Source organism: Gossypium hirsutum, chromosome D04 (genome assembly GCF_007990345.1).
Source record: "Gossypium hirsutum isolate 1008001.06 chromosome D04, Gossypium_hirsutum_v2.1, whole genome shotgun sequence".
Taxonomy (NCBI): domain Eukaryota; kingdom Viridiplantae; phylum Streptophyta; class Magnoliopsida; order Malvales; family Malvaceae; genus Gossypium; species Gossypium hirsutum.
The window spans coordinates 8,096,751-8,168,839 of record NC_053440.1 but is presented as its reverse complement, the minus strand read 5'-3'; the positions used below and the strand labels follow the sequence as shown (position 1 = coordinate 8,168,839).

At 32.0% G+C, this 72,089-nt stretch overlaps 1 protein-coding gene and 1 long non-coding RNA gene across 2 annotated transcripts; one reads left to right on the top strand and one right to left on the bottom strand.

Annotated features, from left to right (window-relative positions):
- Positions 1 to 52,100: 52,100 nt before the first annotated feature.
- LOC121216297 (uncharacterized) lies at positions 52,101 to 54,226 on the bottom strand. Its single transcript, XR_005912405.1, has 2 exons — positions 53,970 to 54,226; positions 52,101 to 52,589 (listed from the first exon to the last, which is right to left on the bottom strand). It is a non-coding gene; the product is annotated as an uncharacterized lncRNA (long non-coding RNA).
- Positions 54,227 to 56,615: 2,389 nt separating this feature from the next.
- Positions 56,616 to 57,620, top strand: LOC107937403 (gibberellin-regulated protein 4). The gene is made up of 4 exons (XM_016870271.2): positions 56,616 to 56,831; positions 56,939 to 56,980; positions 57,059 to 57,092; positions 57,259 to 57,620. The coding sequence occupies exons 1-4, from the start codon at positions 56,769 to 56,771 to the stop codon at positions 57,438 to 57,440; spliced, it is 321 nt and encodes a 106-aa protein (XP_016725760.1). The 5' UTR covers positions 56,616 to 56,768; the 3' UTR covers positions 57,441 to 57,620.
- The last annotated feature ends 14,469 nt before the right edge of the window (positions 57,621 to 72,089 follow it).

The following is a 72,089-nucleotide window of genomic DNA, read 5'->3' as shown; positions in this document are numbered from 1 at the left end:
GGGGTTTTTTACTAAAATAATACAAAAGAAATAAAAAATACTAAAATAATATAAAAAATTATTTACCAAAATATACCAAAAAAAATTAAAGGAGAGTAATGGGATGGCGGCACCGGTGGTGGTGCCATTCTCATTGGCGGCACATGACTAAAATGTAACTATCTACAGTTTCAAGGACCTGACATGCAAATTTATCATTTTAAATTTTGAAGGTGAATTGGTGCCCTGTGGGTGTGTAAGCGCCAAAGCTAAAACTTGGCTAATTGCCTTCTAAGCCCTCCTTATTTATTATTTTCTTTTTATTAATGTAAAATTAATTAATTTGGTCATATTTTATAAAGGCTCTACTTAAAAGAAAACATAATATTTTATTAATTAATAAAATTATAAATCTATAAAATCATTGAATATAATTGGATGAATTTAAAATAATAAGAATTCAAGTTTTTTAATTAAATAAAAATATTTTTTATATATAAATACTCTTTATAAATTTAAAAATAATTATAATTTAATAGAAGTTGTGAGAATTATAAATTTCAAATAATTATAATTTAAACTGCAATTATTATTAAAAATATTGTGCTAATTTTAAAATAGAATTGTTATTTAAATAGAACTCTAAGCATAAAATATAGGAAAAAGACAAAAATATTGTGATAATTATAATTATAAATTATTGTTATTAGTTAAAAAATTTGACGATGCTACTTTTATTAAAGTAAAATAGAGTTATTACTTAATTAGAATTCTAAGTATCTTAATTATCACTTAACTGATATTAGATTTAATTAAAGTAATTTTTTTATTTAATAAACTATTCTCATCAAATTACCAAAATAATACATAAAATGCGAATTAGTTTATACTTTTTTAAATAGCTTTACTTTAGGTAAAATATATTTACTTTAATAATAAAATAAAGGGCTTTTATGAGTAAAAATCATAGATTAAGAGCTTATTTAACTACAAAAATAGGTTGAGGGCTTCTTTTTTAAATAAAAAAGTGAGTTGAAGGGGGAATAAAAAGAAAATAATAAATAAGGAAGGTTTAGAAGGCAATTGGCCAAGTTTCAGCTTTGGCGCTGACACACCCACAGGCGGCACCAATTCACTTTCAAAATTTAAAATGATAAATTTACATGTCAGATCTTTGAAGTTGCAGATAGTTACATTTTAGTCCTGTGCCGCCAATGGGAATGGCACCACCTGTGCCGCCATTCCATTACCCTCCTTCAGTTTTTTTTTTGGGTACATTTTGGTAAATAATTTTTTTATATTATTTTGGTATTTTTTTATTTCTTTTGTATTATTTTAGTAAAAAAACCCTGTCTTTGGAGATGGAATGTTAAGATTTCTTCCACCATATCAAATTTAATTTTGATCCAAGTTTTAGTTCTTGCAACAGTGCGTGCAATAAGGTGCAGAAACAAAGACAGAACACCATACACACCTAAAGACAAGGCCTAGGTTAAGGTAGATTGTTAGGGACAGAAGTCACATGTCTGAGTTTTGACAATAAGTTAATGGTCTTTGATGCCGTTTCAATTGTTAATTTCTTGTTGGGTATGATTTGATTGTTGGGGGAAAAAGTCTAACCATTGTCTATACTGGTGCCAAATATAAAATCTTCATCTACACGATTGCCTCCTCCTCATGCACAACCTCAATTCATTTTCCTATTCTGCCTAATTCTAATCTTTCTTTGGCTTTAAGACTAAGAGTCAATGGGGAACTGAGACCTTCGTTAATTCGTTAATTTTGATTTTATGTTTGTGTTTTAATATGTGTGTATTTTTTTAAAAAAATAATAATTTCTAATTTAAATTTAATCACGTGTAATTCTTACTCATATATAGTGATTATCAATTATGATTGATTTTCATCAAAATTATTGGGATGTTTTGAATGTAATTGTACTAATAAGTTAATATGTTAATATAGTTATATACATGAAATATGCATTTTAAATATTTTAAGCAATTAAAATTATTTATAAATTTAAGGACACATGTAATATTTTAAAATTATAAAAATAATAGTAAATTATTTTTAAATGATTTGATATAATGATTATAACACATAAAATACAAAATAGTCTATATTTTAATAATTATACTTTAAAACCCTAAATCTTAACTTTTATATTTGGGTGGAAAAATACTTTTTGACTACAACCAAACCCTAAGTTGATTCATCTCAGCAACCTCCTTTGTAGAGGCAACAATAATAATAGAATTATTATAATAATTAAAATATATTATAAGTTAATATACTCTTTGTAAATTTGGATAAATCATTTAAGCTAAATCATCAATTCAAATTAATTTTTATGTTCAAATCTTAATATAACTACTTGTATTATATAATATAAATTTCAAACAATTGAATATTAATTTCAAATAGAGTAATTGAAATATTAATATTAGGAATTATATATGTTGCAATGACAATATATAATTTTATGCACTATCGGTGAATTGAATGATGACATTTAATAAGAAAAATTAAAATTAAAATCATTAAACTTTATGTTTAATGATGTGGTGCCGAATCCATCAAATATAAAATTTTAGGCCTAAACAGAATATAAATTAGTAATCTATAGTTAGTTATAGCTAGGACATGTTGCAGGGAGTATTCATGCTCACAACTTGTGCCAACTTGTACAAAACAAAAAGAGAATTAAAGTTGAATATAAATAAATGAATAAATTAAATAAAAAATGCAATGGAAATAAACAAATCTAAATTAAATATGAATAAACCAATAAAACAGAAGCTTTAGCTTCAGGCGCTATTTTGACTCCGATTTTGAATTGATCCTGGACAATGGATTCTCTCCTCTAATCAATAAGTCAATTATAGTGATCAAGGAACAACTTTAGACCACCTGCCCTTCCGAATGTAAATTAACTACAGGAACAATCCAACAATTAACTGTTGTTAAGTGAATAACCTTGAAAGCAGCTTCCACGATTTAATTCCTCGATAACCTTGCAAGCTAGAAAGACCTTACTCAAGTTAACAAAGTCAACTGCATGAATCCAACCACTCACTCAATTGATCACATTAATTTGTTCTTTGGTGAAACGAATACGACAATTATGGAACGTATCGAATCACCAATAGTATATTGTTCAACACTGAACCAAGGGACGGCTTTCTCGATTTGATGCAAAAATGACAATGTGAGATGGTCAAGTCTATCTCCTAAATTAGAGAATTAACTAATACCGAAGTAGAGAGTGTGAGTATGATTTCAAGCCTCATAGTTCCAACTTAAATTAATACCAACCTAAAGCGAGAATCAAGATTTAGTTATTCATAATAAAAATCAATCAAGGAAATAAAATAAAATTAATAATAATTAGAAAAAATAAAAGATAATTGTAAGGAGTTCATGCATCAAATATTAACCCCTACGATAATTCAAATCTAAACTATTCTTGAAAAGAAGAACACAACGTCAAAATACCATAACTAGAATTCGTATTTAAAATTACATAAATTTAATATATATGTTATTATCCAATATAAGACGTTTTATAGAAATGATTTAATTGTTAATTAAAATTTCAACACAAATATAATTTGTTATTTAATAATAAACATAAATATCTTAAAAGTAAAAAGTAAGAAAATACAAAGATACAAATCACAGATATAATGATTAACACTTGATTAGAGGAGTGAGAAAGCTAATGTCATTTCTTTTCCATTTTTAATCATTAGATTTTAAAGTAATTCGCATGTCGTACGCTTTTATCACCAAAATCGAATTTCTTTCTTTCTTTTCATGAAAATAAGAATTTTTGTCCAATATATTTTATTTAAAAAATTAAAAGATTTCCATTTAAAACAATATTCTAAGCTCCATATTTGAAGAGTTACACATGGTTAAATTTAATTAGTGTGAAATATATTATTAAGTTTAATGTTTAAAATCATTTTTTTCTCATTATATTTATTGACATAATTAATTGAAGGTAACTTTAAATTTTTTTTATCTCCGCTAAGATCAATTTAATTGAGTACATGAACCATGACCAAATTTATTTTGAATATATATATATGATATTTCCCCATTGTTACATGTTAATTTCTTTTAAAACCTAAACCAGTAAAGCCAGCGGATTTATATGAAATTTGGAATATTGAAGTTGGAATTTCTTTACATCTTAGCCACTACAAAAATGTCACTAAAGAATATAGATGCTTACAAATTTAGTCCTTTTTTGTGCCCTATTCAAAATTCCTTTGATAGATCAACGCTAGGCAATCCTCTTCGGGTAAATTAGTAATATATGCTGATTTTGAAAGATATTTAAAGTTTTGAGTTGATTTTTTCTTAAATTTAGGGAAATAGGTTGATGTTGAAGAGAGAAACAACGCGTTTTCTTTTAAAACATCAGCTCCTTTGGTTAGATGGTTAAATGTTGGTGGTTTTGTTCTTGAGTCTCGGGTTTGATTCCTCTCCTACTCACATTTGTATTTTTTATTTCATGTTGTTTCAAACTTTCTTTTAATTAAATATTTTTAATACATTAGCTCTTTTGGTTAGATGGGTAAATAATAATGATTTCATCCTTAAGTCCTAGGTTTGATTCCTCTTCTAAGCACATTTTTATTTTTTATTTCATGTTGTTTCAAATTTTTTTTATTTTAATTAATAAATATATTATTTTCAAGTTTTTTAATTTTTAATTAATAATTATCTTATTTATAAAACCAAATAATAAATATGTAATTATATAATAAAAATATATTATATATATCATTATGTTAAAAATATGTGAAATTAATAACTCCTTTATTTAATAAATAAATTAATAATTATATAATAAAATATATTTTTTACATTTATCGTCATGTTAAATATATTTTATTTTTAAAAAACATCAACTAATTTTTTTGATATATTTTTCTTTATATATAATATTTATATGTCAAATATTTAATTTCTTCACCTATATTGTGGGTATGGTGATTTCTAATATTATAAAATCAAATAATTATTTCAAATATGATTTTTTTCATCTACATTGTGGGTATGACATTTCAAATATTTTTATATGTGAAATATTTCAATTAATTATTTCAAATATCATTGTGTTTAGATGTGAAATATTTCAAATACACATGTAAAAATATATAATACTAAAATTTTCTACACTCATGATATGGATTGAAAAATAAATATTACACATATAAAAAATATATTTACTAAAAATAATGATATTTGTAATAATTATTTGATTTTATAAATAAAAGGGTTATTAATTAAAAAGTTATTGGAACAACATGAAATAAAAAATAGAAATGCGAGTAAGAGAAGAATCAAACTTATGTCTCAAGGACAAAACCACTAGCATTTAACCATCTAACCAAAGAAGTTAATATATTAAAAGAAAATGCGTTGTGTTTCCGAAAAGAAAATCCGCCTATTTATCTAATTTACCCATCTATTTCTTTATATTTTTAATTCCATCCAAATAAAAAAGATTTTAATTAATTTTTTATGGTAGAAATACATAAGGTGGAAATTAAATAAAAATATCTACTTGATTATTAAAGTTAAACGAAGAGAATGAAAGTTTGGTGCTTTTCATTCTCCTTGAAGGAAAATATTTATATCTGCCAACAAACTTATGGATAACAAAAATAAATTCAACCTAATCTAACTCACACATTAATTAATATCCTATTTCTCTTGTTTTGGGTTTTTTTTGCACTACACCAAAACAGGGTTTTAGCGGCACTTTTAGTGGTGTTTCGATAAAAAAACACCGGTAAAATTCAAGAATTAGCGGCGCTTGACAGAAAACGCCGCTAAAAAATAAGCTTTCGCGGCGTTACTAAGAAAACACCGCTGAAAATATGCATTAGCGGCGTTTCTGTCAAAAACGCCGCCAAAAAAAAAATCCCAACGACGTCGTTTGGTAGTCTTCGGAGGGCTTTAGTGGCGTTTTTATATTTGCGCCGCTAATGCTTTTACTTTCAGCGGCGTTTTTAGGCTCTCGCCGCTAATGGTCAGGGGTTTTAGTGGCGTTTTTAATCAACCGCCGCTAAAGTTAAGGTATTTAGCGGCGATTTCTTTGAAGCGTCGCGAATATTTGGTCTTCTAGCGGCGTTTTTATATAAGCGACACTAAAGTTAAGATTTTTAGCGGCGATTCTATGATAAGCGCCGCTAATGTTAGGGTTTTAGCGGCGTTTTTGTTGAAGCGCCGCAAAAAAAACATTTTATCTTAATTGGTTTATTATTTAGATTAAGTAAATAAAATTCAACTTAAATCTAATTAAATATTTAAAATATTCAGAAAAAATAACACAAAAATAATTTGAAATAAATCACATGGAAAAATTAAAATACTATTATTTAAAATAATTTTTAAGATTTTTGGATACATGATTAATATATACTGCTTATTTTATATTATTATATATAGTAAATTTTTTATATAATCGTAAAACAGATATAGTATGATTTTAAATTTAAAATATTGAATTAATTAATTATCAGTATAGTTAATTTAGGGTTTAATTAGGTTTAAGGTATATATATATGATTATTAATTTAATATAGTATTAATTTAAATTTATATTTTGTGGATGTGATCAACATCCAAAAAAAGGTTAAAATTTTAAAATTATGTTTTTTATTAGGATTAAAAAATTTGATGGATAATATATATTATTTAATTTAAATTCAAGGTTGAAATAGTACGTAATACTCAACTAATTATAATATTTCATGACAAACATTTAATTAAATACTTAAATCAAATAGTGAATTTGTTAATTAGAGAAATTTATTCAATATTTATCAATAAAATAAAATATTAAAAATTCCATACTTTATATAAAAAATAAATTTTATAAAGAATAATATTGTTTATTGCTACTTTATACAAAATTTTTAACTATTAATTATTGTTTAATCGATTTTAACTGTTTTTATGATTATTAAAGATTTAGGGAATTTTTTGGAAGGTATATATATAGGGGGTATATATGATTATTAGGGTTTGGGATATAAGGTTTAGGGGTTAGGAGTTAGGGGTTAGAAATTTAGGGGCTAGGAGATTTAGGGGTTAGGGGTTAGGGATTTAGGGTTTAGGGCGTCAATTAAGGGCACTACTCAAGTTAGGGATCATGGTTGCTTAGATTAATTAGTTTTATTAATTTATATATTAAATATGTTCTTATATGTTTGTAAAATATATAATAAATTTAATACTAAGTAGTGACCGTCCGGTTTTGTTTCTCCAAATTTTTGTCACTACTCTACAAAATCTGGTTCAGCCTTCTAATTTATAGTAGAAAGGATCGTTCTAAAAATATTTTTGATGAACGACGGGATTTGGAGGGTTGGAAGCTAGCAGATGCCCCCTTTCGGTATTTTGGCAATGTTCCTAGGGCACTGATAGCACATGTCAAGAATCCTACAATTGGTGGAGGGTTCAGTGATCATTTAAGATATTTCAAAGATATGTATAGTATATCTTATTAAATTAATTAGAGATATATAATATATATGTATATATATATAGATCACTTTATATATGCATGTATACCGAATGGTTAAATTAACTAGGGTTTTGGTTTATTTTAGACAGCTTGTTAAATGATACATTTAATTACTAAAATTTATATTTAAAAATATTTAACATTAACAATTCGATATTTTATATATATATAGTAATTACTTCTATTTAATTTGGATAGGATCAAAATATATGAAAAAATAAAATAATATAAAAATGAAATAAAAAAACTAAAATTTATAATTTTATCAGATAGTTTTAAACATTACTTAAAATTTTAATAATTAATTAATTAAAATTCTAATGAAACATAGAAGAAAGAAAGAAACAAATACTATATACTAAGTAAAAGATGTGAGATCTAACGGCGTTTTGAGCAAAAACGCCGCAAAAGTTATTAATAATTTGGTAAAAACGGTGTAGTTTTTGGCTGAGAATTTAACAGCGTTCGCGGCGCAAGGGCAAAAACGCCACTAAAGTTGGGTATTAGAGGCGCTAGGAAGAAAACGCCGCAAAGTCGCTGTGTAGTTTAATCAAAATGTTGTCGTTTTCTATTGCATATTAACGGCATTAGCGGCGTTTTATTCGTAAACGCCGCAATTTGTAATTTTATATTGTGTTTTTTAAATATGAATTAAAAAAAACAATGTTTTAAAATTTCTAAAAAACGGTGCCGTTTCAGTAGAAGAATTTAATTTGTTAGTGGCGTTTTTGTAAAAAATGCCAGAAAAATGGGCATTAGCGGCGTTTTATTCATAAACGCCGTAAAAAATTATGAATAGTTTGGGCAAAACGATGTAGTTTTTGTTCGGGAATTTACTGGCTTTTGCGGCGCAATTGTAAAAGCGCCAGTAAAGGTATGTTTTAGCGGCGCTAGGCGAAAGCGCCGCAAATTTGCTTTCCAGTTTTAAAAAAACGCTGTCGTTTATCTACCACATTAACGGTATTAGTGGCGCTATATTACAAACGCCGCAATTGTTCATTCTGTATTTCATCCCAACACTTAGCCGAAAAACGTATTTTGTCCCCAAAAAGGCCCCCCAACTTTTCCCCAGAAATCCTGAAAAAATACAAAGAAAAAAAAAGGGAGAGGAAAACTCAGAATCATCACAAACGAAGCAAAGGTTTAGTCAATCTTCACAGGATACTATCAAAGCTACAGAATTTGTGGTTAAAAGGTAAGCGTTTTTTCCTTTCGAAATATTGTATCTTGATTTAGGGTTTTGGTTCAGTGTAATTTGGGAATTTGGGGTTTAGATTCCAAGTTCAATCACCAAGCTATTGGTAGTTTGTTTGGAAATTTGGGGAATGTGGGGATTTCTACATGTCTAGGGTTTGGGGATTTCTGCGTGTTTCTCCCTTCATTTTGTTTATTTCGCTGTTCTTTTTCTTTAAATTTTTAGTTATGTTCTGTTGACAATAACATTGCTGTGCTTTATAATATGACAAGGTATTTTATTTATTTTATGATTTATTTTGATTATAAATGTCAGTTATTTGGTTAGGATTTTGTTAGAAAAGAAAAATAAACACCGATTTTAATCTATGCTACTTGGATTCCAGTGTAAGGATCGAATGCTTGAGTATTTTATATTTTTAAAGTTTTATGTATTTAAAAATGTGTAGAAATTCATATTTTCATACTCATACTCCCTTATTGATCAGCGTAAGTTTGCTCCCTCCAAGAGTTCAAAGTGTATAACTTGATGAATTGTAGTACATTTGTTAAAGCCTTTTAATATTTATTTTACTTGGATTTTGGGTGATCCACGATTGTGGAGATAATGGAATGTGTATGCCTTTTTAAAAAATATCATATATTTGAAGAATATTATATTGTATTAATTCTTGGGATTTGTTTTCTGTGTTGTCTTACACGTGTTAAATAGAGCTCTCTAATGCCATGTTGTAACGTGTACTACATCCCTCCATTAATCCTGGAAGGAGCAAACTATCACGTAAAAGACTTGTTCTTCTGAAAAACCATTGGTTAATAGTACTACGAAATGTCAAATATTTTAAACTAAAATCCCATTCTCATATACCAAAATAGCTTAGAAATTAGAAGATGCAAATGAAAACAGAAAATTCAATTTGCTGAATAAATGTTGCAGAGAATTGACTAACCGCTTTACTAAATCAAACAAGCTGAAGCAGATGAGTTGAAGTTCATTATCTTTCGCCAATTTAGCCTTCAATGCCTGCAAAAATTGATTACAAAATATATAAGACTCCTTTCTGTTATCATGTTATTCATGAGGTCAATCAGATATATAAAAAAATAAAGCTATGAAATTTATAAATGTTTAAAATGCGTTTCACACCTATGGTTTGAGTGTGTAGAAATCGATACCAGATTTTGCTGCTTAAATTTCAATACCTCGGGATGACTGTTTTATAATCAATTTGAACAAAAGGGATCTAGTTTGTTTTCTAGTCTGTTTTGCGAGATTTTCTGGATGAATATGCAAATAGTTGTTCTGTTTTCTACCTTGTTTTGCGATAGCAACATATATTATTTAATAATAGATTTTATTCATATTTAGTTAAATGTAACTAATTATATCTTGTGGGTTATGAGACTCAATGCTGCAATTTGCCGAAATTGTGACTGTAGACAGGCTGTAGACAGCAACTTAGCTACTGTCAACTGTTCATAATTTGTAAAAGAATGGTTGGTTAGATCCTAAATTGAGGTTACTGTCAAATGTTCTTTGATGTGAATTTGATATTAGATATTTCATCTGAATCAAAGTTGTTAAATATTTGATATTAATATTTGGTATGAATAATGAAGTGAATTTGATATGGAAATATTTCATACGGTAATTCTGAAGAAATATAGAGTCTTGTTCTGCATTGGTCTTTATGTATTGTTCTGATTGTTGTGATAATTAAAATTCAAATTTAGATTTGTATCTTAATTTAGTTAAATATTCTTTTGTTTCCTTTTGTTATTTTTTTCTGTTTTGTTGGTACTAATTTACTTGTGTGTGTGTTTTTTTTTTGCAGAAGTTTGCTTCGAAGTTGAGGAAATTTGAGGTATTTATTTCTATGTTTCCCTAGATAGTTTTCTTAAAAAAAACACCTCCAAATGTTTAAATTTCGGATTTGGTTATATTTTAGCTTTATCATTTAATTATTTTTTTTAGTTTTAAAACGGAGTTTTAATTAAGATTTTTGGTTTTAAAGCTGTGGGTATCGATTTTAATTATCATCTTTGCTCAATTTGCGTGTAACTTTGCAGCTTATTACAAGTTATGCTAGTTTTAAATTATGCTTGTTATTTTGCTACGTATCATTTACCCAAGAAAAAAAAATTACGCAAATTTCATAATGTTCAGATTATGATTCTTAAATCACTTTTTATATTTGAGTAATTGAATAAATTATGGGCGATTAGTTTATTCGGTTTAATGTGAATAAATTATCGATTTTCTATTTTATGTCAATGAATAAATTATCGACGTTATATGTGATTAATTGATTGAATGTTAATGTTTAATAATCTATGATTATTCAATAAATTGATCGATTAATTGATTGACTGTCAGTGAATTGTCAATGAATGTCAATGAATTATTAATATATATATTTTTAAAATTTATAACTTACATTACTTAAATATATTAATTACTAAAATTTACTTAAATATATTACTTAAATACATTACTTACTAGAATTTACTTAAATATATTACTTAAATACATGACTTACTAAAATTAAAGTATATGGATATATAACCTATATTTCAATTTTATTGTAAATTATTTTTTATAATTTTAAAAATAATTGTAAATGTTATTTTTAAATATTAAAACCTATATTTTTAATATATCACCCCATATATGGTATGGATATGTAACCTATATTTCAATTTTATTGTAAATTATTTTTTATAATTTTAAAAATAATTGTAAATGTTATTTTTAAATATTAAAACCTATATTTTTAATATATCACCCCATATATGGTATGGATATATAACCTATATTTCAATTTTATTGTCAATAAATTTTATAATTTTAAAAATAATTGTAAATGTTATTTTTAAATATTAAAACCTATATTTTTAATATATCACCCCATATATGGTATGGATATATATCCTACATTTCAATTTTATTAGAAATGAATTTTATAATTTTAAAAATAATTATAAATAAGATACATAAAAGTGAAATACTTACATAATATAAACTTATATATAAACTTGCATAACTTACATAATAACATAATAACTTACATAATACATAGACTACATAACTTACATAATACACAACTTACATAACTTAAATAACTTACATAATACATAACTTTGATAACTAACATTATACACAACTTACATAATACATTACTTACTTAACATACATAGCCTACATAACTTACATAATACACAACTTACATAACTTAAATAACTTACATAATACATAACTTTGATAACTAACATTATACACAACTTACATAATACATTACTTACATAACTTACATAATAATAACTTACATAATACACAACTTACATAGCTTACATAATACATAACTTACCCGTGCAATTTATTGTCAACGTCAGACTTCAAGAATTGAGATATTGACCGATCTTGGATGAATTTGTCAAGGGTAAGCAACGGTTATCGAAACGGAGTTGAGACTTTTCTAAATTTTGCATTTCAATATGCAAGCCAAGAGAACATGATTCTTTGCCCGTGTAAGAAGTGTGTGAACATAAACTAGCATTATTGCGAAGTTGTATACGAGCATCTAATTGTTGATGGGTTTGTTCGGGGTTATAAAAAATGGCTTTTTCATGGAGAATGCCCGCCTAGTACCTCCTCTTCAATGATGGATGTATCTTATCCTGGTACTGCTTACCATCAGTCTGTTGGAGGGGATGACATGGAAGGTATGTTGCGGGATGCATTTAATATGCACAATTATGGTTTTCAGCCGCCATTCCCAGCTGACTTTATGGCATCTGATGATTGTAATGTTGGTGCAAATGCTTTTACCGAACCGGGAACAAGTGTACCTCATGAAAAGCCGAATGCAGAAGCGGCGAAGTTTTACGCGCTACTTAATGAGATGAACGAAGAACTATATGAGGGATCAAAATTTTCAAAAATGTCTTTCTACATTCGTCTTTTCCAATTAAAATGTTTGGGAGGGTGGACCGGGAACTCATTAACAATGCTGTTAGAGTTTTTGAGAGAAATGTTTCCGTTTGCAAAAATCCCTCAGTCATGCAAAGATATGAAGAAAATGATAAAAGACTTGGGTCTTGGGTACAACAAAATCCATAGTTGCTCGAATGATTGCATGTTGTATTGGGGCGATCGGAGAAACCAACAGTGCTGTCATGTATGCGGCAAATCCCGTTGGATAAATAGAAACACAGAAGATGGGAACGACGATGAAAATGATGCACAACCAAGAAAGAAGCCGGTCAAGATTTTGCGGTATTTTCCGCTGATACTAAGGCTTCAAAGGCTTTTCATGTCGTCGAAGACAGCGGAGTCAATGACGTGGCACCATGAAGGACGAACCGATGATGGATTATTAAGGCATCCGGCATATTCTATAGCTTGGAAATCATTTGACAATAAATTTCCAAGCTTTGCAAGCGATCCTAGGAGTGTGAGGCTTGGCCTAGCATCTGATGGATTTAATCCTTACAAGATCATGAGTACTGCATACAATACTTGGCCAGTAGTGCTTGTTCCTTACAATCTGCCTCCGTGGATTTGCATGAAGCAATCTTCCCTTATCTTATCTATGATTATCCCTGGAGAGAAAGGGCCTGGGAATGATATCGACATTTATTTACAGCCACTTATTGAAGAGTTAAAACAATTATGGGTTGGTGTCGAGACATACGATGTGCTAAGAAAGGAGAACTTTAATTTATGTGGAGCTTTGATGTGGACAATTAATGACTTCCCCGCTTATGCCAATTTATCCGGTTGGAGTACCAAGGGTCGTTATGCGTGCCCTTGTTGTGCTGCACAAACATGTTCGCAATGGTTATACAATGGGAATAAGTTCTCTTACATGGGGCATCGTCTGTGGTTACCGGAAAATCATAGATTTAGATTTCAGAGTTCGGCATTTGACGGTATTGAAGAGTTCAGAGAAGCTCATTCGCAGACAAGTTGATCTGAAATCTTGTTAATGTTGGAAGATATGAATTCCAGTTATGGAAAGATGAATCAACCGGCAAACACACAAAGAAATAGAAGATCAAATGATGAAGCTGATGATAACTTCGATGAAGAGGATGATCCTAATGAGGCGGACTTGTGGAAAAAAAAGAAGTACTTTTTTTGAGTTGCCTTATTGGGAGCACCACCTTTTACGACACAATCTTGATGTTATGCATATTGAGAAAAATGTCTGCGAGAACATTGTCTGTATAATTTTGAATGTAGACGGAAAATCAAAAGACAATCTTCAGAGTCGACTTGATTTAGTTCAGATGGGAATTCGACCTGATCTTCATCTGAATCCACTTCCGAATGGTAAATATCGGTTGCCGCCTTCTATTTTCTCAATGTCAAAGACAAAGAAAGAAGTGTTCTGCATGGTGTTGAAGGATATAAAGGTTCCAGATGCGTATGCATAAAATATATCTTGATGTGTTAGTGTTAAAGATCGAAGACTATATTCGCTAAAATCACATGACTATCACATCTTGATGCAAGATTTACTGCCAGTTGCTCTACGATGTTGTATTTCGAAGAAGGTGACGTCTTGTATAATTGAACTATCCAATATAATGAAAGCCATTTGTGGCAAAGTTTTGAATGTTCAAGAACTTCAGAAGGTACAGGATCGAGCCGTTTTAACTTTATGCAACATGGAGAAAATCTTCCCACCTTCTTTCTTCACTATTATGGTTCACTTGATAATCCATCTCCCGCATGAAGCAATTCTTGGCGGACCCGTTTTCTATCGATGGATGTATCCCATAGAAAGGTGTTAATTACAATTTTTAAAATTTTCCTTCATTCACCTATATGCCTTTAGTTACAACTTTTGATAATGTTGTATATCGTGTTTAGGTTCCTATCCAAATTAAAGTCTTATTGCCGCAACAAGCGTTATCCAGAAGGATCGATTGCTGAAGGCTACTTGGCAGAGGAATGTATGACCTTCTGTTCAAGATATTTGGAAGATGTTGAAACAAGGTTGAACAGACCAAATAGAAATGCTGGACTCACGGATCATAACTTTGCCGATAATTATTTGTTCCAAAGTTTTGGAGAACCAATCGGGAAAGTTGAAATTGTAGAATTAGATGATTTATCATGGGTACAAGCACATCGATATGTTCTGTTTCACCACGAATCAATGGAACCTTTACGCAAGTAAGTTCTAGAAATTTGATAAATATTCATCATTTAAAAATTGTTTATAGTCTAACAAACTGAACATATTTTTAACATAGTGAGTACAAACAAATATTGAGATCTCGTTCGCGCTCCCGAAGAACACAACATCGAGATATCAATAAGTTGTTTACAGAATCTTTTCATGAATGGTTAAGCCAAACAGTATGTAATAGGAGCTTTCAATGATAAATAATAATATTTACTCAAAACATTTTTAATTACTCAGTTTACTTTCCATTCAATAGGTTTGGAGTGGGAAGAACGTCACCGAAGAAGTTAAATGGCTTTCCCAAGGTCCAAATCAGGTGGTTAAAAGATATAGTGCGTTCCTCATAAACGGATTCAGATTTCATACAAAATATTGCGAGAGATTGAGGAGAACGCAAAATTGTGGAATAATTGTTAATTCCTCAATTACAAGTTATGCTAGTGCTAGGGACAATAATCCTGTGGAGGGAAATGTGGAATATTTTGGACTTCTTACTGACATAATTGAGTTGGATTACTACGGCAAATGGAAAGTTGTCTTATTTCGAGGTGATTGGGCCGATGTTAATACTGCACGTGCAATCAAGCAAGATTAATTTGGTTTCACAATGGTAAACTTCACTCGATTGATTCACACAGGACAACAATTGATTGATGAGCCGTATGTATTTTCTTCTCAAGTCAAACAAGTTTTTTACTCAAAAGATCCAACTGATGAGGGTTGGTACGTTGTACTCCGTAACATCCCTAGAGACTTGTTTGACATGGGCAGTGGAAGTAGAGATGACATTGACGATAGAACACAAACTTTGCCATTTCCATAACAGAACTTAAACGAAAACATCCCTAGTACTAGTACACAATTTCAATGGGTCTGCTAGGATACGGATGAAGATATTTACGAATTATAATGTAGTAAGCTTTTACCATTATCTAATTATATTTACGAATGAAGATATTTCAACTATTTTATATGTGATATTATTGTTGTAATTGTATACAAAGTTTTCAACTAATTTATTTGTACTGCAGATAAAATGCCTAGAAGAAAAGTGCGATCGCACCGCATTGTTCAAGGTACTCGAAACTCGGCGGAAACAAATAGCACTGAACACGAGACTGCTATTGGATCTTCGAATGTTCCGGTTACACCTGAGGAACCTATAGAAGTTCAAAGTAATTTAACATTTAATTTACATGTGTGTTGACTTCTTGTTTATTTTTTTTAAATTTCGTATATTACAATACTTTTATTTTTCAAATAAAGCTGGTGGGACGCGGAGTGTTCGCAGACGTACGGTACTGAGCGATTTATACGAGCTAGATCCAGTCGAGCATGTCCAAGCATCCAGTAATAGCTTTGGTCAGCCTGTTGGATCAGAATCTCGCCTTTTAGCAGGATACATGGGCATTCTAGCACGGAATGCAAATATGTTGCCAATTAACTTCGAGTCATGGCATAAAGTGCTCGAGAGTAACAAGAACCAAGCTCTCGATAACATTAAGGTAACAAAACCTGTATGTCATTTATAATACTTGGGTTTAAGTTTCGTTTACATTTACTTTCTTAAGTTGTTTTTTTTGTAGGCGAGATTTGCTCTAGAGGTCTCCGATGCTTATGTAAAGAAGGCATTGAGAAAAAGATGGAGAGACCATAAGAGCACTTTAAAGAAAGACTATTTTAAGACAAAAACAACACTCGACGAGAGATTACAAAATGTCCCGCCGGGAATGCTGGGGTACCAGTGGGAAGAGGTCGTTAGATTTTGGACTTCGAAGAAAGGAGAGGTATGTGTAACTTATAAAATTTTGTAATTATTTTGGTGTATAGTATTTCCTAATTAACGTACTAATAATTTCATAATGTAGGATCGTGAACGAGTTGGAAAAATAGTAGGCAGCAACAAAAATTCACTCACACAGCTGGGTCGAAAAGTTTTGCGTGTGTAGCTCATGCAGAGGTATTTTGAATTTTTTAATATTGGCAGATAGTTATTACTTTCGATCAGTTAATATTTTTACTATTGTATTGTAGGAACTGTCGTCCGGTCAAAAAGTTGGACGCCTTCAACTTTTTGACATTATACATAGGAAGAAAGATGGAAACCCTATGACTCCTGAAGCTGCAGAAATTATGGTATGTTTGCTTAATACAATTTCACTTGTTTTAATTATTTATAGTGTTTATTTTCTAATGGTTTATTTCATTTATTGTAATGCAAAAATTGTTAAGTTATCTTGCATTGGGTTTTTTACTATATATTGCGTTCCTAACTATGCGATTTATTTTTTAGGAAAAATTAAAGGAGAAAAAGGCGGAGTACGAAGCGATTGCTTCCAGTGATAGTTCTGTTCATATTGACGACATTGATAACCGTATTATCACTGAAGTTTTGGGTCCTGAAAGGTATGGTCGGGTTCGATTTCAAGGATCTTTTGTTAACCCATCCCAATATTTTGGATCTAGCTCGCAACAATATATGCCTTCGGAGAGTCGAGCTGAAGCTGAAGTTCAGAGGTTAAGAGACCAGATGGCTCAGATGCAAGCGACAACAAGTGAGCAAATTACACAACTTAAAGCGGAGGCAACATCGAGAGAAGCTGAGGTTCAAAAAAGATATGAAGAACTCTAGCTACAACTTAAAGCAGATGCAGTAGCGAGAGAAGCTGAGGTTCAACGAAAGTATGAAGAACTCCAGCAGCAACTTAAAGCAGATGCGGCAGCAAGAGAAGCAGAGGCGGCAGCGAGAGAAGTATAGGCTACAACAAGGGAAGCAGAGGCTATAGCAAGGGAAGTAGAGGCTGCAGCAAGGGAAGCAGAGCAGCGTCAAAAGTTCGATGAACTCCAGCAGTAGCTTCAGAGTATGATGAAGATGTTTCAGCAGTCGCAACAGCCGCCGTCTTAGACTATCATGTAAATATACTTCAATTTTGACTTTTAGTTATCATTTTAACTTTTAACATTTTTGTAAGAATAATACGAATTTTATTTTATTTATTGATATTTATTATATTATTTATTGATCTATAGATTTATTACTTTTGGCTAGTTTAGATATGATTTCTTCTGATTTGTTTTTACAGGAGGGCTGAAAATATAAAAAAATTATTTTACAAATCTGCCAAATTTAGTGGCGTTTTTTTCAAAAATGCCACTAAAGGTGTTGGCCTTTAGCGGCGTTTTTGATAAAAGCACCGCTAAAGATAAGGGTCTTTAGCGGCGTTTGTGGAAAAAGCGCCACTAAAGGCCAACACCTTTAGTGGCGTTTGTAGGGAAAGCGCCGCTAAAAATTTGGTTATTTAGTGGCGTTTGTGGTCGAAGCGCCGCAACAGATCAGGGTCTTTTGCGGCGTTTGTGGAAAAAGCGCCGCTAAAGACCCTGATCTTTAGCGGCGCTTCTCGCAAAAACGCCGCTAAAGACCCTGATCTTTAGCGGTGCTTCTCGCAAAAACGCCGCTAAAGACCCTGATCTTTAGCGGTGCTTCCACTAGAGCGCCGCTAAAGGTCTTAGTCTTCAGCGGCGTTTGTGCTAGAAGCGCCGCTATAGACCAACACCTTTAGCAGCGTTTATTTCTAAAAATGCCGCTAAAGTTAGCGACGCAGACATTAGCGGCTTCTGTTGCGGCGCTTTTCAAAGCGCCGCTAAAAGTATTTGCGGCGCTAAAAAGCACCGCTAAAGGCCTAAAAAAGCGCTGTTAAAAGCCTGTTTTGGTGTAGTGTTAGCAAATGGAAAGTCCTTTTTATTCAATAGTTTTAATTATATGGATATGGGTTGGCCTGGGATATTATAATTTACCTCTATTAAACTTGTTCAACAATCAAGTCATTCAACTAGTCTCCATTTTGTAATCCAAATTTTGAGCTTTTGATTCCATCAATGTGTCCAATATCATTTAATTATAAAAATATAGCATGACTAATGTTTTTAAATAAATAAAATTTTAAATTAAAAAGAAATGTAATTGCCAACAAAATTTCACTCGATGGGATGAATTGATTCAATCACGAAAACAATAAACATCAATAAATAAGTGAGCTCCCATGATTAATTGCAACTATGTATTTTCTTTAAAACCTTTACGATTACAATCGAAAGTATAGATGTAGTAACGTATGAATATTTTTAACTAGAATTAAGTCAATTTGATTGAAAATTGTAATATATTCAAATTTAAATTAGAATAAATTTAGATAAAATCTACATATATGATGATATTTAAACTTAAAATAAATTTAAAAGAGAATCTACCAATCGGAGAGAAAAAAATTCACATTTAAAAAAAAAAAACTAAAAAGAAATGTGTTTAAGTTCACTCAAATCAACATCCTTCATATTATTACAATAACAACAGTACCGATTATACTAAAACTTAATAGACTTTTCATGATAATAGTGAATCATTAATAGTAAAAAGTTACCAATTTCTTAATTAGCTTTTAGCCAATACCTCAGTCCCTAGTCCTAAGATATCTATTTAAGAATTTTAATTACTATTTACAAATTTTATCACACATGTATGCATGTGGAAATTGCAGATTTAGAATATAAATGTATGTTTAAAAATAATATACAATAAATAATAAAAGGTATGGTTTGAAACTAATTAGTCATAATAACATATGAAATATGTACGATATTAAAATTAAAAAAAATTGATTAAATTGTGAGTAAAATGAAATTTAAATATATAAATACATCAGATAAACAATACTAAATGCACTGCAATTATTTATTATGGTTTTGTCAACAATTGTGAGTTAGTATCAAGCTGACTCGTAACACCAACTCAATTAACAATACTATTAATATATATAACTAATGGAGATAATAAATTGTGCACATCAAAATAAAATATATAAAAATAAAACTTTGGTTAAATAGTAAATTTAAGGTATTATTAATCTAATTATCGTGAATTCAAGTCCCACCATATATAAAATTAAAATACCTTCAAATAGCATATTTTTATAATTTTTTCCAATATTTACATCAACAGTCTAGTCTAATAGTCATTATTTACGGTAAAGAAAAGAAAAGAAAAACAATTGATCTTTTAGAAGACATAAACCAATGATGTCGAATTATTTTTCTTAAATAGTCCAAAATTTTGGGTTACCAGACTTGTAAGCCGATATTTGGTGACACTGGCTAAGGTAATATTTATAAATAGTATTAAATAACAAAAAATCCTAAAATAGTAATGAAATAAATATAAGCAAACTAGCCTTTAATCTACATAGATTAGACTTGAGAGATAAAAGATACTTATTACAAGTTTTTGTCCCACTAAATTGAAATAGAAGGAGAGATGGTGAAAGCAACCAGCAGCATATCTTTGGTGCAATAATTGTATGTTTTGTTCTTAAAGGTTGGTATGACCCTACAAAGGCTGTAATTGGAGATTCAAATAGGCCAAATTGCTATTGATTTGACCATTTTAGTGGAGATGAGTGCTTTAATCTCATTCAACAGCCTGGTTTAGTGGCCCTTTGAGAGTGAAAGAGAGCCTCCTAAAAGGGCATATCACCTTCTCTCTCATACATAATCATCATCAATCTTTTTTATTTGCATTTATTTAATTAAATCACTTAATTGTAAATTTACAAATTTTAGGGCAAATGACCAAAAAAAGCCTTTTTTTTCAAAAATTACCGAAATAGGCCAATTATCTAATTATTTACCGGAATGGTCCATTTTCCGCGAAATCGCGTCCACGTCAGCGCGATGTCAGGAAGCACTAGGAAATCGCGTCCACGTAAGCGCGATTTGCTGACGTGGACACAAATCGCGCCCTCTAGGACGCGATTTGCTGACGTGGCATCAATTTATGTTTTTTAGCTTGGAAAACTTTGAAAGGCCATAACTTTTGGTTCGGTTGTCCGATTGAGACGTTTTTTGATTTCGAATAACTTTTCGAGATCTACGCACTGACAAACAGCCGAATGCGGTTTGCCGCAGTTTTCATCGAAAAATATCCTTTTTTGCCGCTAAATTTCGATTTTTTCGGTTTAAAATTGAATTTTGAAACATTCAAATCATTATGTTCCTTATTTATTTAGAGTAAACACCGGATTTTTTTTACAGAATTGTTGTATTATTTTTTTTGATTTGACATGTGTATGGAATAGGTCCGATAAATTGTTAGAACGTAGGTAATATAATTAAGATAATAACAGTATTTTAATAATATGCCAATTAATTAGTTTAGCTTAGCTGGTTAATATGCTTGCTCATTTCCCTTAGTATCTTGTTGAAAACATTTTTTTTTGAATCAATTAACTCTTCTATATTGCATCAATAGCAAGAAGTACAAAAAAGATTCAAAATTGTTTCTAACAAGACTTGAACCAAGGTACTAAAGGAAAAGAGCAAACATATTAACCAACTAAAATAAACTAATTAATTGACATATTATTAAAATACTGTTATTATCTTAATTATATTACCTACGTTTTAACAATTTATCGGACCTATTCCATACACGTGTCAAATCAAGAAAAATAATATAACAATTCTGTAAAAAAAATCTGGTGTTTACTTCGAATAAATAAGGAAAATAATGATTTGAATGTTTCAAAATTTAATTTTAAACCGAAAAAATCAAAATTTAGGGGGAAAAAAGGATCTTTTTCGATGAAAACTGCGGCAAATCGCCTTTGGCTGTTTGTCAGCGCGTAGATCTCAAAAAGTTATTCGAAATAAAAAAAAATCGTCTCAATCGGACAACCGAGCCAAAAGTTATGGCCTTTTAAAGTTTTCCAAGCTAAAAAACATAAACTGATGCCACGTCAGCAAATCGCGTCCTAGAGGGCGCGATTTGTGTCTACGTCAGCAAATCGCGCTTACGTGGCGTCCCCTGACATCGCGCTGACGTGGACGCGATTTCGCGGAAAATGGACCATTTCAATAAATAATTAGATAATTGATCCATTTCGGTAATTTTTTTAAAAAAAAGGTTTTTTTGGTCATTTGCCCCAAATTTTAAATATGAAATACAATAAGCACATGATACGTTTAATAGACAGGAGAATGATGTAATAACAGGGGCATAACATAATTAAATACAATTAGTAAAATGTATTTAGTAAATGTATCTTATAAAAGATGTTACTTAATGGCTTCAACCATCCTCGTGCATATTTTTCCCACTCTTTGATCTTTCCAAGAATGATTTTTTTTAATAAAACATTTTTTCATTAAATAAATAAATGTATCATATTTGTGTTTACGATGTTTTGACATTTTTAATAATTATATATTTCCTTTATGTTTACATGGTTGACACGAAAGAAAATTCAAAACGCATCACACACGTATATATTGCCAAATCTAAGCATAAACATTTTCTTTTTAATGTATGTTGAAAGAAAAAAAATACACATCAAGGTGTTATTTAGCCTAACTAATAAAGTTTAAAGTTGATAAATATTTTATGAAGAAAATAAAAAATCAATAAAATTAATAAAATTTTTAGAAAATTGAGACTTGGACTAATGAATAATTTTACATTTAAAATAAATTTTGGGTTAATGTACTCCATAAACAGTAATTTTACTTGCAATAGAAGTAATCTATATATGGTAAATGATTGGAATTATTCCATAGAAAGTAGTAGTTCAAATTGGAAAATCCACAGGTACTACAATATGTAGGCGATAAAACTGGAATTTTGAAAGAAAAGATTGTCGATACATAGTATTGAGATTAAAGATTGAAGGTGGTTCACATGGTGGTTGAGCGGAGAGTCGTAAGATGGTGGATTTTGGTTCAGAAAGTACTCTAGACGGAATTTAATAGAATGATCTTGGTTAAAAGGGGTTTTTGTTTTCATTTGATTTTGGAAACAATTTATATACTCCCAGGATTGGTGTCTCGTTGGAAGCTTAGGAGCTAGATCAAAGTGGTCTCCTACATGTGTGCTTGGATATGATGGATTACTTAATTATTGCCCTTTGAGGATTTCCTAGTTTGCATGGTTCGATTCTGTACATGGTTAACTATTCAATAGGGGACCAATAGTTGACTCTCTGCGATGTTCTTCCAAAGAGGTATTTCGAGGTATTCATTAGTGGTCAACAAGATTGACTAGACGGGGTAGAAATAAACTAAAATTTTCTTTTCAAAAGGAGTCGATGATGGCTTAGAAAGCTTGATTAGTAGTTTTCTCAAATTCTAAAAGGTGCAAAATCTCGATATGTATTTGGGTGTGCCTATTTTCCATGAAAAAGTTACTAATAGTACATTGAGGTTTGTAGTGAATAAGGTTCGCAGTAAGTTAGTTTACTAGAAGGCCAAGCAACTCTCTTTTGCCGGCAGAGTTACCTTAGCACAATCTGTTCTCTCACTACAGCAGAACAGGTTTTTAGCGGCGTTTTTTTAGGCCTTTAGCGGCGCTTTTTAACGCCACTAAATCCATTTCTGGCGCTTGAAGAAGCGCCACAAAAAATGCCGCTAACGACAACGTCGCTAACTTTTGCGGCGCTTACACAAAAAAATACCGCTAAAGAAAATATTCTTTAGCGGCGCTAAAGAAATAAACGCCGCTAAAGATCATGTTCTGTAGCGGCGTTTAGAAAAAAACGCCGCTAAAGATCATGTTCTTTAGCGGCGCTTAGGAAAAAACGCCGCTAAAGAATATGTTTTTTAGCGGCGCTTAGAAAAAAACGCCGCAAAATCTCATCTTCTTTAACGGCGCTTAGGAAAAAAACGCCGCTAAAGATCATGTTCTTTAGCGGCGCTTTGGAATAAAACGCCTTTAAAAGTAATGTTCTTTAGCGGCGCTTGTTCAAAAACGCCGCTAAAAGCAGTGTTCTTTAGCGGCGCTTGTTTCACAAACGCCACTGTTTGGTATGACTTTTAGCGGCGCTTTTTTAAAAAACGCCACTAATTTTGGGATTTTTTTAAAATAAAATTTTCTATTTTTTTCAGCCCTCCTGCAACAACAAATCAAAAGCAACCAGATCTAAACTAACCAAAAACAATAAATTTATATAATATTTCAAATTAAATGACTAAAATCATATTAATTGATATAAATAAAAGTGAATTCATACTTTTCTTTACAAAAGCGTTAAAAGTATTTATGCAATATACACTATGACGGCGGAAGTTGCGACTGCTGAAACATCTTCATCATAATCTGAAGTTGCTGTTGAAGTTCGTCGTACTTTTTGCTCTGTTCTACTTCTCTCAATGCCGCATCTTTTTGAAGTCGTAGCTGTAGTTCTTCATATTTCTTTTGAACCTCTGCTGTTATCGCTGCTTCTCTCGCTGCGACATCTGCTTCCCTCGCTACCGCCTCTGCTTTAAGTTGTTGCTAAAGTTCTTCATATTTCCTTTGAACCTCAAATGTGGTCGCTTGCATCTGAGCCATCTGGTCTTTTAACCTTTGAACTTCAGCTTGAGATTGACTCCCCGAAGCCATGTATTGGTGCGAGCTGGATCCAAAATATTGGGTTGGGCTGATAAAAGATCCTTGAAATCGAACCCGACCATACTTTTCAGGACCCAAAACTTCAGTAATAATCCGGTTATCAATATCTTCAAGATGAACAGAACTATCACTAGAAGCAATCACTTCGTACTCCGTCTTTTTTTCCTTTAGTTATTCCTAATAAATAAATCACATAGTTAGGAACGCAATATATAGTAAAAAAAACAAATGCAATATAACAATAGTCGCATTACAAGCAATGAATTAAACCATTAGAAAATAAACACTATAAATAACTAAAACAAGTGAAATCGTATTAAGTAAACGTACTATAATTTCACCAGCTTCAGGAGTCATAGCAGATCCATCTTTCTTCTTATGTGTAATTTCAAAAAGTTGTAGACGTCCAACTTTTGACCGGACGACCGTTCCTACAATATAGTAGTAAAAATATTATTTAATAGAAAGTTATACATATTTGAGAATATTAAAAAATTAAAAATACCTCCGCCTCAGCTACACATGCAAAACTTCTCGACCCGGCTGTGTGAGTGAATTTTTGTTGCTGCCGGTTGCTTTTTCCAACTCATTCACGATCCTACGTTATAAAATTTAGTACGTAAATAGTAAATACTATAAACCAAAATAATTACAATAGTTTGGAAGTGTGTCGTACCTCGTCTTTCTGAGAATGCCAAAATCTAACCGCATCTTCCCATTGGTACCTCAACATACCCGGCGGGACATTTTGCAATTTCTCATCGAGGGTTGTTTTTGTCTTATAATAATTTTTCTTCAAAGTACTTTTATTGTCTCTCCATCTTTTTCCCAATGCCTTCTTTACATAAGCATCCGAGACCTCTAAAGCAAACCTTGACTACAAAAAACACAAGTTAATAAAGTAAATATAAATGAAACTATTTCCCAAGCATTACAGATGACATTAACATTTTGTTACCTTAATATTATCGAGGGCTTGGTTTTTGTTGCCATCGGGCATTTGACGCCATGACTCGTAGTTGATAGGCAACATATTTGCATTTCATGCTAAAATGCCCATGTATCCTGCTAAAAGTTGAGCTTCTGATCCAACAGGCTGACCAAAACTGTTTCTGCATACCTTGACACGCTCGACTGGATCTAACTCGTATAACTCTCTAAGTATCGTACGTCCTCGACCTCTACGCGTCCCACCATTTTCAGCGACAAATGGTATATTATAATATAAGAATTTGAAAAATAAATCAATTATAAGTTAACACGCATGTAATTAATGTAATTTACTTTGAACTTCTGTAGGATCCTCGTGTGTAATCGGAACATTCGAAGATCCAATTGCTGTCTGTTGTTCAGTACTATTTGTTTCTATCGAGTGGATCATTTTGAACAATGATTTCCCTTATAATTTTTCTTCTAGGCATTTTATCTGCAATACACATAAAATGTAATTAAACTTAATAACTAATTACAACAATAACAGCATAGAGGTGAATGAAGGAAAATTTTGTTTTTACTTCTTTAACACCTTTCTATGGGATACATCCATCGATAGAATACGGGTCTGCCAAGAATTGCTTCGTGCGGGAGATGAATTATCAAGTGAACCATAATGGTGAAGAAGGAAGGTGGGAAGATTTTCTCCATGTTGCATAAAATCAAATCGGCTCGATCCCGTACCTTCTGAAGTTCTTGAACATCCAAAACTTTGCCACAAATGACTTTCATTATGTTGGATAGTTCAATGATACAAGACGTCACCTTCTTGGACATACAACATCGTAGAGCAACTGGCATTAAATCTTGCATCAAGATGTGATAGTCATGTGATTTTAGCGAATATAATCTTCAATCTTTAACACTAACACATCGAGATATATTTGATGCATACGCATCCGGAACCTTTATATCCTTCAACACCATGCAAAACAGTTCTTTCTCCGTTTTGGACATTGAGAAAATAGAAGGCGGCAACCGATATTTCCCATTCGGAAGTGGATTGGGATGAAGATCAGGCCGAATTCCCATTTGGACTAAATCAAGTCGACTCTGAAGATTGTCTTTTGATTTTCCGTCGACGTTCAAAATTGTACCCACAATGTTCTCGCAGACATTTTTCTCAATGTGCATAACATCAAGATTGTGTCGTAAAAGGTGATGCTCCCAATTAGGATCGTCCTCTTCGTCAGAGCTTTCATCGGCTTCATCATTTGATATTCTGTTCCTCTGCGTGTTTGGCGGTTGGTTCATCTTCCGATAAATCAAATTCATATCTTCCAACATGAACAAGATTTTAGAGCTACTGGTCTGGGAAGGAGCTTCTTTGAACTCTTCAGTGCCATCAAATACAGAACTCTGAAATCTAAATCTATGATTTTCCGGTAACCACCGACGATGCCCCATGTAAGAGAACTTCTTCCCATTGTACAACCATTGCGAGCATGTTTGTGCAGCACAACAAGGACACGCATAACGACCCTTAGTACTCCAATCGGATAAATTGGCATAAGCGGAAAAGTCATTAATGGTTCACATCAAAGCTGCACGTAAATTAAAGTTCTCATTTCTCAGCACATCGTATGTCTCGACACCAACCCATAATTGTTTTAACTCTTCAATAAGTGGCTGTAAATAAATGTCGATATCATTCCCGGGCCCTTTCTCTCCAGGTATAATCATAGATAAGATAAGGGAAGATTGCTTCATGCAAATCGACGGAGGCAGATTGTAAGGAACAAGCACTGCTGGCCAAGTACTGTAGGCAGTGCTCATGATCTTGAAAGGATTAAATCCATCAGATGCTAGCCCAAGCTTCACACTCCTAGGATCGCTTGCAAAGCTTGGAAATTTATTGTCAAATGCTTTCCAAGCTAAAGAATCGGCCGGATGCCTTAGTAATCCATCATCGGTTCGTCCATCATGGTGCCACGTCATTGACTCCGCTGTCTTCGACGACATGAAAAGCCTTTGAAGCCTTGGTATCAACGAAAAATACCGCAAAATCTTAACTGGCTTCTTCCTTGACTGTGCATCATTTTCATCGTCGTTCCCATCTTCTGTGTTTCTATTTAGCCAACGGGATTGGCCGCATACAGCACTGTTGGTTTTTCCGATTGCCCAATACAACATACAGTCATTTGGGCAACTATGGATTTTGTTGTACCCAAGGCCTAAATCTTTTATCATTTTCTTCATATCTTTGCATGACTGAGGGATTTTTGCAAACGGAAACATTTCTCTCAAAAACCCTAATAGCATTGTCAACGAGTTTTCGGTCCACCCTCCCAAACATTTTAACTGAAAAAGACGAACACAGAAGGACATTTTTGAAAATTTTGATCCCTCATACAGTTCTTCGTTCATGTCATTAAGTAGAACGTAGAACTTTGCCGCTTCTCCATTTGGCTCTTCATGAGGTACACTACTTCCCGGTTCGCTAAAAGCATGTCCACCAATATTACAATCTGGAGATGCCATAAAATCCCTTGGGAACGATTGCACACCATGATTGTGCATATTAGATGCATCCCGCAACATACCTTCCATGTCATCCCCTCTATCAGACTGATGGTAAGCAGTACTAGGATAAGATACATCCATCGTTGAAGAGGAAGTACTAGGCGGGCATTCTCCATGAAAAAGCCATTGCTTATAACCCTTAACAAACCCATCAACAATTAGATGCTCGTATACAACCTCACGATAATGCCAGTTTATGTTGCCACACTTCTTACATGGGCAAAGAATCATGTTCTCTTGGCTTGCATATTGAAATGCAAAATTTAGAAAACTCTGCACCCCATTTCGATAACCGTTGCGAACCCTTGACAAATTCATCCAAGACCGGTCCATTTCTTAATTATTGAAGTCTGACGTTGACAATAATTTGCACGGGTTAGTCAAAACGCCAGTTATAACTATAAATGAGTTATGTAAGTTATGTACTAAGTTATGTATTAGACAATAATGTAAGTTAAGAAGGTTATGTATTATGTAAGTTATGTAAGTTATGTAAGTTATGTAATTTATGTAAGTTATGTAAGTTATTTAAGCTATGTAAGTTATGTAAGTTATTTAATTTATGTAAGTTATGTAAGTTATATAATTTATGTTAGCAATTTAGAAAAAATTATGTAAGTTATGTATAAGTTATGTATAAGTTATGTATAAGTTATGTAAGTTATGTAATTTATGTAAATTATATAAGTTATTTAAGTTATGTATAAGTTATGTATAAGTTATGTAAGTTATGTAATTTATGTAAATTATATAAGTTATTTAAGTTATGTAAGTTATGTAAGTTATTTAATTTATGTAAGTTATGTAAGTTATATAATTTATGTAAGCAATTTAGAAAAAATTATGTAAGTTATGTATAAGTTATGTATTATGTAAATTATGTACTAAGTTATGTATTATGTAAATAATTTAAGTTAGGTAGGTTATGTATTATGTAAGTTATTTAAGTTATATAAGTTATTTAAGTTAGGTAGGTTATGTATTATGTAAGTTATTTAAGTTATGTAAGTTATTTAATTTATGTAAGGTATGTAAGTTATGTAAGTTATATAATTTATGTAAGTTATATAATTTAAAAATTGTTATGCAAGTTTATATGTAAGTTTATGTATTGTATGTTATTTAAGATATGTATTATGTAAGTTTATATATAAGTTATGATATGATTGATAAATTTGAGTTATGTAAGTTTATGTATTGTATTTTATTTAAGATATGTATTATGTAAGTTTATATATAAGTTATGATATGATTGATAAATTTGAGTTATGTAAGTTAAGCTATGATTGATAAATTTTGAAAAAAATATAGATTTTAAAAATATATATTAAAAATGTATATAAATATTTATAAGTTATGTAAGTTATATAATTTATGTAAGTTATATAATTTAAAAATTGCTTACTAATAAATTTGAAATATAGGTTATATATCCAATTTACATTTAATCGATAAATTATAAAATTTATTATTAATAAAATTGGAATATAGGTTATATGTCCATATTAATATATGTTATATATTAAAAATATTTTGTCTTATAATATATGAGTAGTATTTGTTTCCCAAAATGATTGCGTTTTTTTGCACGAAAGGTTGCGTACATGGTTCAAATTCAAGTAAAGGAAAATATTTTCAGCAAAGAAAACCGAACCTGAACAAGTAGTACAATTTCAGATTTAAGCAAAGTCTAAATTCGGTATCCGTAGATGGTTGCTTTAGAAGCAAAAAACAATAAAATGTACCATCTTAGCAGCAAAAACAGATGGGAAGGTACAATCTAATTAGCTGCAAAAGCCAATTAAAATCCTTTATATCCTAAATCCAAAACCATTTGAATTACAAAACCTAAGTAATGTTTTCTAAACTTATGCATTATTTAATCATTTGAACCCAAATCGAATCTGAACTTGAAACAAAATTACATGAACTGAAAACTTTAAATCAATTCAGTTCACAATTGCAATTATATTTGATTTCAATTTGGATCTTTACAAACCATGGGAATACTGTATAATAGTTGAAATAATATTCCATAACAGAAATTAATTCAAACACTTAGTACAAAGATGGAGCAAAAAACATCTTCAAGACTAGAACAATAACCAGAAATAAATACAATAAGCAGCAACATTAACCACAACGTGCAGCAAAAAAAGAACTGAATTGATTTTAATCCCTAACATTAATCAGTAACATTAAGCAGAACTTCCAGCAAAAAAGAACTTGCAGCCACATTAACCAAATACCAAATTATAACAGTCCCAAATACAAATATACCAATTATAAAAACAGTCCAAAATCAGATGTCAATTTATAAAATGAAAAAACAAATAAAATAAAGGATCAACTTACCTTCTGCTTATCTACCTTTTCTATGTATTGCTTCAAACCAGTGAGAGATACCAAATTTGCAGACTAGATTGCCAAAACTAAAATGCTGCAACCAAAGGAAAGAAAAAATTAACTAAGGAAAAACTAAACTTGTTCAACTTCATAACGAAAACAAATTTACATGAACTTAAGTGAAAAATCAACTGTCAAATTATCTAAATCAAAATATTATAATAGCGTATTTTATATATAAAATTTTCTTAAATTTTATACTGATTAAACCTAAATTTTATACTGATTAAACCTAAGTAGAAAGACTTTAAACAAAAACAAGGTTTACAATATGCTGCAAAATCCTTTTTAATTAATCAATTAACTGCAACCACAAATAAATTAAAAAAATATATACATAGAAAAATTAATTAGGCATTCGAAAGCATACCATTCCTCTGTCAAAATGTAAGACAGTTACTGCTTAAAACCCTAAACAAAATAATTCCGTAAAGCTAGATTTAAGAGATCCGAATTTCATACCTAAATGAAGACGAAGAGTTCTGGAAATCGGGCCGGATGTGATTCCACCGTACTAAAAAATTCCACTGTTTTATGTGTTCGGCAACCCTAAATCCATGGACAAAATGGATTGTTAATGATATTTAACCCTAAACACGAAAAAAAGAGGGAAATCAAACCGGTTCGTGCTTACCCCAAAAACTATTCCACTGTTCGTCTTCCTCTAAATGCTGTGAAGATTTGAACGCACTATACCGACGAAATGAAGAACTGAATAGACTAAATAACTCCGTCAATGTCTCGAATTAGGGGAGTGGAGGAGATATCAGCTAAGGAAATTAGGGATTTGGAAGGGGAAGGGGAAGGATGTTGAGTTTAGGGGCTGGGTATGGGTTTTAGGGTTCGAAAGGGGTCAAAATATGTGACGCCAAGCAGAACGATGATGTTCTGAATAACAGAACTGTTCCTCAACCGAAACGGTGACGTTCTGAACATTTTGTAAAAAACATTTGTGGCGTTTTCATACTAAACGCCGTTAAAGCTTACAGTTGCGGCGTTTTAAATACAAATCCCACTAAAGAGTTCAAATCATTCAAGAAAACGACGCCGTTTTCATTCACAAAAACATATACGGATTTGTGGCGTTCCTATAAAAACGCCACTACTGTATACCCTCTGTGGCGTTTTTCATGCAAACGCCACTAAAATTCAAATTCATGTAACGAAACGGTGACTTTCTGAACATTTTGTAATCCACATTTGTGACGTTTTTATACCAAACGCCGCTAAAGATCACATTTTGCGGCGTTTTAAATAAAAACGCTAGTTAGGAGTTCAAATAATTTAAGAAAACGACGCCGTTTTCGTACAGAGAAACATTTATGTATTTGCGGCGTTTCAATATAAAACGCCACTATAGCATACCTTCAGTGGCGTTTTTATTAACGCCACTAAAATTCAAGTTCCTTTAGCCAAATGGCGCCGTTTTACGTAATTTTAAACACATTTTTGCGGCGTTTCTGGCCGAAATGCCACTAGAGTAAATAATTTCCAAATATGTAATAATTTAAAAAAATTAAAATATCATACAACAATATGACAATATTATTTTTAATTCTATTAAATGGGAAATTTGATTTTTAGTGATGGTTTTTTATGAAAATTTAAGGTAGGAACTTAATCCGTAAATAGTGTTTGTATTTTTCTAAAACATCAAATTAAAAATTAAATTCGGTGAAGTCAAGTTGTAATCTTCAAAAATACTAAATAACCTAGACCCTAAACTACAACCCTTATCCCTAAACCACAACCCTTATCCCCTAAACCCTAAATCGTAAACTTTATTCCTTAGACCTTAAACCCTAAACCAGTTTAGGGTATAACCCTAAACTTTTAACCTTAAACACTAAACCCTTAACCCTTGATCCTAAATTGACCTAGACCCTCTTATCCCTTCAACCCTAAATCTTAAACCTATAAATCATAAACCATGACCCTTAACCCCTTAACACCTACACCTTAAGCCCCGACCTCAAATGATAAACCACAAACCATAATACATAACCCTTAACCATATCCCCTAAACCTTCAATCATAAAACATTAACTATAAACCCCTAACCCTTAACCTTTAACCCTAAACACTTAAACCTTAGACCCTAACCATTACACCATAATCCCTAAACCACTAACTCAGCCTAAACCTTAAATCCTGAATCATAGAACATATAAACCTGCTTAAATCCTAAACCCTAAATCATAAAACATATATAAACTATAAACCTTAAATCTTAAACCTCAACCCTTAAACAATAAACAATAAACCGTAAGGCCTAAATCCATAATCCCTAAACAGCCAATGCATTGAAAGCTCAACAAAAAAATATAGTTTTGCTTAACAATTTGCGGCGCTTCGCCAAAACGCGCCACTAATGTCTCTAAACCTCCACCACAAAATGACACAGTTTGCTTAAATTTTTTTGCGGCGCTTACAAAAAAGCGCCGCTAATGCTTAACTTATGCGGCGTTTTTAAAGGTTGCGCCGCTAATGTACCTAAACTTATACAATAAAACGACATCGTTTTAATTAAAATTATTCAACATTGCAGCTAAGCTAATGCTTGACATTTACGGCGTTTTTAACAAACCGCCACTAATGTTCCTAAGCACAACAGAAAACGACGGCGTATGGATAAAACTTATTGCGGCACTTAATTAAAAGCGCCGCTAATGGTTTACTTCAGCGGCGATTTCATATAAGCGCCACCATAGTGTATAAAACTCATCACGAAAACGATGTCGTTCGGTAAAATCTTTTGTGGCGTTCCAGTAAAGCGCCGCAATGAATGGCTTCAGCGGCGCTTCATTTAAAACGCCACTATTTCTCTATAAAATTTAATAGAAAACGGCGTCGTTCACTGGAAAACTTTGTGGCGCTTTTGTGAACGCGCCGCGAATACGGGATCTTTTGCGGTGTTTACTTATAAACGCCACTAATGTAGTCAAACGTAAATCAATACGACATCGTCTGTTAATCACTTTTGCGGCGCTTCTGGATAAAGCGCCTGTAATGTTTGTCTTTTGCGGCGTTTTCATTGAAGCGCCACTAATGTCTTTGAATTTGACCATGAAAATGGTACCGTTTACCTAACTTATTTGCGGCGCTTTTGGGTAATCGCCGCTGTTGCTTGTAATTTGTGGCGTTTTTTAACACTCGCCGCTATTGCTCAGTTTTTTGTGGCGTTTGGATTTTAAACGCCGCTAAATGCGCCGCTAAAGGCCTCTTTTGGTGTAGTGTCTTATCTATTCCTAATTACTTTATACAGACCATGTTGATCCTTAAAGGGATATGTGACAAGATTGAACGGTTAACTCTGCAGTTTATATGGAGGGCTACGAATGGTAAAAAGAAGTTGTCCCTAGTCAATTGGGATTCTGTTTGTCAACCTCGTTCTATTGAAGGTCTTGGATTTCATCAATTGAGAGATCAAAACACTTCTTTTTTTATGAGGTTGGGGTATAATATAGTGTCTATGAAAATGCACCATGGGTATGAGTTTTGTGATTGAAGTATAAGATGTTGGAAAGGTTGCTAGTGTGAATTTCACAAAGTAGATGCTCTTTTCTTTGGAAGGCTCTATCAAAGGTATGGACTTTATTGCATAAAAATTTAGTTTGGTACATTGGAAATGGTAACTCTATTCATTGTTGAGAAGATCATTAGGTTTCGAATATAGGGCCATTGATCAAGCTTATACCTTCTAATGAAAACTTGAAGTCTAATTGTCAGCTTAATGAAATGGTAACTAGAAAAGGTGTGTGGAATCTTGAGTTATTCTATGTTTGGTTGTCGGAAGGCTTGGTAAAGAGAATTGCGAGCATTCCTCTTCCGCATCCCCTAGAGGGACCTGACAGAATTGTTTGGTGCTGTAATTCTACAGGGGCTTTGTCTATCAAAAGTGCTATTGGACACTACGTGAGAATTCTTGGCATCCTAAAGATGAATCATGAAAACTTGTTTGGAAGTTTCAGGTTTATCTTGGAAAAATAGAATTTTTTTTTTGTTTTTCAAGGTTTATCTTGGAGTGTTTCTGAGACAATTAAAGTTTCTTATAGCTGGGCTAGACTGTATATTAATACCCAAAAGAAAGACCTGTTTAGAATGCAAAAGTTGTACACTGATCATCATCTATCAGGTAATTGGTTTAATTTACTGAAATACCAATGGAGCAGCAAATGGCGAGAAATGATTCGTATCTGTAGGAGGAGTGCTACGAAATTAAGATGAGAATTGAATCCTAGGCTACAATCATTACCTAGGGGAGTGTTCAGTGTTTGACGTTGAGCTTTGGGGCATTTTGGATGGGCTGCTTATTTTATATGGATAAGGATATGATAAAGTGTTGATCGATACAGACAGCTTACAGGTGATTAAAGCCATTGAAGACAGACAATCGGATGTTACTAATTCATCCTCGGTTAGAAGAATCAAACAGATGTTGAAATTTTGAAGACAATGAATTTTCAGGTATACTCCTTGGAAAGATAATCAAGTCATTGATGGGCTTGCTAAATTGACCTTTGATAGTAAGAAAGGTGTGCATATTTTCGATGAGTCTCCTAATGAGTTATTAATAATTTTATGTTTGGATAAAATAAGTGATTTATTTACTTCTAGTAATTTAATATAATAACTTTGGTTTTGGTTTTTCAAAAAAAAAAGCACAATTATATTAAATATGGAAATTATAACCTTATAAAAATTTTACAATATATGAATGAAAATTCATAACTAATAAAATTGTGAAAAATGTCAAATATCTAACTATGCTAGAATTGAGTGTTACCATAGTTGTGTGAATGTATTACTTTAGTATGATAAGAGTAGAACAAAAGCAATTAATTCGCATGATATGACGAGCCGCAAAACAGGACATATTTTAATTAATGGCAGTTGGTTTGATTAGAAATTTTATGGTTTGAAAAAATTTTCCAACCTTGTTACAATATAATAAAATGTCAAAAATTAAAAATTAAAAAACAATAGGAATACTTTATTTACATGAAAAATTATATATATAAATATAAAAATATCTTAAATAGTCGATTGAGTCTTAACTCAATTAGTATATTGTTAATATAGGAGGATATGAGTTCGAGTACGTTGAAGTGTATTATCTTCCTATTTATGAGTTGGGTGGCGCTATGGATATTTGTAGGTATTGTCTAAAAAAATAGATATGATCAAAACCTATAATGAAATTATTCAAAAAATTTTTTAAATACAATAGTTTAATCATAAATTCTTAATCAATTCAATTAATTAAACCGACAATTGAACTGCTTGAACCAAAAATTTAAATTTTTAATTATTTTTAATCGACCCAATTAAATCAATTGCATTAATAAACCTATAAACTAATAATCTAACCCATTCTATTAATGATTCGATTTAAAAAACATTGAAACACGTATCTACTTTTTCCTTATTCTAGCTAAAAGCACAAAGCGAGGATTTACCAAAAAAGAGAAAAAAAAAAAGGCACAAAGAGAGGAGGTGGTAGGGTTAAGAGTTACTTGATTAGAGGGTTTGGTCTTCAATTATATATTTGAGATTGATGCTGACATGACTGAATACAAAGCGTTCAATCCCCTCCACACACTTCTTTTTCTATTTCATGGGTCAATTTTGGAGATTGTCTTTTCAATTAGACCTAAACTTAAGAATTAGATATCAATTTATTCGACCAATTTCAATCACCATTCAAAGAATTACATAATTTGGCCTAAATTTCTTATGGACTTAATAAGTTAGGTTGGGTTATCTAATTTATGACCATTTTTATTGTAGTATAATAATTACGAAACGAAACGAAAATCAAATTTTAAAAATTTAAATAACTTTAGACTATGATTAGTGAAAAGGTTTTACTTAACACTAGTTTCGTGGGGAATAAATTTAGCATCAAGTCGTAAAAGGATGAAGGTATTTGTAATTACACCAAAAGATATGAATTCAGTTAAATATAATTTCATGCTAATACGATGTAAATCTGTGAATGAATAAATCCAAGGTAGGGTATCCAATAATTCAAGGCTGGGCCAATTGTAAACCTTTAGTGGTTCTTGGGCCCATAGAGATCTCAGAATTTAGCACTTGAAAAGGAGTTTTCGGCATAAAATTGTGCACTTTGCAACTTCTGAAGGAACAAGGTTTTTTGATGTTTATATAAAAAAAGCTTAATGGCATGACCCTCAAACTCAGAAGTTTTCCAAAAAAGAAGAAAAAAAATTAACAAACCCATGCACTCAATTAAAAATTTTTTCCTTGACAAAATCAATTTAAGTTTTTTTTTATAGAGATTCATAATTAAATTTTAACGTTTTAGTGACGCGGTTATTAACGATCATCATGATATTAATATGAAATAAAAATTTAATATATAAAAATATTTAAAAATTTCAAGTCAAGAATGAATCTTGACAAATAAATTTCTATGTTCATTTGAATCTAAACATCTATTTGTGGAAGTTCATTATAGATGTAATTTTTAAATTATAAATTATAAATATATATAATACTAAAATATTATAAGACATTATAAATTTTTCTAAAATAAAAAGAAAAATGGCGCTTTTTTGTGTGCTTGATATATTTTTGTACTAAAAAGGAAACAAATCGTAGAATCGCAAATTAGAATTAACTAGATTTCACAAAAGTTAATAACAATGGACATAAGGTTAAAAATTTTATATTTTACCATCTGTGCTAAATAAAATAAAATTGTTACATATTTTTTTATTTTATACACATGTTTAACTGTTGGAGAGCACAGCTGCACAAGGGGAAAGAGACTCAAAACAGCCTTTAAAAAATAAGAGATGGTAAAAAAAAAGGTTTCTAAGAGTAATTTTATCAAACAGGTTATGGACACAAATAAGCTATAGTATATTTGAAAAAACTGATACATATTATTCAACTAAAGATCATCCTCTTATATAGGCTTTACACAACAACAAATCTCAATAGAAGAAATGAAAAAACTGGCACTAAATCATATCTCAACAAAAAATAAAAAAAATAAGGAAAAACTAAAAAAATAACACGTTGCATCAGTTAAGGTCTTGAATCATTCTTCAACACTCCCATTTGATTCAAACTTGCACACACCAAGTAAGACTCTAAAATAATAAAACTTCTGTTTGGACAAAGACTTGGTCAGCACATCCGCCAGCTGATCTTGAGTGCTGCAATATTCCAATGTTATCTTCTCCTTTGCAACCAGATCGCGTATAAAATGATAGCGAATGTCTATATGTTTCGTTCTGCTATGGAATGTTGGATTTTTTGTCATGGTAATAGTTTCTTTGTTATCACAAAATATTTTCGCTGGTCCCTTTTACTTATGTTAAAGATATGCTAACACTCTTCTTAGCCAAATGGCTTGACAAGCTGCTGAGGTTGCTACTATATACTCAGCTTCTGAAGTTGACAGTGCTGCTGTAGCTTGCTTTTTCGAACTCCAAGTGATCACTCCCGAACCTAAAGTGAAAACATTTGCTGAAACACTTCGTCTATCATCCAATGAACTTGCCCAATCACTGTCTATGAACCCACACAATCAGAAATTTGAAGTTTTGGAGTACCAAACACCATACTCCAAAGTTACTCCAATATAACGGAAGACTCTTTTTGCTGCTCCATAATGAACTGTTGAAGGTTGTTGCATAAACCTGGAAATAACACCAACAGGGAATGCAATATCAGGCCTAGTGTGCGTCAAGTAAATTAAACCACCTACCAAGCTTCTGAACCTTTTTGCATCTGCCATTTCTCCTCCATCTTCTTGCTGCAATTTCTCATTGATATTCATGGGTGTAGTTGCAGGCTTGCAATTAAGCATGCCAAACTTACTGAGAAGATCCTTGGCATATTTTCTTTGTGAGATAAAAATACCATATTCAGCTTGATAAACTTCAAGAACAAGGAAATAATGCAGTAGACCCATATCCGACATCTCAAATTCATTTATCATTTGAGATTTAAACTCATCCACAAGAAAGGTAGAAGAACTAGTATAAATGATATCATCAACATAAAGACAGACAATGATGAAATCATTACCTTCCTTTTTCTTGGAAAAGGTGGGCTCGTTCTCACTTCTCACGTAACCTTTTTCCTGGAAATACCCATCAATCTTGCTGTACCAGGCTTGAGGGGCTTGCTTCAGTCTGTATAACGACTTTTTTAGCTTGTACACCTTCGTTTCAATGCCCTTCTTTATGAAACGTTCTGGCTGTGCTACATAATCATCTTCTTGTAGATCTCCATTAAGGAATATTGACTTGACATCAAATTGATAAACAGGCCATTGCAATTGTGCAGCCAATGCTAAAACAAGCCTCACTGTTTCAAATCGAGCTACCGGAGAGAAAGTTTCTTCGAAATTAACACCATATTGTTGTGCATAACCTTTCGCCACAAGACGAGCTTTGTGTTTCTGTAAGCTTCCATCAGTAGCAAACTTTGTTTTGAACACCCACTTCAAGCCAATTGCACTTTTGTCTTTTAGTAAGTCCACCATTTCCCATGTTTCATTCTTCTCAATAGCTTTCATCTCTTCCTCCATTTCCTTCTGTCACTCTTCTTTTTCAGCAGCTTTTTCATAGTATATAAGATCTGAAACAACAAGAGTAAACTGACAAGATGCATAAATGTCATCAGCATATTTCGGATTTGACTTTTTGGCGCTTGCCGACCTTCTAAGTGGAAGTTACTCAGCTAAAGGCTCTTCAGGAATTGTAGCTCTTGGTGAGTTAGGAGGTGAACTTGCTGAATTTAAATCTTGTCTTTCATCTTGTGAAACCTCAATGTGCATAGAGATTTGCTGATATACCTACTCTTCATTCCAATCCCGGCTTGTATTTTCATCAAAAACGACATTCCTGCTAATGATCACCTTGCCACTCAAAGGGTTGTAAAGCCTATATGTCTTGGATTGAGTGTAATAACCAACAAAGATACATTTCACGGACTTTTCATCAAGCTTGCTTCGATTGTGTGAATCTACCAAAGAATAGGCAATACAACCAAATAATTTCAAGTGGCTTACCGAAGGTCTCCTAGTATTCCATGCTTCATAAGGTGTTCGGTTGAGAACCACCCTTGTTGGAGACAAATTCAGCAAATAAACAGCAATAGCAACACTTTTAGCTCAAAACTTATCTGGCAGCCCCTTAGATCTCAACAAACTTCTTGCCATTTCGATAACCGTTCGGTTCTTATGTTCAGCCACACCGTTTTGCTGTGGTGTATAAGGTGCTGTCAACTTTCTATGTATGCCCTGCTCTTCACAAAACTGGCTAAATTCATTAGACAAAAATTCTCTTCCTCGACCAGTGCACAAAACCTTGATACTTCTTCTGCTTTACTTTTCAACGAGCGCCTTAAACTTCTTAAAAGTCTCGAATGCTTCTGATTTGGACTGAAGAAAATACACCCAACTCGTGCGGCTACAATCATCTGTAAATAACAAAAAATAGTGATTTCCACCCAAGGATTCTATCTTCATGGGACCACAAATGTCAGCATGTACAAGCCTAAGACACTCAGATGCCCTTTTAGAGTTTCTACAGGAAATGGTTTTTTATATTGTTTCCCAAATATACACCCTTTGCACAAATCTAAAGACTTAATTTTTGGCAGCCCGAACACTATTTTCTTTTTACTCAACAATTTTAGACCCTTTACATTCAATTGCTCATACCGTAAATGCCACAACTTAGGCTCACTATTCTATTTAACAACAAGAGCCTGACTTTCTACATTAGAGACTTTAAGAGGAAAGAGCTTGTTTGGTGCCATCTGAATAATAATAATAATTTTTTCTGATTTTTTGTCTTAAATCACACAAGATATATCACCAAACATGATAGAATATCCACTACCCATAAGCTGCCCAATGCTCAATAAATTTTGAGATAAAATATGAATAAAATAGACATTATAAAGGAGCTTTATGTTACCATGACCATTGCTTATCGTCACAGTGACTTTGCCCTCAACTTACATCAGCTTGTCGTCACCAAGTCTCACTTTCACCTTGTATGACTCATCTAGCTCATTGAACAAATATTTTATCCCTGTCATATGATTTGAACAACCACTGTCTAAAAATTATGTCTTTCGAAGCTATAACATCATCTTGATAAGCTATAAATAACTTAATCTCTTCGTCATCTTCTCCATAGTTGGCCTGTCTTTCCCTTTTCTAGCAATCCGCCTTCACATGCCCATATTTCTTGCAATAATAGTATTGAACATTGCTCCTGTATTGTTTCTATTTTTCTGTCATATGCCTTTGTTCATCATATCCAGCAACTCTACCTCTGCCTCGACCTTTTCAGCACCGATAACCACCTCTGCCACGATAACCTCCTCTTTATGTGGCCTTTCTTGAATCGTCTTGTTGCTTGGAAGGCTCCCCCATCACTTGGAATACCTTTTCGTCAGACTTTTCATTTATGTGGTTTAATCTCGCTTCGTGGGACTGCAAAGATCCCTGTAGTTCATCAAATGAGTAGGTAGTTAAGTCTTTAGAATCCTCAATAGCTGCAACGACATGATCAAACTTTGGAGTCAAACTTCGCAACACTTTTTTAACAGTAGTTTGATTCGTAACTTACTCTCCATAGGACTTCATTTGATTGACAACCGCTACTGCCCTTGTAAGATAATCTTGCACGGATTCTCCACTTTAACAACTTTCGAAGTGTCTTGATACGCCATGTGCAATGTTGTCCAAGCTTCTTTTGCAATTTGTGCTCCTGTAATTTTTTAAAAAATTGACTCATGAACAACTTGCTGAATGAAGAATAATGCTTTGTTGTCTCATTTCTGGTTTTCTCTCAACTTAGCCTCCCCATCGTCATCAAGATAGCCATTCTCAACTACGTCCCACAATTCTTGAGACTTAAACAGTATCTCAATTTTGATGCTCCAAAACTCATAGTTGTCGCCATTGAAAACGAGAATTGCCAGTTGAGAAACACTCACGGTATTGTTGTTTGTTGTCATGAGAAATACACCTAATAACAATCGAACTTGGCTCTGATACTAAAGAATGTTGGAGAGGACAGCTGCACAAGGGGAAAGAGACACAAAACAACCTTTAAAAAATAAGATATGGTAAAAAAAAGTTTCTAAGAGTAATTTTATTAAACAAGTTGTGGACATAAATAAGCTATAGTATATTTGAAAAAACTGATACATATTATTCAACTGAAGATCATCCTCTTATATAGGCTTTACACAACAACAAATATCAATAGAAGAAATAGAAAAACTGGCACTAAATCATATCTCAACAAAAAATAAAAAATAAGGAAAAACTAAAAAACTAACACGTTGCATCAGTTAAGGTCTTGAATCATTCTTCAACATTAACTATAACAATAAGAGTGTTTTTTGATATTGCAACTTTATATCTTGCATTGAAGTTAACAACAAACAAAAAATAACTCTGAAAGCATATAAAAAATTAAATAACACAATTATCAAATTAGATAAAAAAAACAGGGAATAAGAATTTTAAATGCTTATAAGAAAATATGAGATATCTATTGTGAGATAATAAGAAAAGAAAGAATCATTATTTCTTTTTATATATATATATTTAATTTTTTATAACTTTTAAATAGTTTTTAAGATTCATTTTCATTATAGTTTTTAAAACCACGCCTATAATGAGCTTGAACAAATAAATATCCAAATTCAAATTAACTTGGACATCCATTTATTGAGACTCATTCTGGACTTGATTTTTCTTATAAATAATTTGATTTTTTTATTTTTGTTGAAGTGGATCACCACATTAGTATTACAAGGTTACTTAATCACTATTAATGGCCACATCAGAAATATCGTAAGAATTTATTGATTAATTGTTAAATCTAACAATCAAATAGCTTAATTAATGAATTTTGCTAGTTGGAGGACCTTAACTGATTTTTTAAAAATACTACAAAGGCTTTTTATACCATTAAACCTTTAAAAAATATTAGATAGAAAAACAAAGCTCTACTTTAACTTAATTTATAGTTTCAATTATTGGTAAGATTGATTCCATTCAAACAAAAAAAATGTTTTTTTAATATTTTGAAATATTAGATAAAAGATCAAAGGATGTGGCTTTATCCAAATTAATTTTGATCTAGATTCAGATATGTTCTTATTATAACTTATCAATTCGATTGTGCTTCTTAATGATTGGTTTAACTATTAGTTATTAGCACTTTACTGCTTATAATGGTTGAAGAATGGGATAGAAACACCTCTTCCATAATTTTACTTCCTACAAAAAGAAATTAATAAGATAGATCGTTTAGAAGATAATAATGTAATTATAATGGAGAAGCTAGTTGTGATAAAAATGATTGCTTGTGATTATTTTTTGAAACTATTTGCTTTATAAGGAGTAGGATACCCGACCAAACTTTTATTGGGGGGTAAGGAGATGTATTTTGAATGACATAAACCATTTTTAGACTCAAAGGTCTCTAAGGAGGAAGTTGCTGTCGCAATAAAAGGAATGCACCCTACCAAAGCCTTTGACTGTGATGGTACATATGCTATATTTTTTCGATAATGTAGGCATATTATAGGCAATGATGTATCAAATGATTGTCTTTCTATTTTAAATCATGGCTTCCTAGTGGATGATATCAATCATACGAAGATACTTCATTTCTAGACAATTAAATCATTGTAATATTATTCATTTTTGGTCGATAAGCTTATGTATTATATTAATGAAGCACATAGTGCTTTTGTTCTTGGACGACTTATGACCGATAATATTATTGTGGCCTACAAGTTAATGCACTCTTTTAAGTGAAAGAGAATTAGGAGAAATGATTCATTTGCTCTGAAGCTAGATATGAGCAAACCATACAGTAGGGTTGAATGGCATTTCATCGAGGCAATGATGGGTCGACTCGATTTTTCAGATAATTGGGTGAATCTAATCATGAGGTGTGCTTTTACAAAGAAATTGAATATATTTTTAATCAATATTAGTGGGAAAAATCTAATGATAAATGGGGTATTCATTAGTGTTATTGGGCTACATTATGTCATTTGAAGGAACTTGGAGGTATGGGTTGCAGGGATTTTGCTAAATTTAGTATTGTCTTTTTAGGTAAATAAGGTTGGCACTTGTTAAATTGTCTACATTTGTTAGTTGCACATGTTTTAAAAGTAAAATATTATGCATATAAAGATTTTAAAATAGCTGAATTAGGAGCACAACTTTTTCTAATTTGGTGTAGTATATGGAGTGCTTTAAAGCTTGTTTGAGAAGGGATGTCAATGGATGGTGGGAATCGGTAAAAAAATTTCTATAAGGGATGATTGATGGATTCCAATAGAAAGCCTATGCAAGGTTTAGTTAACCCAAAAGTATGAGTTAACCCAAGACAAAAAAGGCGAGAGATCAAACCACCGCAAAAATACTATGAATGAAATCTCATGGCATATGCTCTAAGTGTTGCAGAGAGCATTAATTCAACCAACCCTTTAACTTATTCATAGCGGGTTTGGGCTTCTGATTCTAACAAGTGGCTCGTTTCCATGGAAGAAAAGATGGAGTCTTTTCAAAAGAATGAGACATGACAGCTTGTTAAACCACCCACTAAAAAGAAAATAGTTGGTTGCAAGTGGGTGTTCAAAAAGATAGAAGGTTCAGATCAAGGTGACATGAGATATAAGGTGAGATTGGTTACAAAGGGCTACAGCCAAATGGAGGGAGTTGATTTTTATGATGTTTTCTTTTCAGTTGTGAAGCACACGTCCATTCGGGCACTTTTGGCTCTTGTTGCATCAAACAATCTAGAGTTAGAGCAGTTCGATGTGAAAATTGCATTCATTCATGGGGATTTGGAGGAGGAAATTTATATGCAGTAACTTGAAGGCTTCAAGATTAAAGGTAATGAAGACCATGTTTGTCTTCTTCAAAAATCATTATAAAGACTGAAGCAGTCTCCTCAGCAGTGGTACAAAACATGTGATTCGTTCATGTTAGGTATTGGTTTCATTTGAAGTAAGTATGATAGTTAAGTTTATCTAAAATGTTTAGATAATGGATCATTTATTTATTTGTTACTTTATGTTGATGATATGTTAATTGCAGTTCAGAATCCATCTGAAATTGAATGGCTTAAAACCATGCTTAACTCTAAGTTTGAGATGAAGGATCTTGGTGCAACCAAAAAAACTTTAGAGATGGAAATTTCGAGAGATCAACACTCCGAAAAGCTATTTCTGTCATAACAAAAATACATTGAAAAGATTCTCAAGCGGTTTGGAATGTAAGATTCTAAATCAGTTAGTACTCCCTTAGCTGCACACTTTAGACTTTCGGCTTCAAATTCACTACAAATTGATGACGAAGAAAGGTACATGTCCTTGATTCCCTATTCTAGTACAGTCGAAAGCCTAATGTATGCATGGTTTGTACTAATTTGGATATTTCACATGTTGTTACTGTTGTAAGTAGATATATGGCCAAACCTAGAAAATTGCATTGGCAAGTTGTTAAGTAGATTCTAAGATATTTAAGATCGATATTTCAGAAGGTCTAGTCGGCTATGTAGATTTAGATTATGTCAGAGACCTAAAAAAAGAAGATATTTTACAAATTATCTGTTTCTTTTCGAAAATTACACTATTAGTTGGAAAGTCGCCTTTCAAGCCACTATAGCTCTATCTACTACCGAAGTTGAGTATATGGCAATCACAGAAACTGTTAAAAAAGCCATTTGGTTGAGAGGTCTACTCAGAGAGCTGGTTGATAAAAATGAAAAATATTGTCATATATTGCGATAGTCAAAATGTCATACATCTCACTAAAGATTGGATGCATCGCGAAAGAACAAAGAATATAGATATTCGGTACCACTTCATTTGAGGGGTGATTGCTTAAAGAGATGTTATGATTCACAAAATCGGCACATAGAACAATCCAGCAGACATGATGACAAAGAGTCTTCTAATTTTCAAGTTCCAGCATTGCTTATACTTGGTAAGCATTCGACAGAGATCGAGTTGCGCCCCTGGTGGGACTCAACAAAGTAGGCATTTCAAAAATACAAGTCAAGATGGAGATTTGTGGAGTGTGTCTCACATTTCAGATGAAATAGGGTTGACATCAGGACGAGAAAGAGCTGATGTCTCGATAACACAATATCGACATCACGATGAGAAGATTCATCGCGTCCCAACAATGCGATGAAGGGCATCTCAACGAGGTAGCATGCCGCATCATGACAATGCGATGTGTTCCCTACTCAAACAGGTTTCTTCTCCTTGTCAAGCTCTATTATAGTTTCTCAGTCTAACTCTGATTATCCTAGGGATTTTTAGTCATATTTTTACATGAAATTCAACCTATAAATAGGCCTCTTAGCAACCCTAGATAGTTTAAAATAAAAATAATAAAATTAAGAGAGAGTTTGTGGGAATTTCGGGGAATTTTTGTATTTTGAGTTCAAGGCTTATTTGTTTCTCCATCTTGAATCCCCTTTTGATTTTTTCCATTTTAGTGAAGTTTTCTTTGCCTATGGACTTTTATCCTCTTCTGAGGGAGTTTTTCAAGTAAATATTTGTGTCCAATTTTCTTGGTTTTCGTTCATGCTCGTTACATAATTCAAGTTCAACCCAACACTACTGATGAGGCGTGGAACACAATATATTTTGAATGTATCAGTGATGCACTGAGTGCTAGTTATATTGGTTTGATAGTTGGATGATTCGTATATCCATCTTGAGTCTGTGTCTGGTTAATAGGGATTATAAAATATGCAAATTGATAAATGATAATGAATATTGATTGATGATTTTGAATTTTTATATGAACATTATAGCATTGATAATAACATGTGAAATACATTACGAACAGTTACTATGAGCGTTAAGGATTGATACGGTTATAAAATGAATCAATAGATTTGAGTATGAAATAAGAAAGTGGAATGGTTCATTTGAATTTAATATTAAATGTATTTGGTTACTTGTTTATAATTGATTTTTTTAAAAAAATCATGTTAGCACCATTATGCCCTATTGCTAAACATACAATTTTGTTTGTTCTGTGTACAGGTTTTGAATGAGAACTTTAGTAGACTCAAGCTCAAGCATCCAGTTTCTCCAAATTCAGCTCAGAAGACATACATGTACCTAAGTTAGTTGGTATGCTCTTAAGTCAATATTTGGTACTTTTAACTTTAAATTGTATCACTTGATTTGTGATTATCTATGTTTGTTTATGTAAGTTTAAATGTGTTAGTTAGTAAATTAAATCTTAATGCTTTGAATACTATGATTTAATGACATTTAATTCTATTTACATGTGTTAAATTGATGATTTTACTTTGGTGTAATATTTGGGTATGTTTTAGATACAATTAGGTGATGTTTGAATGTTTGAAAGTGTGCATTTTAGGCTATTTGACCATTAAGTCTCGAGATAGCGAAATCATTTCTCAAGACCATTAGAACAAAAACTTACCATATTATACATCCAATTGCTTAATGTCTCAAGATATGTTAATTTGGTCTTGAGATAAACTCATCTAGGTCTTGAGACCAATGACTTATGTCTCGAAACAAGGGTCAATCGAAGCTAAATATCTTTTATCTTGTTCCAATTCTAAAGACATGAAAATATTGAAGCTAAAATAGGAGGCGTCGAAGACATGTCTTGAGGACTTTTGTTTCGAGACATGAGCTCCATTGTCTCGAGACATGTAAAATTTAAAGTAAATTTTCAAAAACTTAAAGTAAATTTTCAAAAACTTATGATGAGGCAAGTCTTGAGACATAGAGTTCATGTCTCAAGATATTGTTAAAATTTGACAAAAAGAGTTTGAATTTGATTCTTATGCTTATATTTAACCTCATTTACACCTGAATGCTTAAATTGTGATTGAAATGTGTTTATGTGGTTTAATTATACGAAATTACATGTATGTTTAGTATGAGTTGCTCTGATAATGAATGTGTCATCTTATACTCGGATTTGACGACCGAGTCGGGTGTAGGGTGTTACAATATGCACCGTTATTTATTCATCGCAGCTTGTGAAGACAACAAAGATACTCACAAAATAGATCTGCAGACTGAAAGAGAGAAGACACATAAAGTGAATGGAAAAAAGATAGAAAAAAGATTGGTTGGAAGGAGAAAAAGACTAGTGGTAGCTAATTTGGAAGTTGACACCACCATTGGACAAAACCAAACAAAAAAAAAAAACCGCTTGAAGAAAAAAAATATTAATTATATTTAAATGTATTATATCATATTTCTACCCTCAAGTAGACAAACCTAAATTCCAAAAACAAAAAACAATTGGGGTCATATAATTAATACATAGATGCATACATGTATTTATATATATATAAGCTTTAATAATGGCAATCTGAAAAATTCACCTAATAGTTCTCTACATTTTTATAGTTCATAAATTTCGTGGGGAACAAATTAAATTGTGAGAGTTTTGAGAGGAGGATTGCTATTATTATCTGCAACCGTCCCTACTTGCTCTTTGCCATTGTCCACTAATTAGTGCAGGGTTTTCAAAAAAGAAAACAAAGAATATTACTAAATTTTCCTTTTTAATATATTTATATAATTCTAAAAAAACATATGATGAATATATCTTTATTTATTAATTAGTCTGTTTAAATACCAATTAATTGATTTTTTTAATCCATTGAATGAGACTTAACACCTATCCATGGCCATGCGTTTGGGATTTTTTCCCTCTCAATTGAAAGTTTTTATTTCATACATATTTTTTTTAATTTTTTTAATCTTTTTAATACAATTTTAAGACACATAATTTTTTTAACTTATATGTTATAATTAAATATAAGCTTAAAATATTATTATTAAATAGTAATTTCAATTAGACTAATGGAATTAAAAATAAAATTATCAAAATCTATAAATCAAGCTTGTTTGGATTAGACAAGTAATTTGGTCCTTGTATGCTACTAGTTTAAGGTCATAGAAAATGAAATGTTATTAGCAACAACTAGCAAAATTGTAGCAATGATTTATGTAAGGGTGGTTTGCTTGCAAGGACCCATCAATCTAATTGTCTGTTGAGGCTTAACCAAACTAAATAATTGATTGTTGTAGGCAATGAACCCATGCGGTGGTTTTTATTTTGAAAAATTATTTGGTATCTTCAAGTTGAAGCTTTTTCAAGTGTACTATAAGTAGTAAAAAAATAAATAAATGTGAGACTTGTCATAAGTCTAAAAGAACTTTTTTTTTATTTTTGAAAATTAAAAGAGAAAGAAAATAAACAATCAAAGCATAGTATGCAACAAAATCATCCATTCTCACACCAACAAGTGTTGGTACAATATTAAGCTATATTGTATTTTTTAATAAAAGAATTTAAGTTTAAATTTTGAAAATGATAATTTTCAACAACTGTCCTTAAATTGCTTTGATGGTGGGGTGTTCATGGGGTTTAGCCTATGGTGGTAATAAAAAGAGGAGAAAATATTGTGTTTTTATTTTTATTTTATAAAATATCATTATATCATTCGACATAAAATTGAATAAAACACCATTTCCTTTTCCTTATGCTTTCACCTAAAATCAACAATTGACCAATCTATTTTAAAAAAATCTAGTTATTGATGTAGTGGTAATTGAAATATATGACTTAAATTTTTATCCCAATCAAATTTTGGGTTAATCCTAATTTCCTTTTAATCAAAACGAAAAAAGCTTTAGACTTGACCAACCCATGTAAAATATTTTGTAACAAAACAATTATATTTGACCATTACAATATATTACGTTGGCGATATGAAATTTTATAATTGAATCCAATATTTTGTATATTTTTTACAAAATATATTTTATTATAACCTATAACTTGTAAAACTCACCTGAAGCTTTAACCCTAGAAGTGACATGCCATACATCCAATGGAGGATTAGTTCTTTAAGCTTTTTGAGTAAAGGGCTGTGGAACTCCAAATATAAGTCTAGAAAAAGAATGAGCTTTGTTTTTGTGTGTAAAATTAGCCCTTCTTAAAATTATATGTTGTCCAAAGCCTGTTCTAAAATTAAAAACTTCAAGTTAGCCCAATATAAAATTGTGAACATCCACTTGAATTGTCTAACATGGGCTGATGTTCATTTCGGCAAAGTTCAACAATTATAACTACCTTCCCATTCATACTTAAAATATTCGGAGTTAAAATAAAATAGTTTTGAAATAGTGAAATTTAAGTCAAAGTAAATCTAAAAATAATTCACACATTATTTATATAGATTAAGAGATAAACGTCATATATCAAAATCCTAAAATTATTACCAATATTGATGTTTAAAAACTTTGATAATCTTAAATAAATTTTACTCAATAACCCTAAATTTTTTTTTACAAGCCATTTTTTTCTCTTTTGTTTTGTCCAACGACGATGCTAGCTTCCGGGTTGGCTATTGCCTGCCTTTTTCTCCCTGCCACCAACCCTCTCTTTCTTTCTTCTTCTCATTCACTCAATTTGTCTTCTCTCTTTTCAATTTCTAGATCTATTTTGTAGGTATCTTTATTGTTTTCACAAACTATGATGGATAGATGATGATGTTTGTCATCGCTAAAACTCTATTGGCCACCTATAGTTTTCCTTAGAAAGTAGGTGACTCCTCACCGACTTCTTAATTTGTTTTAATTTTAAGAGTATTTCAAAATAATAAATGATTTCACGAGTTAGTTTGGACCCATGTTGTCTTAAGTTTTTTTTTTTGTTTTCTACTATTTAATAAGTCTTCACTTTTAGAAGTTTTTGTTTACTTTTGTAGCATGTTTTTTTAGTCTTGTTTATGCATGTAGTATTACTTTTGCAAGTGATTTTAAGAATGGTTTTATCATCGTCCTCTCCAATTTGGTGGATGCTTGATTCTTTTGCCAATTTTTGTTTGCCACTTTGGACCATTCGAGACAAATTTCCTTATCATATTAAGTGCTTGTAATCATTCCAAATATGTCGTGCTTAAGTAGTGACAGAGCCAATTGTCAATGTGCCATAATGTTCTATTAGTGGTGAGTTTTGAAATATTAATAGTTGGAGTCTTTGATGCCTATAATTGAAACCTGCAACTCAGACATCAAAGACTTCAACCATGCTATTTCAGCAGCGGCATGTTCAAGACTCCTATACTCAGCTTTTGTTGTGGATTGCGACACAACTTGTTGCTTTCTTGATGCTCAAAAGACTAGATTGGCTCCTAGAAACACACAAAACCTCATAGTAGACCTCCTATCATCTGGATCAGTGCCCTAGTTTGCATCAAAATAACCAACGAATGACAACTAAGAACCAACGGTGAAGGAGATTCCATAATCTAAAGTAGCTTGAAGAGACTGTAGAATACATTTTACAGTTTTAAAATGTTAATCTAAGGGTCTGTGCATAAACTGACAAACCTTATTGACAGCAAAAGCAATATTAGGCCTTGTGATACTATATATTGAAGAGCTCCCACAATACTTCTATACACAGATTCATTCTCCATGGGGCTGTCGACATGTGCAGACAGAAAACAAGACATAACCCTAGGGGTAGGAGTACCTTTTGCTTGATGCATATGAGCCTTCCTCAATAAATCATCTATGTATTTCCTTTGAGAAAGAAACAAACTAGTAGAAGTATAAGATGCCTCTATACCTAAGAATTAACTCAATAAATCATCTATGTAATTCCTTTGAGAGAGAAACAAACTAGTAGAAGTATAAGATGCCTCTATACCTAAGAATTAACTCAATTTGCCAAGATCTTTAAGAGAAAATGCAGAATCCAAGTCTCAAACAAACCTATCAATACTAGTTTGGCTGCTACCAGTGATAATTTTGTCATTGACATAGACAAGAACATAGATGACCACATCCTTTGTTCGCTTGATGAAAAGAGAGGCATTAAACTTTGACAAAATAAAACTTGTAGCAAGCAAATACTACCTGAGTTAATGAAATGAAGCCTTGGGAGCCTGTTTGATACCATAAAAAGCCTTATTCAACCTTTACACTAACAGTACATCGCCTTTTTGTTGCTGAAAACCAGGAGGTTGATGTATCTAGATCTCTTCTGAAAGATCTTCATTGAAAAAAGTATTATTAATATCCACCTGTCTCAACTACCAGTCAAAACTTACAACCAAGAAAACTAGCTGACTACTGAGGGCTGCAAAAACACATGACTCTTGGAACGAGAGTGAGACTACGAGCCGGAAGGGTCAACTGCTTCATTTTTGTTAATAGAGATAAAAAATGAAGATTCATCAAATACAACATGTCGTGTAACAAACAGTCTACCAATCAAGTCTAGACACTTATAACCATTTGATTCTGTGCTAAACCTAACAAAAGTATAAGGTTGTGATCGATATTGAAGCTTATGATTGTTGTAAGACCTCAAGTATGGATAACAACAACAACCAAACACTTTAAGACTAAGATAATTCAGCTTCTTCTTGTACAAAACCTCATGAAATGATCTCCCTTCTAACATGGAAGTAGGAAGAATGTTGAATAGAAACAAAGCATGAAGAAACACATGCGCTCACAAATGCATAGGAAGATTAGCCTGTGCCATCAACGCTAACCCAGTTTTTGCTGTGTCTATTTTTTCTGTCAACCACACCATTCTGCTCCAATGTATAGGGGCAAGTCAACCGATGTTGTACACCTATCGTGGATAGTACTTTAGTAAAGCAATGAAATTCCCTTCCTTAATCACTCTGAAACACCTTAATCTTGTTGTTAAATTAAACTTCAACAAGATTTTTGAAATTAGAGAAATCGATCAAGAAATTCTGACTTGTGTTTAATAAAGTAAATACATGTATATCGACTATGTACATCAACAAAAGAAACATAGTACAAACAGTCTTCTGAGGAAATATGAGCAAGTCCTCATAGATCTGAAACAACCAGTTCAAATGCAGAAGAAGGCAACGTTGTGTGATTTCCCTAGTTTACACATTGAACACACCTTGTGAATGTCAGACTTAGAAGGCTTCAAATTACAACTAGTCAATATTGTTTGAACTACTTTATTACATGGGTGGCAAATTCTTTTGTGCCATGATCAAATGAAGATTCAGAAAACTCAGAGACTAAACAAGAACCGCAGAATAGATGACTGGCGAGCTGCCTGGTGGACAGATGACTAGTAGACTGCTTGGCGGACATGTGACTAGCGAATTGCTTCATCCTAAATTGGTGAGACATCAAATAGATACAAGCCTTCATGCACACTCTCCACTAGCAAAACATTCCATGTTTGGTTATCCTTCACAAAACATCGAAGAGGGTGAAAGTCAAAATAAACATGATTATTCTTGGCAAACTAAACAATATACAATAGATTCTTGCACACTTTAGGAACATGTATAATGTTCTTGAGTCACAAAACCCTAGAACTAGAATAAATAAAAGAAGAACCAATATGAGCAACAGGCACGCTGAAACTATTGCCCACAACAAGCTTACCAGTACATGTATAATCAACATCAGTAGGTATATTTGACAAATCATTAGTGACATGATTCGTAGCTCCTAAGTTTGGATACCACTGTTGACCCGAGTTGTAGGGTGAGGTCGAAACAAAATGGCACCTTGGTGAAATGGATGATGGAGCCTTAACATGCATGGAATACCTACACTGGTTGCGATCAGAAACACATCACTGATGGTGAGACTTGTTTGAGTACTTCAGTTGATCATTGAAGTTATGGAAATTAACAGACATATGTTGTTCGTGATTAACATCAGAAACACTTGAAAATGATTCATCAAATCGATAATAGCATTTTTGGACTACATGTCCAATCTTGCTACACAACTAACACTGAGGTTGATTTTGAGAAAAACGGCCTCCGCGACCTTTGAATTGTTGACGTCAACCACCATAGGATCCTCCTTTAAATTTTTTGTGATTCTGACTGCGACCTCTACCACCTACTTTGCTTTCATTATTTTTCTGAGACTGAACAACATTGGCCTCTAAAGGAATACTCGCTACAAACTCCAACAGTTGTGTCTCGTAATCTAACAACATCTCAGTAAGCATATCTAGAGAAACATTCATAGCTGAGGCTACCACGTGAACTGACTTATACTCCAATGGTAATCGTACCAAAATAATACTGATTTGTTCAGGATTGGATACTAGACTACTGGCTGTAGTGAGAACAGCACACATGTTCCTTATCTTAGCCAAATATTCTTTAATGGACAATTGCCCTTTTTTCTGGGAATAAAGGCTATGTCTCAGACTAGAAATCTTCATGCTTGACTTAGCAACAAATTGTTTTTCAATTGCAAGCCAGACATCTACACTCGTGCAAGCACTAGTGAGGTAAACAAGAACCTCATCGCACACAGTTGACAAAAGCCAAGACGCCAAGAGTTTTTCCTGTTGATTATGCGCCAATAACACAGGATTTTCCACACATAGACCATTGATGTCAACAAGAAATTGAGATGGAACATTGATAGTTCCTAAAACAAAATCTTACAAGTTACACCCTTCAAGAATCAACATAATCTGATGTTTCCACAAAAGAAAATTTGTTTCATTGAGCTTAACAGTATCATGCTTAGGAAATTATGGAACACGTTTACTCACTGTGCAATAATCGTACCCAGGATCCAAGTGACGAGAAGATACCTGTGTAGCACCGTTACCATCATTAGCAGATTGTCGATGACTACCACCATCTCCTTAGATTGCTTATTGAGCCATCATACACCAACGAAACTGCAACGACTTTCCACAACACTCTACCCTCAGCAAGAAACCATAGTTCTTGATACCATGGTAAAATATTAACAGATAGAGAAAGTACACATGAACCTTAAAGAATCAAGGAAGAGAGAACATCAAAGAGAAAGAAAGAATAATTTCTTCACTAAGTCCAACATGAATATAAAGAACCCACAACTATAGTATTTATACTAAGCTTTAACAAGAAAAGAATAACAACCTAAATCAACTAACTCAATAACTTACTAACAACCTAACTGCTGCACCTGCAGTTAAGCAGAATGAATTAATAAACTTTTAAATTCTACTTAACTATTGTTGCAACTCATTCCTTAACATTGAGGCTGAAGCCTTTGTTGTATTTATGGAGCTTGTCCTTAATTGTCTATGACGTGTATTTTTTTCCTCTATATGATTCATTTATGGAATGAATTAATAAAATTTTCATTTAAAAAAACTTTTACCAATATTGTCATAATCTCAATAGCTAAAAAGATTTCAACATGAAAAAGAATAAACACATAATTGAATTGAATTGAATTTCAACATTTTAAAATCAATTTTTTTCTCAATTTGACAAGAATAATATTATAATATATCTATAAAGGCATGTTAATTGTTCTTATGATCAAATCATTTGTAATTATTTTAAAACTATCATATGATTAATATCCTATTTTTCTTAGAAAAATGTGTTCGACTTTTTTTATATAAAGCTTAACAAAAAAATACTTTTATTTTATTTTATTTTATTTTGTCAAATAGGGTCCCCTTATGAACAACTGCTTAACCAACTCAACCCTTTACTCTTCAATGCAATGCACCGTCCTTATAAAAAGGTAACTAAACTATTTATTAGGGTTCTTTTTTCTTTCTTTCTTTTTTATTGCTTTATACCAACTCTAGTTGGTTTAATTCACCTCTAAATTCAACTACCTTCAACCCCAAAAATTTATTTCCTCAATTTATGATTATTTTCATATAATAATTAGATTTAAGAGTCTCTTAATAACGTACTTAATTTGTGTTTAAAGTATGAAAATTTTGATGAAAAATTTCTCAGAAAAATGAGAGAAAATATCTGATACCATTTTGTAATCATCAGTGCATGATAATTTAGGTTTTTTTTTAAATTTCTTTTCAATAATATAATAATTCAAACGTTGCCTTACAACATGTGTGAGCAAAGTTTAATAACTAAAAGCGTTTTCTAACATTTTTTTAAATATACAAATTATTAACTAGTAAAAGCTTGAACATAAGTTTCATGGGAAACGACAATGATGAATAACTAGAAAAATGGTTGAAATAAGCAATGATACTAATTTTTATTTATAAGGTTTGAATCGTGTGAATTAGGTGCTAAACAAAAACTTAACCAGTGTTTGAAGTAAATTTTAATGCAAACTTTAAACTTGTTAAATTTCACATTTTAAAATGATCGTGGAATTAAGTGACTTCCATGTGCAATTTGACTCCAAAGTAAAATCATGAAGGAAAGAAACAAATGCACCCCACAATAGGATAAAGTTATTTGCTTTTTGAGTTTCATAATAATGAAGGTAACCCTATAATTTCGGTAGATCCTTGATATAAGGCAAATCTTCTTTATTCCCACTCATCTTCATCTAAATTCAAAATAGATTGGGAATAAAATCTTTTTATATATCACATCAAACTAGACATAATATCTATATATTTGTAATTATATCCAGAAGCAACCCCATAAAGCTAGAAGCACTAAATTATGTGAAATTGATTCAATAATTTCATTAAGTGTATTTTTGGAAACTATGGTGAATTGAGATGCAGATAGATTTTTTACCCACCAGTCAGAATAGATAAAATAATAGCATAGCATTTTTTACCTTCTAGAGTATTACATTTCTCTCCCTAATTATAATGTAAGTTTTGATTATATTAAGCAGGATCAAAAGGGATATTTTAGATTTGGGAATTAAGAATAAATTTATCAAAAGGGATAAATTAATATTGGTAGAAACCACTAATTAGTTTGAGATTCATTACCTTCTAACCTTCAAGGAATAGTTGTCACTTAAATCATGGAAAATAATGTAAAAGAAAATGTTAATCCATGTCTAGTGATGTCAATGAAATGATTGAGAAATATTAAATAAGGACCTATTTTTCGCTGAATCAAGTAAAAGTAATGTATTGGGTGAAACTAATTCTGAAATTAGTAACTTTTTTTTAATTTTTGCCAAGACATTGGTTTGGAAAAAAACTAACACAAAAGATATTTATAAAGGTAAAATTGTTAATTAAGTTGAAAGTTGCTATATGAAGACTCAAACTCAAATTTTATCTTGAAAAAAAAATTAAGTATTAAATTTAAGTTATAAACTTCATTTAATATGTTACTTAAAATTAAATAGAGTATAATTGAATTTTCGATAAAATGATAATATAATCTAAAAAAATAAAATAAAAATAACTATTTTTTTTACCTTGATCTCTTATAGTAGATACACTTAGTAGTTTTTTTTTTACCTTGATGTCTTATATATTTGTTCCTAATATGTATGAGCTAAGTGAAAAAAAAGTACCCTTCCCAAAAAGTCCCAACCTTGTTGACATGAAATTCTCTATAAATGCTCCACACTCAAAACCTACCTATCTTCACCTCATACCCTCTTCCTTCATTACATCACATTCCTTACTCGCTTTGTAGCAATTAAGCCAATGGCAAAACTTGTGGCTGCTTTCTTCTTGGCTCTCATTGCCATCTCCATGCTTCAAGTTATGGTGTGTATCCAATCCTTTTTCCCATTACATTCAACTATTAAAACCAAAATTCCATTGCAATTTCCAGAAATTGAAAAAGTTTTCCTTTGATTTCTCTTCATTTATAGGTCTTGGCATCGCACGGACATGGAGGTCATCATTATGATCAAGTAATGCTACATCCCTTTTTTAATATTTTCTTGAACCTTTTGAGAAGAAGTTAATTCTCACATTCTTTTGATCTGCAGAAACATTACGGCCCTGGAAGCCTCAAGAGTTACCGTAAGCAAACTTCAACTCATCTCACATTTTTCTTTTGCTTTTCTCTTAAAGATCTCATCTGAAACATTGGAAAACAGTAACATGGTAAAAAAGAAAAAAAAGAAAGAAAGAAAACCCAGTAGTAAAAAGTTTCATAAATATTACTCTTTCTTGAATGGATGAGCAGAATGTCCATCACAGTGCTCGAGGAGATGCAGCAAAACCCAATACCATAAACCATGCATGTTCTTCTGTCAGAAATGTTGCAACAAATGCCTCTGTGTGCCCCCTGGTTATTATGGGAACAAAGCTGTTTGCCCTTGCTACAACAATTGGAAGACCAAAGAAGGAGGACCCAAGTGCCCTTAAAAATTCTTATTTCATAATTTATGCCTAATGCTTACATTGTTATTATTACCGTCTGTTTTTTTTTTTTAGGAAATGTGATGGGTTTTGTATCAATTTGTCACTCCATTGAGGGACCATACCCTCTAAGTGAGAGTGGCTAAACAAAATTTTATTAATGAAGGTGTTATTTACTTGATTGTCTAAGCTTTTCCTTTTTGTTTTTGACGATTGGGACATTGGGTTACTTGTGAATTTTAGTGAAAAATTAAATCAGTAATTTTTTTTATCCAGAATTAAGAGGAAAGGATTGTCCAAGTTTAAATCCGTGTTAACATATAAATAAATTGTCATTATATCGATGGGTAGTTGATATCAATAAAATATTCATATTATATCTTGTACAAACATTTTAAAAAGAATGGATTCAAATTTGGTGGGTTGCAGAACTCCAAAGCTGAATCAATTTGTGTCTCTGGATCTGTCCTTTTGCCCTAAATTAGAGGGGAGAGATCTCATAGGCTTTGGATATGGAACATGTTTGTCTCTTGGAGAGCCGACTTGCTGTAATAATGAAGGATATACCCTAAATTGTCAAATACACTATTTTTGTCTTTTTCATAATTGTAATATACCCAAAAAAAAAACACATTATTAATTATAACTTCAAACGAATTAGTTTTTAGAAAATCCAAGAACTGCAAGTGGTACTTATCCATCCTTTGATTAAATTTGGGCTCAAATTCTACAGTTTTGGGCTTAATGTTGGGCCGTTACCATGAAGATATGGGTTTAAAATATTTTTATTTTAGACTTTTCAATAATTTTAATTTTTTAAATACGTTTGATAATTAATAAAAAAAATTATTTGTTAAATTTTTCAATAAAAAAGTGTTGAAAATAATAAGTAGGAGTTACTTATCACTTAATGAAGAATATGTTAAATTAAATTTATTTATTTTATTTATTTATTTTGAAGATTATCTTATCTTTTAACTGTTTCGAATACTATCTTATCAATTATATGATTATTTAAATTAATTACTTTGTTTAAGATATTGAACTCGAATTTCACATTGTTCTCGATTTAAGATTGATAATATTTATATTTATTAAGAATATACTTTATTCCAAATTTTTAATATGTATAAAATATTATTTAAGATTTGAACTTTGTTTAAAATAATATTAAAATTTTAAAATGTAAGGATAGAATTGTAAAATAAAAATTTTCATAATTTAAATTTTAAATTTATCAAATAGTTTAATTATGTTTAGTACTTAATTTTAAATAACATACCAAACAAATTTTATAATTCAAATTCAGTACTTAAATTTTTTAATAACTTAAATTTCAATTTATTAAACAATACCTTAATTTTTTTAGTAATGTTTATCTTAGTTAATTTCATAATATTGAGTAAAACTATTTAATATTTGTAGACATATTCACTTAAGTGACAAAATTAAGCTTTAAGAAATTTGATGTAAGATATATGTATATTTTATATTTAAATTTATTTTAAATTAGGGGATGATACATATTTTTTTAACTTAATTGTGTTTTATACTTATTTAATTCATTTATAGGTTGAAATATATTTCATTTTTAGTTTAATTGTACTTTATATTTATTTGATTTTAATTATAGTTATTTAAATATATATTATTTATAATTGTACTTATATTTGTAACCTTCTTAAAAATATTTATAAACCAACAATATATTCTTCATTAAAAGTTTTAAAAATAATTACAAATATAAAAATTTTAAATTCAAACTGAGCTGGGCTCTTCAATAAAACAATCAATTTTATTTAAAAAATATTTTAAACATAATTTCCTAATCAAGCTTTTCAGAATCGATAGTTGAATTTGTCAAGCCATTGGTTCGTTAGTTCAATCAATCTGATCAGTCCGGATGGTTCGATTAAATAAATTATTAAAAAATTAATGAAAATAAAAAAAATATTAAAATTCAGTTCAACTTATTTTTTTAGACTGAGTAAATCGATCTGTATCAATTTTTGACTCAATCAATCCAAAAACTTTTCTTTAGACCGATACCTCGATTTTAATCTCATCGATCCAATTCAAATAAAAGTGGGTTTAACTATAAATTTAAATTGAGGTGTTACTTGTGCTTCGCAACAGATGTTAAACAGAAAATTCAAATATGGCTACATAGAAAGCCATTAAATTATCTCTGGCTACAACAAAAGGGGTTAAATCATGCTATCCTATGCTACAACAAAAACGGGGATCGACTTTGAAAATGAAAATGGGAGTCGCCACCGATATTTTATTGAGGTGTGATCGGATCACCTTGAAAAAGATTTTAGGTCTGCGAATTTTGAGAAAACAAGTTCGGGGGTTGGTTATGCACGAGGAAGGGTTAGCACCCTCGTGACGCCCAAAATTGGTACCGAATTGATTGTTTAATGTCTTAGATGTCAAAACTTTGAAAAGATTTTAAAATACGATTCTCTGGTGAGAAAACTTGAATAAACTAAATTGAATGATAAGACGCACTTATTTCGCAGAAATAAATTGCCATACTCAGTGAGTTAGGGTGCAACAATTCAATCTTCGAAATTAAATTTGTCCCTTTCTTAAGAAAATCATGTGTTTAATGAAGGTTACTTGATTGTTTAAGTCAATCGAGAAACCAAAATCCAGTAAGTTAGGGTTCAATTTCTCGAAATTCCTAAACCTCAAATATTGCCTTTGTTTTAAAATCGGGACAACAAAATGTTGTATCCAGTAAGTTAGGATCCAACATTTTGTAATCTTAAGAATTTTATTTTAACAATCGTATGGTTTTAACAAAATGAACATTTGACGATCTAAATTCATCGAGAAAAATTGAAGCCCAGTAATTAGGGCACAATTCACTCAGGAGCTTATGAACACCACGGTTTTTTAGGAACTTTGAAATAAAACAATTGTAATGCTTTAATTAAATACAATTCTTACAAATAGAACATAATTGAATAACAATACATGTAATGTAAAAGATAAATAACTATCAAAATTTAAACTAGAAGCAATCAAGCAAGTAATAGGCTAATACAAACATTCTTTAATCATGTTATACAAACATCCATATTAATAATTAAGCAACCTAAAAATTAATAATCAATAAATAAAAAACTTCGAAACAATGAGAAAAAGAAAAAGAAAAAATATAGTAACAATGAATAAGATGAATATTTGATACAATTTTGGTAATTGAACCAAAAAACAAATAAAAGGTTTGAATAAATTCTAATGAAAGATTTTAAAAAAAAGGGAAATAAAATAAAAGTGAATAACATAAAATTAGTACTTACATTTTGATTTATAAAAAAAATAAAATCTAGTATAAATAATCATACATACATAATAATAATGTACAAAAGTTAAATAAATGAAATAAAATAACAAATTTAAAAGGAATAAGGTTTCTATGCATAAAAAAATATCATTTGAAATTAATAACATATTATTATATATATACATATATATACTAAAAAACACTACATATACCTATATAAAAATATGAAGTATTATTAAAAAACTTGAAGTTAACTATATATATATATACGTGAACAAAAAATAAAAGGTATGTATGAATTATATTAAGGTAATATCCTAAACGTATATAAGAATATTTAGAAAATTAAGAAATGAGTATATAAAATAATATGATATAATAAAAAATTATAGAAAGATTAGGTTAACTGATACCCGTATATATATAAAACTATTAAATATAATAACGACAAATGATAATAAACTAATTAATTAAACGAAAGTGGATCTATTTGAATTCAAACAAAATTCTAAAGGTTAATTTAAAATAAATGAGCAATCGTCCATATTGAAAGCCACTGAAAATCATAGGGACCATTGTAGCAATTTAACACAGAAATCCTCTTGGCTTACATATTGAAATACTCAAAACGGCGCCGTTCTAAACTGTACTCAATTGAAATACGAATCAATAGTAAGGTATAAATTAAAATAAATAAATAAAATTGAATCAAAGTCATATAAAATCTAGAAGGAATTGCAGCATAAATAATCCATAAAGGCAAAACGTGCGGATCCCTCCCTCAGATTGGGTCACCGCGCGGATCTATGCCTACAAACGATGCCGCTTCGAAGCCATGGCCCTAGCCTCAAACGACGACGTTCCCTTCACCATCTAAAACACAAAACCCTAAGCCATTTGATATTTTCCCCTAATCGAAAAGAAAACCAAAACAAAAAAATGAACAAAACTCTCTACGCCGCTTCCTGAAAAATCGCACAAAGCGAGACCTCCGAATCCTCGCTCCTGCCCCGACTGCGACAGAGAGAACGAGAATTGGACCGCAAGGTATGTTTTTCTAGTTTCTCAACATCTTTCTATTATTTTTCATATGGTAAATAAAAAACAAGAACAGAAAAGAGAGAAAAAAATAAATATAAAAAACAGAGAAAAAAAGAAAATACATGCGAATCACCTCTTTGATTCTGAATATTTTTTTCTGTTTAATTTCAAAATCTTTGTGTCTGTGTTTTTTTCGTGTGTAACCCTTACAAATGCTGAAAAATGGCTTTATATAGCCAAAAAAAATAAAAATTACAAAAGAAAATGTATTTTGCTCTTTTTTTTCTTATTTTTCCCTTTTTGCTGTCGATTTCTGCTTCTTCTTTTTGTCCGTCTTTTGTTGCTTTGTGTGTTGCAGGTGTTCGGAGGCCGTACGGTGACGTGGCACGATGCGGCACAGCGCGTAGAGCCTACTGTTGCGGTTTTCTTAGCTTTGGGCTGATTGGGTTTTTTAGATAGTGGGTTATGCGTGTGATTGGGTCTGGGGTTAGGTTAAATTTGGGTAGTTTAGGTTAAAACGGTCTGGGCCACATTGGGCCCATGTATTTAGACTGTGGACATTTAATTATTTTTTTGGTTTTTTTCTGCTTATTCTGAATGGGCCCCGGGCAAATTCGGCTATTACAGCTGCCCCTCTTTGCTCATTGTCGTGTAACGGGAACGGATCAAAGACTAAAAATGGCCAATTTGCCCAGTCGTGCTGGACTTTGGTGCTCTTCTTCTTCAAGTAGCCTCATTCCATCCTACTTCATCTTCAGAGGTATAGGAATTAGTGCCTCGATCCATTCCACCGCAACGTCGGGGAGATAGGATTTGTAACTCGTAACTTTAATCTGCTTCACTGTGATGTCGGGGAAGTAAGCTTCGCCGTTGTGGCTTCAATCTGTTCCATTGCACCGCGTGAGAGATAAGATTTACTGTTGTAGCTTTAATCTTTTTAACTGCAATGTTGGGAAAACAAGATTCGCCGTTATGGCTTTAATCTGTTCCACTACACCGCCTGGGAGATAAGATTCACTGTTGTAGCTTTAATCTTTTTAACTGCAATGTCGGGGAAGCAAGATTCGCCGTTGTGGCTTTAATCTGTTCCACTACACCGCCTGAGAGATAAGATTTGCTGTTGTAGCTTTAATCTTTTAACTGCAATGTTGGGGAAGCAAGATTCGCCGTTGTGGCTTTAATCTGTTCCACTACACCGCCTGAGAGATAAGATTCGCTGTTGTAGCTTTAATCTTTTAACTACAATGTCGGGGAAGCAAGATTCACCGTTGTGGCTTTAATCTATTCCACTACACTGCCTAAGAGATAAGATTCACTGTTGTAGCTTTAATATTTTTAACTGCAATGTCAGGGAAGCAAAATTCACCGTTGTAGCTTCAATCTGTTCCACTGCATTGCCAGGGAAGTAAAATTTGTCATCTTCGATCTGTTCCACTACCGTTTAGGGAGACATGATCTACAATCTTCTACCTATTCCACTGCTGTCCAGGGAGATATGACTTACAATCTTTAACCTAGTCCGCTACTGTCCAGGGAGATAGGGCTTACAATCTTCATCCTATTCCACTGCTGTCCAGGGAGATAGGGCTTATAATCTTCAACCTATTCCCCTACTGTCCAGAGAGATAGGACTTACAATCTTCAACCTATTCCACTGTTGTCCAGGGAGATAGGACTTACAATATTCAACCTATTCCACTGCTGCCCAGGGAGATAGAATTGGTATCTTCGATCTGTTTCGCTGCCTATGTAGGAAGGCCAGATCTGCTATCTTTAACCTGCTCCACTGCAACCGAGGGAGGTAAGGCTGGTGTCCTCGATCTGTTTCGCTGTCAGTGCAGGAAGGCAAGATCTTCTATCTTCACTGATCTATTCTCTAGGGAACATGACATGTATAATGAACCTAATTATGCCTAATGATTAGGATGGCATGATCAAAATGAATCAAATGCTCCTAACTAGACATGTGTGAATGGTGTTTGTATGAATGCAGAAATTTTTCCGAGAATGATCCTTCTTTATCCCTTAGGTTATCATTGCTCGAAGTTTATTAAGGCTTTGTCACTGAAATGCTATAACACCTTCCTTCTCGGCTAGCGTTTTTTGAAGAAACATTTAGTCAGGTTGCCCCCACTGTAAACCTCAAAGTTCAATCCATTGGGGCGCAGAATTTATACCATCATTCTCCCACTGTAAGCCAAGGGTAGAAATATGTGGCTTTTCCTCAATCCTTTCCTATCACAATTCAAGGATACCGGAATTAAATCTTTCTGGTCCCTTACACCATTCCCAGGGTGTCGCACCAAAGTATCATGCTCAAATGAAGGCTTTCTTCTCCGAGGAAACCTCTTTATATTGCCTGGTAATCATTGCTTGCTTATTTATTTAAGCTTTGTCATCAACACAACATCTTGTCATTTTGTTCAATCAATGTTTTTGACAACAAAATCCAAAGAGAAAGTCCTAATTTAGACCCTTCATTTTCAGATTTCCAACCTCTAAACATGGTGCATTCTAAACAATAGTCCTGTTTTAGGTTCCCGTATTATTTAGAAGTTTCTAAAGTAATATGCAAAAATTCCTTTGTGAAAGTTTTATTAGTCCATTAATCATTATTCCAATGCAACATGCTTGCAAAAAGGGTTATAACAATGGATAAGAATAAATTTGGTTCTGAGCATAGTTCGAAAGGAATAAATTACCAAAAATAGTAAAGAAGGATAACAAAGAAATTGATTGGGAATGTGTATCTTGGAAAAGAATGAAGTATTCCAAGAACAACAAATTCAATATAAATAGTATAAAAATTGGGTGCCCCAAACATTGCAGCTTGAACTTTTCTGTACAAACTTTCTGAAGACCATTCTGAGTTTAACATGTGTTTAGGAGATATACAGTGCTTTGTCGATGCCCTAAGATGTCGCCTACCTTTTCCTGTTGATTCAGGTATAACAAGATCACCACATGCCCCAATCTGATCAAGATTCAAGTTGCTCTGATCACCTCATGCCCCATTTTGATCAATATTTGAGCCGCCCTTTTCGGGTTTTCAACTCAAATCCCCTTTGGTCTCAAGGCGCCCTTTGTGGGTTTTTACCTTGGCCTCTCCATTTCTTTTCTTTTTTTGTTTTTGATTTATTTTTATTTTTTGGACTCAAAGCACCCTTTGAGGGTTTTCACCTTGGTCTCTCTCTCTCTCTTTTTTTTAGGAATCAAAGCGCCCTTTGCGGGTTTTCCCCTATGGTCCCTTCTCCTTTTTCAGGCGAAGTAATTCTTGACTAAATCTGAGTTTATAGGATCTGGCAATTTTTATCATCCATCCTACTCAAGATCAGAGATCCTCTGGAAAAGGCCTTTGGTATACTTTTGTGTAAGAAAGATCTTTCTCAACACTAGGTTCCCTTCATAGAATTCTCTGAGACGAACCTTCTAGCATCATTCGCCTTTAGTACATTTGACTCTACTGAATAGCTTTTAACTTTTTCCTCTATCAAGTTCAACTGAGCATATCGCAATTGGGTCCATTCTGCTGCATCCAACTCTTAGCTCAACCTATACCTGGAGAGAAGAGATTTCTGCTTCAATGGGTAAAACTACCTCTATCCCACAAACCAAAAATAATGTTGCTCTGGTGGAAGTCTTGATAGATGTTTGATCAACAAGAAGGGCAAATGGTAATTTCTCATGCCAGCCTTTGTAAGTCTTAGTCATTTTTCGCAATTCAATACAGTGATGAACTATGATGTCTGATTTTGAATTGATCACAGACCTTAGCTATCGTGCTATCATTCCTGATATCATATTCTCTGTAATTCTATACCGGCATATGATGACATTGGCACATGAAATAGCCTCTATTCATTAGATGAAGTAATTAATAATCTCAATAATAAAGCAATGCCCATTAGAAGCCTTCGATGATGATGATGTCCATACTCCATTTCACTCAAAATTTGAGTTGCCCTTTTCGGGTTTTCAACTCAAATCCACCTTTGGTCGCAAAGCGCCCTTTGTGGGTTTTCGCCTTGGCTTTTCCTTTTCTTTTTTCTTTTCGTCATTTTCATTTTGATTATGATTTTTTTTATTTTTTTATTTTTTTTCTTTCGTTTTTCATTTTTTCATTTTGTTTTTTTGATTGATTTTTTTATTTCGATTTTTTTATTTTGTTTGTGAATTTTTTTGATTGAATCTGAACTCATAGGATGAGGCAAGTCCTTGTTATCCCCTTTTGATCAGAACCAATGTTTTTCTCAATAAAGTCTCCTACATAAGATCTTCCACTTTCATCTTGTATGCGAAAAATCTTCTTTGGTATCAGATTTCTTTCATAAAGCTTTTTGGGGTAAAATTTAACCATGACGAAAAACTTTGGATCTTTCTTTTCAATTAGGATGAAATCCAACAAAAATGCAGAGCGATCGACTTCAATGGGCAAAGCTATGACAAAAGAAAGAGAAAGGCACTCCCTGCATTCTTTGACCCGAATGGCAACACTTTATAGCAAAATGTTCCCCATAAGGTGATGAATGTGGTCCCTCCCATGTCTTCAGGGTGTATCTTTATTTGATTGTATCCAGAGAAGCCGTCTGTGAAGGAAAATAGTGAGTAGCCTACCATGTTATCCACTAAAGTGTGAAAAGCAATGAGTTTTGGGACTGGCTTTGTTCAGATCCCTGTAACCATATACATTCGTATTTTCCATCTTTTTTTAGGGACTAGTACAATGTTGGCTACTCATTCTAAATGTTTGATCGCTTGTGAGAACCCAACATCAAAGTACTTTTTTACTTTTTCTTAGCACGATATCATGCCTCATTCTCCTGAGCTTCTGCTGTACTGGCTTACAATCTTCTTTTACAGGAAGATTGTATACCACAATGTCAGTGCTTAACTAGGGCATATCCTAGTATGACCATATGAAGGGTATTTGAATTCTCGGAATAACTCAATGAGGTCTCATTTCGTCTTTGCAGACATGTCAATTCCCATATTCACCAAGCTCACAATTTCCCATGGATCCTTGTGAGGTAGGATCTGTCTTATCCTCTTGTTTACCATCCTCAACAAGCCCGGAGATAGGCTACAATCCATGTCATCTTCCAAGTCATGAGATCCCTATAAACACATGCCTCGATCAAAAGGAAAATCTTAGTCTGTAGCAGCGTCATTCATGTAATTGATATTTGGGGACCCATAATAAGTACCAAATAATATACAAAAGAATGTATAAATTTATGAATAATTATTTGTACAATCTGATTATGAATGAATGAATAATATGGAAGAAAATCCAAAAGAATGAAGTAATCAAAGATAATTATTCAAAAAAAATGAAAGAACATTGACTCAAAAATGATCGTAAAGATGTATTTTATTAGAATAATAACGTTCAGACATGAGCCTATTTCATAAAGGAATTTCTATCATTTTTAGGCTAAAAACAACAAAAATGTTCTGAACATTACTCTAAATAAGCTCTAAAGACTACAGGGATTTCTTCCCCAATCCAATTGTTTAGAACACTTCCAAATTTATAAGGGCGGACATCTAACAAGGTCCTTTTTCTTTTGTGTCCTCATATATTGCATTGATGTGAACGCTTTCCAACACTTCTTCGGGCATCACATTTGCCTCATTATCAATATGACTAGGTAGTGGATTTTCTACACTAGAGGCCACATCGAATTTGAAAATGCCTATTTTAATGAGTCTTTCAACTATCTTTTTGAAGGCAGTGCAATTCTCTATTGAGTGCCTCGTAATTCTCGCATGGTAGTCGCATTGTGCGTTCACGTCATACCATTTGGGATACGGAGGTTGCATGGGTTTTAAGTAATAAGGAGCAACAACATGTGCGTCGAACAGGCTTTGATACAGCTCCTTATAAGACATCGGTATAAGTGTAAACCGAGGTCTTCCTATACTTGTCTTCGTGTAAGATTCTCGCTTTAAAAGGCTTTGATGCCTAATGATTTCTGACTTTGGCCTACCCGCAGTGACTGGTTTTGAGTGGCCCTTGTTATACCTGCCTGCATTACCCCATTTATTCCCCTTCTTCCTTGGGGCCTTTGTAGTATCTAAGTACTCTGCCCTCGACTGTTTTATTTCTGCTGGGTTATCAAGAGCAACAGAAAAATTGTTCCTCAAATTGGATCCTAGGCCTGTCAAGCAATTCACTGGTGTTGATGTACCAGCTTGATAATGTTGGGATCTGATAGTAAAGAGTGCCCATTGTGGACGCCCATCTGGCTGGACCTGGACACTTATCGGAGTACAATCTGGGGAGTAGGCAAGATCCTTCATATCAATCCCAAAGTGGATCACCAAGTCTTTCACTTCTTCTAACTCTCCAGTTAGCAATCAGTCGAACTGGCTCATCATAGTTCTCTATAATTCTAGCATCTAATCTCTCATTTCCTGTTGAAATTTGGTCAATTTCTCCTGCATCTATATTTGCATTCGCTCTAATTTTTCCAACCTTTGTTCCATTTCTCTAATCTTTGCTTAGATACCGTAAGGGTGTTGGTGTTCCAAACTAACTGAAATAAATTTACTCAATTAGACTCTTTTAATGTATTTTAATGCATATGATGTCATGTAATGCAAATGCATGAAATGAATGCATAGAGAGACATTGATTCTGATTCAATTACATTTAGAAAACTTTACTAGAAAGTAAATTTCTTTACATAAAGCGGATATATATACGGTCTCGCCCTCATATTCATAGAGATAACATCGATCCCTTCCTTTACCCATACGTTAAATCTCGCTAGCTTCTTATGAATGTCTCTACTAGCTCTTTTTGCTTGATTCTAGTCGTGATCCATTGTCTGCCTATCCTCGTAATACTCACCAGCTTCTTTAGGGAATTGGAACGTCGAAGGCTCTTAGACAATTACCTTGAATCCTTAGGTCACGAAGTAAAGTCACGAATTCTTCTATCGCCCTTATTGTGTTTCTCAGAATATATTCAGGCAGTCGTACTATTTTCCACTTTATCAAGGAATCCGTATTCCATGACAAGCTTTCCAATTTAGTAATCGGACTTGAATCAATATCTCTTTCCTAAGATGCAAATGCAATGCAACCATAATCAAAACACAACAAGAGGGGTTAGTACAAAACAAAAGCAAGTAAGGAAAAAGGTACCTAGTCGGGTAACCACTAGGGGTTTGGAGTGGGTCTACCTAGGATGGGTTCCTAAGGTCTTCTACATGCGGTCTGGCTCTAAAGTCAAGGTACCCGAACCAGTAGATTCCTCAATCTTCACCCATTATAGGCTCATACAGACTGGGTTCGGTTCCAGGGAATACATTTCCCTATGGCTGCTCGAAGATGAAAATCTCACGAAGACATAGGTACGGATGTATCCCGAAAGTGATCCACTATCCTGCACAGAGGTGAAAACCTCACGAAGGAGTAGCTTCTCACTCACACTTAAGAGGGTAAGACTAAATAGCCTTTATGCAATATGATGCCAAGATACAAAACTCAATTTACAGTAATCATACAAACAAATGCAAAGAGAAGACCGTAATTTTCCAAATCAAATTTTCAATTTTCGACAATAAGACAGAAAACAATCAATTTTACGACTTGACTCTCTAAGTGTCCTCAGTGGAGTCGCCAAGTTGTCGAAACAATTTTTTTATTTTGAAAAACGAGGATCGACTTTGAAAATGAAAATGGGAGTCGCCACCGATCTTTTATTGAGGTGTGATTGGATCACCTTGAAAATGATTTTAGGTCTGCGAATAATGAGAAAATAGGTTTGGGAGTCGGTTACGCACGAGGAAGGGTTAGCACCCTCGTGACGCCCAAAATTGGTACCGAATTGATTGTTTAATGTCTTAGATGTCAAAATTTTGAAAAGATTTTAAAATACGATCCTTTGGTGAGAAAACTTGAATAAACTAAATTGAATGATAAGACGCACTTATTTCGCAGAAATAAATTGCCATACTCAGTGAGTTAGGGTGCAACAATTCAATCTTCGAAATTAAATTTGTCCCTTTCTTAAGAAAATCATGTGTTTAATTAAGGTTACTTGATTGTTTAAGTCAATCGAGAAACCAGAATCTAGTAAGTTAGGGTTCAATTTCTCGAAATTCCTAAACCTTAAATATTGCCTTTATTTTAAAATAGGGACAACAAAATGTCGTATCCAGTAAGTTAGGATCTGGATACGACATTTTGTAATCTTAATAATTTTATTTTAATAATCGTATGGTTTTAACAAAATGAACACTTGATAATCTAAATTCATCGAGAAAAATTGAAGCCCAGTCAGTTAGGGCACAATTCTCTCGGGAGCTTATGAACACCACGCTTTTTTAGGAACTTTGAAATAAAACAATTATAATGCTTTAATGAAATGCAATTCTTACAAATAGAACATAATTGAATAGCAATACATGTAATGTAAAAAATAAATAACTATCAAAATTGAAACTAGAAGCAATCAAGCAAGTAATAGGCTAATATAAACATTCTTTAATCATGTTATACAAACATCCATATTAATAATTAAGCAACCTAAAAATTAATAATCAATAAATAAAAAACTTCGAAACAATGAGAAAAAGAAAAAGAAAAAATATAGTAACAATGAATAAGATGAATATTTGATACAATTTTGGTAATTGAACCAAAAAACAAATAAAAGGTTTGAATAAATTCTAATGAAAGATTAAAAAAAAAGGGAAATAAAATAAAAGTGAATAACATAAAATTAGTACTTACATTTTGATTTATAAAAAAAAATAAAATCTAGTATAAATAATCATACATACATAATAATAATGTACAAAAGTTAAATAAATGAAATAAAATAACAAATTTAAAAGGAATAAGGTTTCTATGCATAAAAAAATATCATTTGAAATTAATAACATATTATTTTATATATACATATATATACTAAAAAATACTACATATACCTATATAAAAATATGAAGTATTATTAAAAAACTTGAAGTTAATTATATATATATATATATGTGAACAAAAAATATAAGGTATGTATGAATTATATTAAGGTAATATTATATAAGAATATTTATAAAATTAAGAAATGAGTATATAAAATAATATGATATAATAAAAAATTATAGGAAGATTAGGTTAACTGATACCCGTATATGTATAACACTATTAAATATAATAACGACAAATGATAATAAACTACTTAATTTAACGAAAGTGGACCTATTTGAATTCAAACAAAATTCTAAGGGTTAATTTAAAATAAATGAGCAATCGCCCATATTGAAAGCCACTGAAAATCACAGGGACCATTGTAGCAATTTAACACAAAAATCCTCTTTGGCTTACAGATTGAAATACTCAAAACGGCGCCGTTCTAAACTGTACTCAATTGAAATCCGAATCAATAGTAAGGTATAAATTAAAATAAATAAATAAATTGAATCAAAGTCATATAAAATCTAGAAGGACTTGCTGCATAAATAATCCATAAATAATCCTCAGATCGGGTCATCGCGCGGATCTATGCCTGCAAACGACGCCGCTTCGAAGCCATGGCCCTAGCCTCAAACGACGACGTTCCCTTCACCATCTAAAACACAAAACCCTAAGCCATCTGATATTTTCCCCTAATCGAAAAGAAAACCAAAAGAAAAAAAATGAATAAAACTCTCTACGCTGCTTCCTGAAAAGTCGCACAAAGCGATACCTCCGAACCCTCGCTCCAGCCCCGACTGCGACGGAGAGAACGAGGATTCGACCGCAAGGTATGTTTTTCCGATTTCTCAACATCTTTCTATTATTTTTCATATGGTAAATCAAAAACAAGAACATTAAAGAGAGAGAAAAATAAATATAAAAAACGGAGAAAAAAAGAAAATACATGCGAATCACCTCTTTGATTCTGAATATTTTTTGCTGTTTAATTTCAAAATCTTTGTGTGTGTGTTTTTTTCGGGTGTAACCCTTACAAATGCTGAAAAATGGCTTTATATAGCCAAAAAAATGAATATTACAAAAGAAAATGTATTTTGCTCTTTTTTTCTTATTTCCCCTTTTTGCTGTCGATTTTTGCTTCTTCTTTTTGTTTGCTTTTGTTGCTTTGTGTGTTGCAGGTGTATAGAGGCTGTACGGTGACGTGACACGACAGGGAACAACGCGTGGAGGCTACTGTTGCGGCGGCTGGAGTTTGTAGAAACCCTAGGGTTTCTTGTTTTCTTAGCTTTGGGCTGATTGGGTTTTTTAGATAGTGGGTTATGCGTGTGATTGGGTCTAGGGTTAGGTTAAATTTGGGTAGTTTAGGTTAAAACAGTCTGGGCCACGTTGGG

Bases quoted from the DNA above. Each gene is read 5' to 3' on its own strand.
- LOC107937403 (XM_016870271.2), top strand. From the start codon at position 56,769: ATGGCAAAACTTGTGGCTGCTTTCTTCTTGGCTCTCATTGCCATCTCC. The intron at 56,832-56,938 runs GTGTGTATCCAA...CTTCATTTATAG, and splicing joins TCTCCATGCTTCAAGTTATG to GTCTTGGCATCGCACGGACA. The intron at 56,981-57,058 runs GTAATGCTACAT...TTTGATCTGCAG, and splicing joins GAGGTCATCATTATGATCAA to AAACATTACGGCCCTGGAAG.